General features: G+C 47.3%; 1 protein-coding gene across 11 annotated transcripts; it reads right to left on the bottom strand.

Annotated features, from left to right (window-relative positions):
• Positions 1-17,213: 17,213 nt before the first annotated feature.
• On the bottom strand, positions 17,214-62,552 carry vegfab (vascular endothelial growth factor Ab). 11 transcript variants are annotated; one of them, XM_072247846.1, is made up of 9 exons: positions 62,425-62,552; positions 61,417-61,588; positions 51,110-51,149; positions 43,169-43,365; positions 39,536-39,612; positions 36,173-36,205; positions 35,135-35,206; positions 31,339-31,470; positions 17,214-20,158 (listed from the first exon to the last, which is right to left on the bottom strand). In XM_072247846.1, the coding sequence occupies exons 3-9, from the start codon at positions 51,147-51,149 to the stop codon at positions 20,137-20,139; spliced, it is 573 nt and encodes a 190-aa protein (XP_072103947.1). In that variant the 5' UTR covers positions 61,417-61,588; positions 62,425-62,552; the 3' UTR covers positions 17,214-20,136. The 11 variants fall into 11 exon arrangements, with proteins under 11 accessions (XP_072103947.1, XP_072103955.1, XP_072103940.1 ...); XM_072247854.1 differs by lacking the exons at positions 61,417-61,588; positions 62,425-62,552 and adding an exon at positions 61,649-61,714; XM_072247839.1 differs by lacking the exon at positions 62,425-62,552 and having other exon boundaries at positions 61,417-61,611.
• Between the last annotated feature and the right edge of the window lie 5,148 nt (positions 62,553-67,700).

The following is a 67,700-nucleotide window of genomic DNA, read 5'->3' as shown; positions in this document are numbered from 1 at the left end:
ATGTGTGGGAACACCACTACCCGCAGTTTCCCCTTTATGTCACACACCATCCGGATTTGGAAACCAAGCCGCTGGGTGTAAATCCTGGAGCTTGCTTCCCAACACCTTTACCCAAAGTACAGCAGTGGCTCAAGAAGTTTGGTTGCTATACCAGCATCACCTGAGTTCTGTGAGAGAATTTTAAAAAATGTACAATAGTACATTCTCCCCTAGAAGTAAAGGCAAGTATGCCATACACCTTATTGACAAATCTATCTACATGCATTACTAATTTCAGAAAGCTATAGCTTTGGACCACAAGGTCCCTTTATGCATCAATGCTGTTGAGGGTCCCGCCATTAGCTGTATAATTTCTCCTTACTTTTAACCTCCCACAGCCCAAATTCATCTCCACCTGCCTTTTCTTCACCGAGCGGCGTAGATTGAGTGAACATGGAAAGGATGTTTCGTATAGTGGATGAGTCTAGGACCGGAAAGCACAGCCTCAGAATAGAGGGACATCCATTTAGGGATGAGGAGGAATTTCTTTAGCCAGATGGAGTTGAATCAGTGGAATTCATTGCCATGGAGGCCAAGTCATCAAGTACATAGAAAGAGGCAGTTGATTGGCTCTCGACTAGTTGGGCATCAAGGGTTATGGGGAGAATGCAGATGAATGGGGGCGATAGAGATAATAAATCATAATGGAATGGTGCAGCAGACTTGATGGGCCAAATGGCCTAATCTATGTCTTATGGTTTTAAGATCTTATAACTGTAACTGATCTTTATCCTGCTCTATCCAATGATGACCTTCTTCACTTTCTTCAACACCAATTTTTGTTTCTATCCAACCGACCTTTCAAAGCTAATCCCACTTAGTAGTCATAGTCATAGACATAGTCATACTTTATTGATCCTGGCGGAAATTGGTTTTCGTTACAGTTGCAGCATAAATAATTAAATAGTAATAAAACCATAAATAGTTAAATAGTAATATTTAAATTATGCCAGGAAATAAGTCCAGGACCAGCCTATTGGCTCAGGGTATCTGACCCTCCAAGGGAGGAGTTGTAAAGTTTGATGGCCACAGGCAGGAATGACTTCCTATGACGCTCAGTGTTGCATCTCGGTGGAATGAATCTCTGGCTGAATGTACTCCTGTGCCCAACCAGTACATTATGTAGTGGATGGGAGACATTGTCCAAGATGGCATGCAACTTGGACAGCATCCTCTTTTCAGACACCACCGTCAGAGAGTCCAGTTCCATCCCCACAACATCACTGGCCTTACGAATGAGTTTGTTGATTCTGTTGGTGTCTGCTACCCTCAGCCTGCTGCCCCAGCGCACAACAGCAAACATGATGGCACTGGCCACCACAGACTCGTAGAACATCCTCAGCATCATCCGACAGATGTTAAAGGACCTCAGTCTCCTCAGGAAATAGAGGTGGCTCTGACCCTTCTTGTAGACAGCCTCAGTGTTCTTTGACCAGTCCAGTTTATTGTCAATTTGTATCCCCAGGTATTTGTAATCCTCCACCATGTCCACACTGACCCCCTGGATGGAAACAGGGGTCGCCGGTACCTTAGCTCTCCTCAGGTCTACCACCAGCTCCTTAGTCTTTTTCACATTAAGCTGCAGATAATTCTACTCACACCATGTGACAAAGTTTCCTACTGTAGCCCTGTACCCAGCCTCATCTCCCTTGCTGATGCATCCAACTATGACAGAGTCATCAGAAAACTTCTGAAGATGACAAGACTCTGTGCAGTAGTTGGAGTCCGAGGTGTAAATGGTGAAGAGAAAGGGAGACAAGACAGTCCCCTGTGGAGCCCCAGTGCTGCTGATCACTCTGTCGGACACACAGTGTTGCAGGCACACGTACTGTGGTCTGCCAGTCAGGGAATAAAGAATCCATGACACCAGGGAAGCATCCAACTGCATTGCTGTCAGCTTCTCCCCCAGCAGAGCAGGGCGGATGGTGTTGAACGCACTGGAGAAGTCAAAAAACATGACCTTCACAGTGCTCGCTGGCTTGTCCAGGTGGGCGTAGACACGGTTCAGCAGGTGGACGATGGCATCCTCAACTCCTAGTCAGGGCTGGCAGGCGAACTGGAGGGGATCTAAGTGTGGCCTGACCATAGGCCGGAGCAGCTCCAGAACAAGTCTCTTCAGGGTCTTCATGATGTGGGAGGTCAATGCCACCGGTCTGTAGTCATTGAGGCTGCTGGGGCGCGGCGTCTTCGGCACAGGGACGAGGCAAGACATCTTCCACAGTACAGGAACCCTCCGGAGCCTCAGGCTCAGGTTGAAGACATGGCGAAGTACTCCACGTAGCTGAGGGGCACAGGCTTTGAGCACCCTGGTACTGACACCATCCGGTCCTGCAGCCATGCTTGGGTTGAGATGTTTCAGCTGTCTTCTCACCTGTTCAGCTGTGAAGCCCATCGTGGTGGTTTCATGTCGGGGAGGGATATAGTCACTTGCCTGCATTTGACCCATATTCCTTGAAACTTTACCTTTCCATGTACCTGCCCAAATGACTATTAATTGGTGTTTTTATACCTGCTTCGGCTACTTCCCATGCATGTACCACCCTCGGTCTCCTATTAAATCTCTCCCCTCTCACCTTAAACCTATGGCCATCTGGTTCTTAGTTCTCCTAGCATGGGAAACAACAATATACAGGCACCCCCTCTGTATCCCTCATGATCACTATATAATCACTCTTCCATGTCTTTTGCTCCAAGGAAGAATGCCCTAGGCAACCCACCTCTCCCTGTAACCCAGTTTCTCGAGTCCTAGCAACATCCTTGTAAAGCCTTTCCGCACTTTTCATATTAATGGCATCTCTCCTACAGCAGGGTGACCGAATCTGGATACAGTATTCCAAGTCCAGCTTCTTCAGTATGAGTCTGTCCTTAAGGTGTGCCTCACCTACCTTGAAGAAGCTTTCTTCTTCCCTTTGATGGGAGTTTAGTGAAACCCTCTCTCACTGCTCACCAACATTTTGTATAACTGCAACCTAACGTTCTAACTCCTGTACTCAGACTGAGGAAGGCCAGCATGTCTTTATCAGTCAACACCTTGTCTACTGTGACATTACTTTCAGCAAACCAAATACTTGTACTTCTAGACCCCTCTGTTCTACAACATTTCCCAGGGCCCTACCATTCACTGTGAAAGCCCTACCTGGCTTGACTTCCCAAAATGCAACACTTCACACTTATCTAAATTCAAATCCATCCTTTACCCCTATTTACCCAGCTGATAAAAATCTCACTGTAATTCTTGATAACCTTTTTCATTGTCTTTGGTACCAATTATTTAGTGTCATCTGTAAAACCTATGAACCATATCTTGCACATTTTCATCTGAAGTGTTGATCTAGATGACAAGCAACAATGGGCCCAGTGACACTCCACTAGATGTTGGTTTCCATTCTGAAAAACAAGCTTCTACCATTACCCTTTCTTTAGGGCCATCAAGCCAAGTCTTTATCCAGTTAGCTAGCTCTCCCTGGATCCTGTGCGATCTAAGCTTCGGGAGAAGCCTAAATGCAGAATCTTATCAAAGGTCTTGCTGAAGTCCATTCAGATGACCCTGCCCTCATCAACTTTCTTGGTTACTCATCAAATTCATGAGACGTGATTTCCCAAGCGCAAGGCCATGCTAACTATCCCTAATTGACTCCTTTCTTTCCAACTGAGTGAACACGTTATCTATGAAAATCATGTCCAATACATTACCCACTACAAATGTTCAGCTCACTGCTCTATAGTTCCAAGGTTTTCTTTTGCAGCCCTTCTTAAATGAAAGCATAATATTAGATATATTGCCAGGGCTCCCAGAACCTCACACACTAATGTTGATGCACGTACCTCAGCCAAGGCTCCAAGAATTTCTTCTCTGGCTTCCCACTGTGTTATTGGATATATCTGATCAGATCCTGAAGCTTTATCGACTGTCATACATTTTAAGGTGTCCGGCACTTTCTCCAGTGCAATGTGGTCTATCCTCACGATATCTCCTTTAACTTTTCAGAGTTTCCAAGCCTACATGTCTTTCTCCAAAATAAAAACGTTGAGACTGAGATATGACCTTCATAAAGCTGTCAAGGATGCCGAGAGACAAGTCCAGACCTAGCCAGCAATTGAGGCAGGGCTTGCATGCTGCAACAGATGACAAAATGAAGTGAAGAAACATCACTGACAACAGTGCATCCCTTCTTGATGAGCTTAACACATTCTATACATGTCTGGAACAGAAGTGCAGTGAAATATCACTATCCAGCCCAACAGCTGGGATAGTCTGCATGGCTATGTGCATGGTGAATATGAAACTGAACCCATAGTCACCGTTGCAAATGTCAGAACAGTATTTGAAGAATAAACCCGTGTAAAACATCTGACCCAGATGGCGTCCCCAGCCATGTTCTCAGATCTTACACAGATCAGCTGGCAGGGGTATTTGCAGATATTTTTAACCTCTCCCTAATTCAATCTGAGGCTCCTGCCTACTTTATGAAGGCCACCCTCATTTATAAAGTATTGTGTCTTAATGATTACAGCCTAGTGGCTCCAATATCCACTATCATGGATTGCTTTGAGAGGCAGGTCATTGCAGAATTGAGCCTCCTAGGCAACCTGAAGCCAATACAATTGGCCTGCTGCTGAAACAACTCCACAGATCACTGTGGAGATCACTGTTTATTGACTACAGCTCTGCAACTGGACCCTTGACTCCCAATCAGTAAGAATAAACAAAATCATCACTAATAGTCTGTCCTGGTCCAGTCACATGGCCATCATGAACAAGAAAGCACACCAGCACCTCTGCTTCCTCAGGAGATTAAAGAAATTTAGTTGTACCCTTTGATCCTAACCAATTTTTAATCAATGCACTGCGGAAAGCATCCTATCTGGATGCATCACAGCTGGTATGGTAACTATTCTGCCTGATATCACAAAAAACTGCACACAGCTTTGATAAAGCTCAGCGTATGCCCCGGTTGTGCATACAGCCTGTTACAGTTGCTCTGTCAAGATTATTACTTTTTAAACTTTTTAACTTAGGTTATTTGTTGTATTTTTTTCTCACGGTAACACGTTGAAGCTGCACCCTCTCTAACATGCTGGGGTAGAGAGGTTTATTTGGGTTTTTAGCGCTGGAAATAGTTACATTCCAACACGTCTCATTAGCGGGGCAGAAGGATGGTCGCATTGTTTATTCCAGGGACCAGCTGACTGCGCTTATGCCGGCCGGTTTAGCGAGCAGAGCAGCGGACACCCCTGCTGAAATCTGGAGGAAAACACACAAAGGATGCAGAGGGAGATCAAAAAGGCGAGGGAAGAGGACCGGGTCGAGACAACAGAGACTTATGGAGAAGAGGAGTTATAAGCTGTGTCGCCCCTCTCTCATTATGGGCAATGTGAGATTGCTGGGTAATAAAATGGACGAATTGACAGCGCTTGTCAGGAGTCAGAGAACATTTCGGGAGAGCTGTGTCGTATGTTTTACTGAAACGTGGCTGCACGAGGACATACCCGATCAAAGAGTTTCCATAGAGGGCTTCCAGACCGTTTGAGCTGACTGGAATTGCACTGAGAGCAGTAAGCGTAAAGGAGGGGGCCTGGCGGTTCTGGTAAACAACAGATGGTGCAATCCTGGTCATATTACGATCAAGGAACGTGTTTGTAGCCCAGATATTGAACTTTTTGCTGTTGGACTCCAGCCATATTATTTGCCAAGGGAAATCTCGCATGCAATTGTGGTTGTTGTGTACATCACTCCCTCTGCCAACTCGACGTCGGCGTGTAACGTCATTTACACTGTCATAGCCAGATTACAAACCCAGCACCTGAGTGCCCTCATTACCATCTCGGGTGACTTCAACCAGGTTACCATGACTAGAACACTGCTCAACTTCACGCAGTATGTGAGCTGTACAACCAGAGGGGAGAGGACTCTGGATTTGATGTACGCTAACGTTAAGGATGCATACAGCTCCTCTCCCCTCCCCCCACTGGGAAGGTCAGATCACAACCTGGTGCATCTAAAACCCTGCTACGTGCCTCTGGTGAAGAGTAAACCTGCAACCTCGAGGACAGTGAGAAAATGGTCGGAGGAGGCTTATGAGGCGTTCCCGGGTTGTTTTGAGGTGACAGACTGGCAGGCACTCTGTGAACCACATGGAGAGGATATTGATGGGCTCACAGAGTGCATCACCGATTACATCAACTTCTGTGTGGACTGCAATGTTCTGACAAGAACTGTCCTTTGTTATTCAAATAACAAGCCATGGGTGACAAAGGACATTAAGGACATCCTGAACGCTAAAAAGAAGGTGTTTAGAGATGGAAGTAGGGAGGAGCTGAGGGCAATACAGGGGGACCTGAAAGCCAGGATCAGGGAGGCTAAAGACAGGTACAGGAGGAAGCTTGAGTGGAAACTCCAGCAGAACAACATGAGAGAGGTCTGGAGGGGGATGAGGACCATTACTAGGTTTCGGCGAACTAGCAACAGAGGAGCTGAAGGCAGTGTGGACAGGGCCAACAAGCTTAACCTGTTCTTTAATGGATTTGATATTGTAGCCCCTGCACATTCCCCACATGAGTCATCCGTTGTCGGCCCCCAACCAACACATATTCCACTCTCCCCTCCTACCCCTCCTCACCGTCCCCCACCCTGCTCTCATGACTATACCCCTCCCCCACACGAAACCACCACGGTGGGCTTCACGGCTGAACAGGTGAGAAGACAGCTGAAACGTCTCAACCCAAGCAAGGCTGCAGGACCGGATGGTGTCAGTACCAGGGTGCTCAAAGCCTGTGCCCCTCAACTATGTGGAGTACTTCGCCATGTCTTCAACATGAGCCTGAGGCTCCGGAGGGTTCCTGTGCTGTGGAAAACGTCCTGCCTCGTCCCTGTGCCGAAGACACCGCGCCCCAGTGGCCTCAATGACTACAGATCGGTTGCATTGACCTCCCACATCATGAAGACCCTGGAGAGACTTGTTCTGGAGCTGCACCGGCCTATGGTCAGGCCACACTTAGATCCCCTCCAGTTCGCCTACCAGCCCTGACTGGGAGTTGAGGATGCCATCGTCTACCTGCTGAACCGTGTCTACGCCCACCTGTACAAGACAGCGAGCACTGTGAGGGTCATGTTTTTTGACTTCTCCAGTGCGTTCAACACCATCCGCCCTGCTCTGCTGGGGGAGAAGCTGACAGCGATTCAGGTGGATGCTTTCCTGGTGTCATGGATTCTTGATTACCTGACTGGCAGACCCCAGTACGTGTGCTTGCAACACTGTGTGTGCACTGGGGATCCACAGGGGACTGTCTTGTCTCCCTTTCTCTTCACCATTTAAACCTCAGACTTCAACTACTGCACAAGGTCTTGTCATCTTCAGAAGTTTTCTGATGACTCTGCCATAGCTGGATGCATCAGCAAGGGAGATGAGGCTGAGTAGGGCTATGGTAGGAAACTTTGTCACATGGTGTGAGCAGAATTATCTGCAGCTTAATGTGAAAAAGACTAAGGAGCTGGTGGTAGACATGAGGTACCGGCGACCCCTGTTTCCATCCAGGGGGTCAGTGTGGACATGGTGGAGGATTACAAATACCTGGGGATACGAATTGACAATAAATTGGACTGGTCAAAGAACACTGAGGCTGTCTACAAGAAGGGTCAGAGCCATCTCTATTTCCTGAGGAGACTGAGGTCCTTTAACATCTGCTGGACGATGCTGAGGATGTTCTACGAGACTGTGGTGGTCAGTGCGATCATGTTTGCTGTTGTGTGCTGGGGCAGCAGGCTGAGGGTAGCAGACACCAACAGAATCAACAAACTCATTCATAAGGCCAGTGATGTTGTGGGGATGGAACTGGACTCTCTGACGGTGGTGTCTGAAAAGAGGATGCTGTCTAAGTTGCATGCCATCTTGGTCAATGTCTCCCATCCACTACATAATGTACTGGTTGGGCACAGGAGTACATTCAGCCAGGGACTCATTCCTCCAAGATGCAGCACAGAGCGTCCTAGGAAGTCATTGCTGCCTGTGGCTATCAGACTTTACAACTCCTCCCTTGGAGGGTCAGACACCCTGAGCCAATAGGCTGGTCCTGGACTTATTTCCTGGCATAATTTAAATATTACTATTTAACTATTTATGGTTTTATTACTATTTAATTATTTATGGTGCAACTGTAACAAAAGCCAATTTCCCCCGGGATCAATAAAGTATGACTATGACCATGACTATGTATCACAGAAACCAGCCTCCCCTCCGTGGACTCTACCTACACTTCTTGCTGCCTCAGTAAAGCAGCCAACGTAATCAAAAACCCTTCTGGATATTCTCTCTTCTCTCCCCTCTCACCGGAAAGCTTGAAAGCACTTAGCTCCAGGCTCAGAGATGATACAAAGATGGAATGGTCAAGCATGGCATAATTCTGCTCCTATGTCTTATGGACACCTCTGTCACTTGTCCTGCCCTATTTCCCTAGCATAGTCAAGCGTTTCTCTCTCCCAAATAGAACCCTCTATCAATTGCCCGAGGAAACTTTCCTGAACACATTTAACAAATACCATCCATCTCTAAATCCTTAGCACAATGGCTGTCCCCGTCTGGGAAAGTTAAAATTCCTTACTATGGTATACATATTGGCATCCATTGTGGATTTCCTTACTCTATTATTCTTGCAACTGTCCTTAATCTCCCTCCATATTTGTTCCTCTAATTCCTGATTGGGCTGGAGGGTGGGGTGATTATCCCTTTCTTATTTCTCAGCTCCATCTTTAAAGTTTATCAGGAATTTAATCTCAGATTACTGCTGTAATATTTTTCTCAATCAAAAATTAAACTCCTCTTCCTACCTTTCCTCCAAGTCCTTTCTACCTGAAGCATTTATGCCCGGAAGATTAAGCTGCTAGTTGATTAGATGGCATTTGTCAGAGGAGAAACAGTTTTAAGACAGAGGCTCATCATTTGTAAGTGTTGCAGCATTTTTATTATTTCAGATTTCCAGCATTGACAGTTAAAATGGAACAGTAATACGCTCTGCAGCCCACAGTGACTGTGCTGAACATGACGCCAAACTAAACTAAAACTATCTGCCTGTCTGTGACTCCTATCCCTGTGTATTCCTGTGCCTGTCTGTGACCCCTATCCCTGTGTATTCCTGTGCCTGTCTGTGACCCCTATCCCTGTGTATTCCTGTGCCTGTCTGTGACTCCTATCCCTGTGTATTCCTGTGCCTGTCTGTGACCCCTATCCCTGTGTATTCCTGTGCCTGTCTGTGACTCCTATCCCTGTGTATTCCTGTGCCTGTCTGTGACTCCTATCCCTGTGTATTTCTGTGCCTGTCTGTGACCCCTATCCCTGTGTATTCCTGTGCCTGCCTGTGACCCCTATCCCTGTGTATTCCTGTGCCTGTCTGTGACCCTTATCCCTGTGTATTCCTGTGCCTGTCTGTGACCCCTATCCCTGTGTATTCCTGTGCCTGCCTGTGACCCCTATCCCTGTGTATTCCTGTGCCTGTCTGTGACCCTTATCCCTGTGTATTCCTGTGCCTGTCTATGACCCCTGTCCCTGTGTATTCCTGTGCCTGTCTGTGACTCCTATCCCTGTGTATTCTTGTGCCTGTCTGTGACCCCTATCCCTGTGTATTCCTGTGCCTGTCTGTGACTCCTATCCCTGTGTATTCCTGTGCCTGTCTGTGACCCCTATCCCTGTGTATTCCTGTGCCTGTCTGTGACCCCTATCCCTGTGTATTCCTGTGCCTGTCTGTGACCCTTATCCCTGTGTATTCTTATGCCTGTCTGTGACTCCTATCCCTGTGTATTCCTGTGCCTGTCTGTGACCCCAATCCCTGTGTATTCCTGTGCCTGTCTGTGACCCCTATCCCTGTGTATTCCTGTGCCTGTCTGTGACCCTTATCCCTGTGTATTCTTATGCCTGTCTGTGACTCCTATCCCTGTATTCCTGTGCCTGTCTGTGACCCCTATCCCTGTGTATTCCTGTGCCTGTCTGTGACCCTTATCCCTGTGTATTCTTATGCCTGTCTGTGACTCCTATCCCTGTGTATTCCTGTGCCTGTCTGTGACCCCTATCCCTGTGTATTCTTATGCCTGTCTGTGACCCCTATCCCTGTGTATTCCTGTGCCTGTCTGTGACCCCTATCCCTGTGTATTCCTGTGCCTGTCTGTGACCCCTATCCCTGTGTATTCCTGTGCCTGTCTGTGACCCCTGTCCCTGTGTATTCCTGTGCCTGTCTGTGACCCCTGTCCCTGTGTATTCCTGTGCCTGTCTGTGACCCCTATCCCTGTGTATTCCTGTGCCTGTCTGTGACCCCTATCCCTGTGTATTCTTGTGCCTGTCTGTGACTCCTATCCCTGTGTATTCCTGTGCCTGTCTGTGACTCCTATCCCTGTGTATTCTCGTGTCTGTCTAGATGCCTCTTGAATGTCACCATCTTGTTTGCTTCCATCACCATCCCTGACAGCATATTCCAGGCACCTAGCACTCTCTGTGCAACAGAAAAGATACATTTATTCCACATATCTAATTTAAATTTCCTCCCTTTCATTCTTTAAGTGCATTTCCTGAAGGATTTGATATTTTCACCCCGGGGAAATGGCTCTATCCACCGAATCTACTCCTTTCATAATTTTACAAAACTCCATCAGGTGTCACCCTCCCCCAAGCTTCCGACACGCCATAGAAAATAATCCAAGTTCATCAAACCTCTCCTTATATCTAATGCTCACTATTCCACGCAGCCTGCTGGTGAACCTCTGACTGCACCCTCTCCAAAACCTCCACGTTCTTCCTGCACACAATACTTAAAATGTGACCTTAGGAAATGTTTTTTACATCTGTGACACGACTTCATGACTCTCAAATTCAATTCCCCAACAAGTGAAACCAAACATGCCACCTGCCTTTTTGAACACTTTATTTGCTTGTGTTGCTACTTTCAAAGAGCTGTGGTCTTGGACACCTACATACCTTTTGCACATCAGTGTTCCTAAAGGTCCTGCCATTTCCTGTACTCCATCCTCTTTCACTTGACCTCCTATAGGTTAACAGCTCATACTTGCCCATATTAAACTCCATCTACCATTCTACAATTAATCGTATCAGAAGATCTGTCCTGGAACCAGTACATAAGTGCCATCACAAAGAATGATAAGTGCCAGGAGGGAGATTAGTTGGGAGGGACGAATGGACAAAGGTATCACGAAGGGAGCAATTCCTGCGGAAAGTGGAGAGTGAAGGGGTGGGGGTAAAGGTGGGTGTGGTGGTAAGATCCTGTTGAAGATGGCAGAAGTTGTGAAGAATGATGTGTTGGATGCTGAGTCTCATCGGGTTGTAGGTGACAACAAGAGGAATTCTATCCTTGTTTAGGCAGCGGGAAGACGGGGTGACTGCAATGTCCACGAAATGGAAAAAGTGTGGGTGAGGGTAGCATCAATGGTGGAGGAAGGGAAACCCCATTCTTTGAAGAAGGAAGCCATCTCTGATGTCCTGAAAAGGAAAGCCTGGTCCTGGGAACAGCTGTGGCAACGACGAAGGAAATGAGAAATGGGAATAGCATTTTTATGGAAGGAAAGGTGAGAAGAGATATAGGCAGAAAAAGGAAGGAGGCCCTGAAATAAGAATACAGGAAGTTGGGAAGGAAGCTAAGAACCAGGACCTCAAGGGTAGTAATCTCAGGATTGGTGCCTGTGCCACGCGACAGTGAGTATAGGAATAGAATGAGGTGGCGGGTAAATGTGTGCTGAAGAATTGGAGCAGGGGGTAGGGATTCAGATTTCTGGTTAATAGGGACCTCTTCTGGGGCAGGTGGGACCTGCACAAAAGGGATAGGTTGCACTTGAATCCAAGGGGGACAAATATTCTTGTGGGCAGGTTTACTAGAGCTGTTGAGAGTGGTTTAATCTAACATGGCAGGGGGATGGGAACCAGTATGATAGAGTTGAGGATGAGCCAGCCAGCTTACAGGTAGATGATGGATGTAACATGAATGTAAGGAAGGACGAGCCAGTGATTGAGTACAAATGCAGGCACAGCAAAGAGTTAAATTGTACCACAGAGGCAAAATTCAAAAGGGCGAAGAATGCAGGACTGAAGGTGCTGTATTTAAATGCACATAGCATTTGGAATAAGGTGGATGAACTCATAGTGCAATTAGAGACTGGTTGTTATGATGATATGGGGATCACTGAGTCGTGACTGAAAGAATGCCAAAGTTGGGAGCTTAATATCAAAGGATATACTTTGTATGTAAAGGACAGGCAGGAAGGCATAGGCGATGGTGTGGTTCTGTTAGTAAGAGATGGAATTACATCTTTAGAAAGAGGTGACATAAGGTCAGAGAATGTTGAATCTTTGTGGGTAGAGTTAAGAAACTGCAAGAGTAAAAAACATTATGGGAATCATATTTTGGCCCCCAAATAGTGGCTAAAACATGGGATTGAGATTGCAAAGGGAACTGGAAAAGGCCTGTAATAAGGATAATAACACAATTGTAATGGGGGACTTCAATATGCAAGGGGACTGGAAAAATCAGATTGATATCGAATCGCAAGAGAGAGAATTTGTTGAATGCCTATGAGATGGCTTTTTAGAGCAGCTTGTGTTTAAGCCCACTAGGGGAAAGGCTATCTTAGATTGGGTGTTGTTTAATAACCCAGATCTTATTAAGGAGCTTAATGTAAAAGAACCGTTAGGAGGCAGTGATCATAATATGATTGAACTTATAGTGCAACTTGAGAGGGAGAAGTGTAAGTCCCATGTGTCAATGTCGGAATGGTATAAGGGGAATTACAGAGGCATGAGAAAGGAGCTTGGCCAGGTGGATTGGAGGAGGTTACTGGCAGGGATGGTGGCAGAGCAGAGATGGCTGAAGTTTCTGGGAATGTTCACAAAGCGCAGGATAGATATGTCCCACAGAGGAAGTAATTTTTTTCAAATGGCAGGGCTAGGAATCCGTGGCTGACAAGGGAGGTTAAGGACTGCATAAAAGCCAAGGAAAGGGCATATAAGGTAGCAAAAGCGAATGGGAAGTTGGATGATTGGGAAGCTTTTAAAATCCAAAAAAAGGCAACTAAAAAACTATAAGAAGGAAAAGGTGAAATATGAGGGCAAACTAGCCAATAACATAAAGCAGGATATCAAAAGTTTTTTTTCAGTTATGTAAAGAGTAAAAGGGAAGTGAGAGTTGATATTGGACCACTGGAAAATGATGCTGGTGAGGTCGTAATGGGGGACAAAGAAATGGCAGATCAACTTAATGGGTAATTTGCATCTGTCTTCACTGTGGAAGACACTAGCAGTGTGCCAAAGGTCCATGAGTGTCAGGGAGCAGGAGTGATTGCCATTGTTATGACAAAGGAAGAAGTGTTAGGCAAACTCAAAGGTCTTAAAATAATCTGGACCATACCCGGATCTGGGCCGTACCCTTTAAATATCCGGGCCTGCCTTTCAGTCTTTTTGCACTACCTTACTTTCCCTTTTCTATTTTCTATTTATGATTTATAATTTAAGTTTTTAATATTTACTATCAATTTGTACTCCAGGGAGCGCGAAGTGCAGAATCAAATATGCTGTGATGATTGTATGTTCTACTATCAATTGTTTGGCGACAATAAAGTATAAAGTAAGTAAAGTAAGTAAAATGGATGAGTCACCTGGACCAGTTGAACTACATCCCAGAGTCCTGAGAGAGGTTGCTGAAGAGTTAACGGATGTATTGGTCATCATCTTTCAATAATCACTTGCTCTGGCATGGTCCCGGAGGACTGGAAGATTGCAAATGTCACTGTTCTTTAAGAAGGGAGGAAGGCAGAAAAAAGGAAATTATTGGCCAGTTAGCCTAACCTCAGTGGTTGGGAAAGTGTTGGAGTCTATTATTAAGGATGAGGTTTCGAGGTACTTGGAGACTAATGATAAAATAACTCAAAGTCAGCATGGTGTCTGTGAAGGGAAATCTTGCCTGACAAATCTGTTAGAGTTCTTCAAGGAAGTAACCAGCAGGAGGCAGTAGATGTCATTTACTTGGAATTTCAGAAGGCATTTGATAAGGTGCCACACATGAGGCTGCTTAACAAGATAAAATCCTATGATGTTACAAGAAAGATAGAAGAATAGCTGACAGGCAGGAGGCAGCAAGTGGGAATAAAAGGGGCCTTTTCTGGTTGGCTGCCAATGACTAGTGGTGTTCCCCAGGGGTCAATATTTGGACCGCTGCTTTTCACGTCGTTTGTCAATGATTTGGAAAATTGAATTGATGGCTTGGTAGCAAAGTTTGCGGATGATACAAAGATAGGTGGAGGGGTAGGTAGTGCTGAGGAAGCAAGGCAATTGCAGCAGGACATAGACAAATTGGAATAATAGACAAAAAGTGGCAGATGGAATACCGTGTTGGGAAATGTATGATAATGTATTTCGGTAAAAGGAATAATAGTGCAAACTATTATCGAAATGGGGAGAAAGTTCAAACATCAGAGGTACAGAGGGATGCAGTATTCCTCGTGCATGACTCCCAGAAGGTTAATTTACAGGTTGAGTCTGTGATAAAGAAGGCAAATGCAATGTTGGCATTTATTTCAAGGGGAGTAGAATGTAAAAGCAAGGAGATAATGCTGAGCCTTTATAAGACACTAGTCAGGCTGCACTTATTGTCAACAATTTTGGGGCCAATATCTCAGAAATGATGTGTTTGGAGAGAGCCCAGAGGAGGAAATAAAGAGGTTAACATATGAGGAGTGTTTGACAGCTTTGGGCCTGTACTCACTGGAATTGAGTGGCAATGGTTGTTCCTTGTCCTGAGAAGATTAAGTGGAACCTACTGAATGTTGAAAGGACTAGATAGGATGGATGTAGAGGGGATATTTCCTATGGTGGGGGTATTCAGAACTAGAGGACACAGCCTCAAAATTGAGGGGCAATCTTTTAGAACAGAGATAAGGAGGCATTTCTTTTTTAGCCAGAGAGTAGTTAATTTGAAGAATGCTCTGCCACAGACTGTGGTGGAAGCCAAGTCCATGGGTACATTTAAGGTGGAATTTGATCATTTCCTAATTGGTCAGGGCATCTAAGGATATGGCGAGAAGGCAGGTGTATGGGATTGAGTGGGATCCGGGATCAGTCATGATGGAATGGCGGACCAGACTCATTGGGCTGAATGGCCTAATTCTGCTCTTATGGCTTATGGTCTAAGAGGTATAGTGAGGATAGCCATGGGAATTGGTAGGTTTATAAAAGATACTAATAGACGGTTTATCTCCAGAGATGGAGACAGATCGAGAAAGGAGAGAGAGGTGTCAGAAATGGACGGCGTATTTAAGCACAGGGTGGAAGTTGGACACAAATTTGTTGAAATTTATGAGCTCAACATGGGCGCAAGCAGCAGCATCGATGTAGCCGTCAATGTCGTGCAGAAAGAGTTGGTGGGTGTTACCAGGGAAAGCGTGGAACATGGACTGTTCCATGTATCCAACAAAAAGGCAGGTATTGCTGGGGCCCATGGTCATCCCTTGAGTTTGGAGGAAGTGGGGCGAGCTGAAGGAGAAATTGTTGAGTCCCACCAGATGCAGAAAGGGTGGTGATGGAAGGGAACTGGTTTGGTTTTTTGTCAAGAAAGAAGTGGGAAGTTTTAAGGCCTTTTTGAAGAGGGAAAGGAGTGTGTATGGACTGGATATCCATCGTGAAAATAAGGAGACCAGGGCCAGAGAATTGGAAGTTGTTGAGGAGATCAAGAGCATGTGAAGTGTCATGAATATAACTGGGAAGGGACTGAATCATAAGTGAACATGAGTTCAATGGGGCAGGAGCAGGCGGAGACAATGGGACTGTTCTATCAAGCTTGTGGATCTTGGGTAGGAGGTAGAAATGGGCAGTGCAGATTAAGAGAACTACAGTATGAGGTTGGTGACAGTAGATGGGAGAACTCCAGAGAGATAGTGCAGGTGTCAGTGGCCTAATGGTCTGGTGGGGTCCTTTTCAAAGGGCAGGTAAGAGGAGTCTGAGAGTTGCTACCTGGCCTCAACAAGATGGAGTTCAGTCCACCACGCTACAACAGCACCCACTTTGTCTACGGATTTGATGGTGTTGAGGTTAGTGCAGAGAGAGTGGGGGGCAGTGCATTCAGAGGGGGTAAGGTTCGATGAGGAAAATGAGCACTGTGGTCAAGCCAGTTACTGTCTTGTCAGCAATTGATCCAAAACAGGCAGAGACCAGAGCGGGGCTGTCCAGGAGAAGGAGGACTGTTGGAGATGGGAGAAGTTGTCTTCGGTGTGGGGTAAGGAATCCTTGCCAAAGAAGTGGGCTTGGAGACAGAGACAATGGAAACAGAGCTCGATGTCATGGCAGGCCATCGAAGGGGGACAAAGTAAGGCTCTTGCTGAGGAGAGAATGTTCTGCTTCAGAGAGGGCAAGGTTGGAGGAAATGGTAATAGTACATGTATGTTCTCCTCCATATCTATCGATTCCTTTGGCTTTCAGAACGTATTTTCTTCCTCCTTGATTATGCTTAATGACTTGGCCTCCACTGCCTTTTGAGAAAGAATTTTACAGGTTCACCCTTCTCTCAGTTATTAAATTTCCCAATTTTCATTGTAAATGTCATACTCTGTACCTTAGGCCTTTGATTCCTTATTCCAAGTTGTTCCGCCATCAGAAACATCCTCCTTATGCCCACTCTGTCTGGTTCTGTTGGAACTTCATAGATTTCCATGAGAACCATACTCATTCTTCTATAAGCCTAACCAACCCAATTTTTCATTCATCAGCCCTGTCATCATGGAATGAAGAGGAGAAGGTGCTTTCGTAACTCATGACTGCAATAATTAAAGTACCAGGCTGTGGACAGAATTGAATTGGAGATAGAGGGATTAAGGGTTAAGGGGAAAAGGCAGGTAGGTGGAGAAGAGTCCATGGCCAGATCAGCCATGAATGGTGGAGCAGACTGGATGGGCCTGATGGCCTACTCCTGCTCCGATTTTTTATGTTCTTATGTAGATTAGAAGCAGCATCTCTCCTGAGAAAGGCAGGCCCATTAAACAGGACCCAAACCAGGCAGTAAAAGTGCCAACACATACATGTCTTTCCTCCCCACACCCCCAATTCACTGACCCTAGATGCCCTCCAAAAACACTCCCCCTCCTCTTGGCTCTTCACCCCCCCAATAACACATAAAAAATATGATTAGAAGAAAACAGATTACAATTAACATTTTTAATAAAAAAACATTTATATTTAGTTCAAAAATAAATATATGATGCTACAGAATAATTATCTAGACCAAAATAATGTTGTTAATATTTTAACAGTATTTTTTAATAATTATGGATAAGAACAGTAGCACCAATAAATATATTTCAGTGACAAAAAAAATATACTAAAAATGTGACTATAAACATTATGCAAAGAATCAATTGTGTGGATTTTTCTTTCATGTTCTTTCTTTTAATATTTAACAGACAGAATATTCGAGAACAATCCTAATTGTTCTCAGTTCTACACAAAATACACAGCAGGTCATTTTCTTTATTTGCTTGCCCAATGAGATGGCTTTTGGAAGGATGAGCAGAAGGTGCCTTGGAAGGGGAGTAACTTATCCAGGCAAGGCCAACCAGGGAGATGGAATGCACTTGCCCAGCCCCATGGAACAGAGCCTGCATGAATGGCCAAATACCAAGAAGGAAGTTACAAGGAAGATTGGTGGATGGGGGAGAATGGGGTTTAGTTGATGCACCCTGTCCTGCATTTCCCAATGATTTGAGTGATGTGGAAATGTGGAGCCTGTTGCCAAGGTCCAAACTTTTCCAGTCAACAAAGGAATTACTTTGGATGCTTCAAAGGAACTGGACTACGGTGTGTGTCTGTGATGTGTGTCAAGGAATGCACTTGCCAAGGAAGGGGATGGTGAGGGAGTGGGGGTGTGCATTGGGTGGGGGATGAATCATGGGCAGCGTGCTCTGCTACCTCTGCTTAGGCAGTGGGTGTTGGCCATGACCGCCTCAGTTGTAAGTGGGAGCTAAGAGACGTCATGAGAGTCAGAGAGTGAGCGATAGAAAGTGAGAGAGAAAGAGGGGAATGTTAGAAAGAAAGAGAAAGAGAGAGAGAATGGGAATGAGAGGTAGAGAAAACAGGAGAAAGAATGCAAGAGAAAAAGTGAGCGAATGTGAAGGGGGAGGTGTATAGAGCGAGGAGAAAAGGCGTGGGAGAAAAGAAAAGAGAGAGAGAGGGAGAAAAGAAAAATAATATATATTATATATATATATATATATATACACACACACATACACACATGTCAGAAATAGGGGTGGTCTGAGGTCTGAGGCGGGCAAGGCGAGGTGGTCTCGTAATGATAACATTGCAAGTGGGAGTTCAAAGATAGCCGAAAGGACAAGGAACAATAATTGCTACGGCAACTTCACAACATCCGCAGGTACATTAACGTTGCTTCACAAGGTTAACAGCTGCTTGCTTTGAAGAATTCATCACATTTACATGAGTCACTTTCACCGATTCTCTATTTGTTTCCTCTCCCCCAGGGCTTTCCCAGTACACACAAGGTAGTAGTTGGTGACAAGTTCCCTGTTGCGGGTTCAGCTGAGTTCAGGTTCAGGGTCCACCTGCTCTTCACTGCTGATAGATAGTAACTGTGTGCCCACCCTTTCCCAAACCATTGACTCAACTACATGGGTGCACGAGCTTTCCCAGATAGGATCACTCCCTTGCTCTGGCAGGGTTTTGGCTCAGGGGCAGACTGGTAGAACGGGTTTTCATCCCCCCTCTCTCTGCGACATTGAATTGTGATGTTACCAGTGAGCTAATCCAACATTGCCCTGTTACTCTTGGGATCCCAGCTTAAGTGACAAGCTGGTTAACCAAGCAAGGCTCTGCCAGGATTAGTTCAGTGACTGGGGGTAGAGGAATGGTGTTGCATAGCCAGACCCCTTCCCCCATTCACTGTTTTACATACCAGCCTCACCACCGAGCGACGGCATAACTGACCACAGGAGAGGGGAACCTGGCCATTTCCTGCTTTTATGGGGTTGTGTGTGTGTGTTTGTGTGTGTGTGGAGTCACATCCAAGAGCAGCAGTTTGGCCAGAGGTGACTTTGGGGGTACCCACGTCAAAATGACCTGGCTAGGCCACGCCAGCAGCAAATTATTCCACACTTGCCTTGTCCTTATAGGATGTGTCTCAAGCCTGCGAGGTTGGCCACACATGCTCCCTCCACAGGCCTGATTGCCTCTGTTGGCTGGTAGTACTCCAGTTTCCTCTCTTTCTTTCTATTTCTGTGTACAACACACCACCAAAAAACACTTCTGACTGTCTCCAGTGGCCCTGATTTACTGCTTCAGTGACAGTTCCTTAGCGACAAGATTTGACCTCCTGGCTGGCAAATCTTCCTCCCAGAGATGCTGGACCAGCAGGTCACACAGGCCCTTACCCTTTGAATGTCCGGGCTCCCTTGACACAAGCAGGCAGCCAAGGCTGCTGTCTGCACTGGATGACATACTCCAGCGGTCGTTTCCTTTTCGCAAATAAAATCTTGCAGTGTGTTATGACCTCAATCACCAAACCCTCCCTCTGCCCCATCTCATTCCAAATCCTCGAACACAAATATCTCCATCCATTCTCTGGAAAATCTTGGGTCCTTGATGCGAAGCTTCAATGAGTCCGTAATTTAATACATAATATATATTTAATCTCTCCAATTTTACGGAAGTCTTTCGCAAGGCTTGTGTCTTATATATATAGTTCTATATTTCATATATATATATAATGTCATTAATTTTTAAAAAAGTGACCCAATAAACTGAACCAGGAATTCATTACTTCCCCAATGGTCTTCCAAGTACTTTTTCCAACATTTTAGCAGCATGTATCCTGAATAATACTAACCCTTTCATTAATAATAGTCACGCACAACTTGCTGTAGGTCTCGGATTGACTCTTGTTGTTTCAAATGTCTTCCAGAAGTAATATCAATCAAATTCAAAGTGCTGTGCTTCTAGTCTTCATATTTATGTTTTCTTGTTCAACGAAAAAAAACTGGATGTTTTTTTCAGAAAAAAATGATAATGGTTACAGTCTCTGATGAAAGTTGCTTTTCATGTCAGACTTTGCTCATCTCCTGGGTTTTTCACACCTAGAATGGGCGGAAGGGAGAGAGAGAAAGAGAGGACAAGGGTTAGAGGGACAATGTCATTAGAACTGTTGTCTACCTCTTTAAAGAGTTCTCAAATCATACAATGTGAGAAAAGGCTCTTCAGCCCATTGTGTCCAGGGCAACCACAAATCCAATTCACCAGCACTTGGCCCATGCCTTGGAGATTCAAGTGCTCATTTAGGTACTATTTAAATGACATGAGAATACCTGCCATCCAAGAGGCTGAAAACCTCACAGGTGAGGCTTTTACTGGGCTGGTCACCCCCAGAGTGCAGGCTTCAGATAGTAGATGGGTGACCACCAGGAGAAAGAAGGGGAGTATGCAGTACGCGCAGGGTTCTCCTGTGGCCAATCCCCTCAGCAACAAGTATTCCCTTTGGTAACTGTTGGGGGGAATGGGGGCAGATAACCTATCAGGGAACAGCATCAACAGCCAGGCCAGTGGCACTCTGAGGTGCAGCAGTGAAAGGTATATTCAGGCAGAGCAATAGTGGTAAGAGATTTGATAGTCAGGGAGATGGACAGGAGATTCTGTAGCCAGGGTGGTCAATTGCCTCCCAGGTGCTAGGGTCCAGGATGTCTCTGAGTGGCATCAGAAGATTCTCAAGAGGGAGGGTGAGCAACCAAGAGGTCACGGTGCACATTGGCACGAATGCATAGGTAGAAAGGTCCTGCGCAGTGAGCATAGGGAGTTAGGAAAAGGCTGAAGAACAGGACCTCCAAGGCAGTGATCTCTGGATTACTCCCAGTGCCACATGATAGTTAGGGCAGGAATAGGATGATGGTACAGATGAATGAGTGGCTGAGGGGCAATGTTTCAGAATTCCAGATCATTGGTATCCCCTCTGGGGAAGGTACGATCTGTACAATAAGAATGGGTTACCACCTGAACTTGAGGGGGACCAATATCCTTGCGGAGGTTTGCTAGAGCTGTTTGGCAGGGTTTAAACTCAATTGGCAGAGTGATAGGGCTGAGGGTGGGGCATTTGGTATACAAGTCTCTGCAGTGTGTATTGAGACTGTGAGAGAGCAAAATTGCATTTCAGTATAAGGAATAAAGACATAGATCACTTTCTAACCAGGGAGAAAATTCAAAAAAATCAGAGGTGCAATGGGACTCGGGAGTCCTTGTATAGGATTCACTAAAGGTTATCTTGCAGGTTGAGTCAATGGTGAGGAAACTAAAGGCAATGTTATCATTCATTCCATATAAGAGCAGGACGAGAATGCTGAGGCTTTCTAAGGCATTGGTCAGACTGCATTTGGAGTATTGCAAGCAATTTTGGATCCCTTTTCTAAGAAAAGATGTGCTGGCATTTGAGGGGGTCCAGAGGAGGTTCACGAAAATAATTATGGGAATGAAAGGGTTAATGTATGAGGAACACTTGAAGGCCCTGGGCTTGTATTCGCCAGAGTTTAGAAGAACGGTTGGGGGCGGGGGGAGCGGAAATCTCATTGAAACATATCAAGTATTGAAAGGCCTACAAGGATTGGGTGTGGAGAATGTGTCTCCTTCAGTGGGTGAGTCTAGGACCAGAAGGCATAGCCTCAGTAAAGAAGTATGTTCCTTTAGAACAGAAATGAGAAGGAATTTCTTCAGCCAGAGAGTAGTGAATCTTTGGAATTCACTGCCACAGACATCTAAGGGGGCTAGCTCATTGAGAATATTTAAAGCAGAGGTCGACCGGTTCTTGGTTAATCAGAGCATCAAAGGTTAAAGTGAAAAGGCAGGAGAATAGGGTTGAGAGGGACAATAAGTCAGCCAAGATGAAACGGTGGAGCAGACTCGATGGGCCAAGTGGCCAAATTCTGCTCCTATGTCTTATGGTCTAAATGGGATTAGTATAGAAGGCCACAGTATTCGGCATGGACATGATGGACTTTAGGGCTTGTTTCTGTATTTTATCACCCATCTCATCCTTTAAGGGATATAAATGAACACAGTGATGGTTTACAACAATCCAATAATCACTTGGTCACCATTACCAAGAAGAATTATTATTGCTTTTGTAACGCCCTGGAAAAGGTCTCACTGCTAATGTGATGGTTGTTCTGTAGCAGCAGTATTTGGGCTATGACTAGAGATAACGGGGGCTTTGGAATGTTCTGCCATCCAATGAAGGGAGTGCTTTATTCTTGTGCACCTGAGAGTGAGTTGTTTGAGGTCTTTTGTTCGGTGGAAGTTGGAGAGAGAAGATGCCAGAATGGAGAGGTTGTAGACTGCAGGATGGAGTGGACTTGGAATTGATCTGGGAGTTGACGACGCTCGGAGGAAATCGATGGAGAACTAACGGACAGGAAAACCATGAGCTCCAATGTGCACATTAGACTGTTACATTAAAATGGGCCTTTTTTCTTTACTAACCTATAGTCAAATTAAGAATTATAAAGCTCAATCATTTAATTGCATATGGTGTACTGTCTGATATTTTGTGGTACTGATTTGTAACAGGGGAACACATCACACAGCATCCACACAAACAAGATTTCACAATTTTGGCGAGGCCAGAGACTGTCTTCCCCTAGACTAACATCGCCGGCCAGACCGGAGGGTTACACTTCACACTTAGCCAAGCAGTTAAAGCAGCCAGTGTTGCCATCAGCTAAAGGGCAGGATCTGCAAGAACCAGATAGGTTGAACTCATCAGGATTAGGGTTGTGTTGGATGTCAAAGGGAAGAGTTATAAAAAAAAGTTTTAGTAAAAGGTTACAGCTTTTAAACTTCTTAAGTTCATGACTATCTAATTCTTCAGTTACTATGGTGAGATTTGAAATCTCAGTGATAGAGAGGGATCCCATTGGATACCTGACAACAAGCCTATCAGTCCCATTCTCCCTCTCCATATTTCACTGTACACTTCCAACTTATTATGTACCATAAACTCCCCTGAGATTCTTTATACACTAGGGGTAATTTGCAGTGGCTCACTAACCTACCAAGCTGCATGTCTTTGGGATATGGTCGTAGGAAGAATGTGCAAATTCCATATCGACTGTGCCCGAGGTCAGGACTGAACCTAGGTCGCTGGGGTTTGTGAGGCAGCAGCTCACTGAGCCACATATTAACTCAAGCAGCAGCCACACTGCAGCTTCCTTTAAATGAGGAGTGCGCTGAAATGACTGGGACCACCTTTGCTCCCTTTGAACAGGAACATGGAAGGACATTGAGGCTTGAAGGTAAATGAGGACACCTTGCAGGTTGAGCATTGGCCTTTATCTCTACAGAGGTGGGGTGTGTTCTCTGATTTTATCTCAGACTCCCAGTATCGGTGGCACTTTGCCATTAGGGCCCCAATCGTCACATCAGATGATCAGATCCCTCTCGCGATCAGGGAGATCAAAGCTAAAGGTGCCCCAGCCTCTGTTTCTGTGGGCACAGACGGGGACAAGACCGGACAGAAAAGCAAGTGCCCCTCTTGTATTCTAGCATGCTTGGCTACGGTAGAGAAGCGGCAATGACATACTCCACTCTTCGACCATGTAGGACACTCAGCTCCTACCATAGTAAGGGGAGGGGCTGATAAAAGACTGGACAATCTGTTGGGCTGTGGTTGATTCCCAAATGGCAACCAAAGGTGGGTACAACCAGAAACTGGGAAACCCTGTGGCCATCTAGTGTGAATATATTCTTTGAGGAAAGCATTCAGCAGTGGTGCCCATTGCCTCCAGTGCAGACAAGGAAGACTTCTCTTTTCAAGCCTTCTCCAGTCACAATGATAAAAATTGCTGCTGGACTTCACCCTTTGCTGCCCTGAGCTCAGCACAACTGAAGCATATTCATGATCTCCAAAAGGTTAAACCCCAAATAACCGATTCTTCAACCATCTGCAAACCATCCAAAGGCTTGAACAGAGATGTAGGGAAGCTCAATAGATAGGGCACTGTTTAACAGTGACTGGTTCTCAACCACATAGCTGACCCCATCCTACAAAAGACCTGATAGAGTCAACTGGTCCATGCTGATGGTAATTCCCATCTAAGCTAGTCTCATTTGCTGGAGTTTGGCCCATATCCCTCTAAACTTTTCCTATCCATGTACCTGTCCAAATAACAATTAATTGTTTTTAATGTACTTGCCTAAACCATTTCTTCTGGTAGATCATACCATACAAGGATCACCCTCTGGGAGAAGAAGCTGCCCCTCAGATTCCTATTAAATCTCTTCCCTCTGTGTCTTGATTCCCCAGCCTTGGGAAAAACGACCATGTGCATTCACCTTACCTATGCCCCTCATGGGCATAGATCCTCCAATTCTCCATCCTTTCCTCATCCTCCCTCTCCCTACACCTAGCCTTCATCTCCCTTCCTCTCTTTCCTCAGCCACCTCTCCCTGTCACCTTGTTAGTTCCATGTTTCTAGATAGTTCCTGACTCTGGCAGAGAGGTTGACATCAAGTATTTCACAAGGTAAAGTTAATGATTGACTTCAGGTCAAACAAAAGCAAGCCTGGCTTCCATTAACACTGCTAATGAAGTTTTTCCAGGTCAGGTCATGTGATTGCAGTATTCCTTTTAATGTAAAACCTTGTCACTGGTACCTGCTACAGTTATCAAAGAGCTAATAAAACACAGCAAAGGAATGTGCAGGCATTCCTAGAGTGTTATAGGGCGGACTTAAATAACAGAGGAGCAAAGGTCCCCTTGTGTAATTCAATTCACCAAAGCAGGGCGATTTACTTCATTAACGTCCCTGTGCAGGGGAGGAAAGAGAATGCCGACTGTAAGGATAAGCTTACAGCCACCAGTGTTAGGCTGGTGGTCCTGGAGATGTCTGTGGGGGAGGGGAGTGCTGCATTGTGAGGTTGGAAGCACTTTTTTCTTCCAGTTGGAGGACTCAGCCACTTCACCATGCAACATTGGCTAGGTTTTTGAGCTCTTTGAGCTTTGGACTTCAAGGTAGGCAATTAGAAGGAGAGAAGTTCTTCAAATTTAAGCCTTGCCAATTCTTGTTCCTTGAGTTTTTTTCGAAAAAACATGAGCGTCACAAGCAAAGATTGTGAAGGTGGAGGCGAGATGCCTTCCTGAACCACAGTGGTCTTCCTGGTGAAGGTACTCACATGGTACTGTTGGGAAGGGAATTCCAGTGACGGTAAATGAACCGTGATGGATTTCCAAGTCAAAGTGGTGTGGGAATTGGAGGGGAAGCTGAAACTGGTGGTACTCCCATTGCACCTGCTGCCCTTGACCTTCCTGGTAGATTTTGGAGGTGCTGTTGGAGCTGCCTGGGTGAGTGAGTTCAATGTATTTTGTAGATGGTTCACCCTGCATCCGCTGTAGGGCGGTGGTGGAGGAGATTAATTTTTATTCTTTAATGGTGGTGGATGTGGTGCCAGCCAAGCAGTTGCTGTGTCTTGGATGGTGTTCAGCTTCCGGAGAGTTGTTGGAGAAGGCCTCACCCAAGAAGGCATTCAGTCAGGTTATTGACTTGTGCCTTGTGAATGTGGAAAAGCCTTGGGGATGTTAGGTGGTGAGGCAGTGAACACAAGTTACCTGTCCTCCAATCTACTCTTGTCTCAATATTTGTATGACGGTTCCAGCTAAGATGATGACCTCCAGGATGCTAACATTATGATGGCATTGGATGTTGCTTGTAGAGTAATTACACTCACCCCGATGGAAGACTGGATAGCACACCTATGGCCCAAAGGTGCTCCAAAGCAGTGAGCAATTCCATAGTTTAGTTGTCTTTCAACCCAGGAACAAACACAGACTGTGGAGCTATATCTGAGGCATTCTATTACCAGCTAAAAGACATTTGCCTCCTTTGTTTCCAACAGTAGCTAAGTTCACACCCTTTCTCTCACCTTCAAGCTCTAACCTTAGTATCAAGACAGTCCACTGGCCGTTAGATCTTGGTGCTCTCCTCTTCTCTCACTCACTGAGCCCCTGTTCGATCGACAGATGGCATCGTGCACCACATTCTCCTGGCTTGCTGAGGCCTGAAGTAGGCAGATTCCTGGAGACCTGTGCAGGAATGTGCATCCGGTGCACCATACTGACTCGGGCCCAGCATGTGCAAGGACCAACAATCTCTAGATTAAGTTTCTCTAGATCCCCAATACCTGAACTCTCAAGAAGGTCTGTGGTGAGGGTAAAGTAGGGATAACTCTACCCTCCCCATCTTCAAATGCCTATGAAGGGTGGCAAAATTTCTCTTCAGGGCAAGTTTACAGATTTAGAACTATATTAGGCCCAGATAGAAGAACACAAGGAATAAACCACTCGACCATAATGACCAAGAGTATAGGCCTTTTAGTCCAGTATCCATCGAGATCATGGTAAATCTCTCTCAGCACTACTTTCCTACACTATCCCTAAATCCTTTGATTTTCTGAGTATCTATTGATCCATGTTTGGAATGAACAAGTTTCCTTAATCCCAGAGTTGAGAATTCCAAAGGTGTTTCTCTTCTTCTTTGTCATAACAATTTATTCTGAGAGTGAGGAAGGATTCTCACCAAGAAAGAGGACCCTATATAAAGGTCCGAGCTCAGCACAGGGCTACCCACAGAACGGCGTTTGTCAGTCTCCCCTGATCATGGAAGATGCAAGGGAATGAATGGGAGGATTTCCAATGGGTGGAGAAGAGAGATACCCAACTACGTAATGGTGGAAGTCACTAGTCTGTGACATCCAAGATCCAAGCCCCAAAGAAGGATCCTCCACCCCCCACTAGTTGGTAGAACAAAGTGCCCATCCCTTTTCACCTCATCTGTACATTGTCACTACTCAAGAACTAGGCACAATTTGCTCTCCTCTTCCTCCAATAACCAGACCTCAGCACAACTCCTACCCGGATTAACCCTTTCCCAGGATCTGGACCAAATGGTTCCTTTCACCCCACTTCCAACCACCAACTGGGACAGGGCCTATCTTGTTTCCCAACCCAACACCATCCAACCTACCCTTTCTCATCACCGTTCTTCCAGCCCATGATCCAGAAATGAACAAATCTAGGAGGGATGAGGAACTAGTCTTCGTAACAGTGAGTGTTAAACTACAGGGTCACTGTAAAGGTTCAACAGTGAGCTTCAGTTACAGAATTCAAACATCCTTTTCTCAATTTGACTGACATGTGACTCCAGACCAGCTGATATAGTGGCCGCTTAGATGCCCAGTACAATGGTCCAGCTAGCCACTCAGTTGACACTAACGTAGTTGTGATTGTAATAAGGGAGGTGTATAATTGTTGGCTTGTCATTGGCACCCAACATCCCAACAGAATAAACTTTAACCAGGAAGTCTCTACTCTCTCATTAAGATCATGTACCTGAAGCTCAGCCAATAATGAAGGCTCGTAGTGTCCACCTGCCCAACGAGGCAAAGAGGGAAGCTGGGCAGACAGAGAGGAGGTGAGAACTGGCACTTTGGAGAGTGTTGCACACGTTACCATTGAAGAGAAGTTAAATGGGTGTTATCGGCAATAATTCAACAGGAGACTAGTTATAATTAACTGGTTACACAAAATGAAGGGCAGATGAGCAACTGATTAACAGGTGCACACACTTAAAAAGCAGTAGAAAATTCACCAAGCTCTTTCATAGGATGTAGTATCGTAATGGTGGCTGTGCTCAGACTTAAATAAAGGTATATATACCAATGCTGCTGCTTGCTATCTTGGACTGGGATCAGGAGGAGAGGATAAGGATGCAGAGGTGTGGGGTTTAATTAGGTACTGTGCCTAGTGGCTTCCTGTCCCTGGATCGATAAGAGGTTTTAGACCCCTCACCCGCTCTGTGCCTATTGGACAGTCACACCGTACAGAACCAGGCCCTTCAGCCTGATGATTCCATGCTGACCACTGATCTCCTATTTACACCAATCCCATTTTATTTTCCCAACATCCCAATCAACTGCACCCCCCCCCCAGATTTACCCCTCACCCACACACTAGGGGCCATTCACAGTTGCCAATTAGCCCACTGACCTGCACGCCTGTGGAATGTAGGAGGAAACTGGAGCACCCAGGGAGGATGTGCAGACTTTGCTCAGGCAGCTGAGGAACGGGGTGGTGAGGCAGTGGCTCCATTAGAAAACGGAACACTGCACCATTTCACTCACATGGTACCAAGAGCATTGGCACGTCGACGAGCCCTGGCAGGAAGTCAGGTGCTCAGAAGCCACACCAAGCTGCCCGTCAACCGGCGGGGTATTGGACAGGTGGCTGTCCCTACCAGTCTGACACTCCTGTGGAGTGACAAGGGGCCAGGTTAGGTTGTATCCGTTCAACAGTGAAATTGTACGTGTGCACAGGAAGAAAGGCTAGACTCCATTCCTGGGGCTGAATAGCCCTGTTAGCAACGCTGTGGTTTAGGTGTGACAGCTGAAGGTAATTCAGGGTAACCTGTGTCCAGATCCTCCCTTAAGACCTCTCATTTAACTTCTCCAGTTGAACAGCAGAGACCCTCACTCTCCAACCCCTCATTGATTTGTCAGAATCGCACACTACCCAGCTGGTTTAGGAAAGGGAGTGAAGGGGGAGAGAAGGTATGGGGTTTCTCTGCTCAAGTGGGGACCATCTGAATTTTCCTAAGGTTGCCATTGAAGTGGGGTCCAGTACCAACTGGATGAGGAAGTGAAACAGAATAAGGGAGAGAGATCTTGAAAAGGAAAGGATTGTGGGAAGAGGGATGAAGGCTAGAAGTTGGCTGTCAGAGATACGTTTGTAGTCACAGAGACAAACCGGTCAACAAGAGGCCTGACTTCATGAGAAGACACTGCATGGCCAGCAACAGGAAGGAAACGCAAGTCTCTGTATCACCAATAACTGACCTAACCAATGCCTTAATCACGCCAAGTCTCACACAGTGGGGCACTTTGTCAGGGGCACCTTCAGATCATGCAACACATAAGATGACAGAATGTGGATATCTAGTGACCCTGACAAAAGACATACATCATGGCCAGGCTACATAATAACAGTGGGAATGCTACTACTTTTGGGGTTTCTGTTACTTATGTTCTTTTTTAATTCCTATATTATTTAATTCCTTGAATTATTTAATTCTCCAACTGCTTTGGTGGGATTTGAACTCCTGTCTGTAGATTAACAGAAGTCTCACTGCTCGGCCAGTGACATCACCACTGCTGCACTATCATACAGAAATAAGCAGCTAAATTGATTTCCTAACTTTATTTGATCATTTAACACAGCACTCATCCCTCTAATTTATTCCCTTCTGCCATCTTGTCCACATGAAATGCTAAACACAAAAAGTGTTTTTTGCGGGGAGGGGTTAAGAATGTTTTGAATGCCTGGCAGCGGGGCATTCTGCAAATTCCTGAGCCCCTTTAATGAGGAAGATGCTTCAGAGAACCAACACCAGACACCAACTTCACCCCTGTGTAACACTCAGCTGTGGGAAGAATGAGTGGGGAAGCAAGGGCACATTTGGGGTCTCTTAAACCATATTTAAACACATATTTATGGTTCCATGACTCACTGCACTCTGACTGCGCAGGCTGCCCCCAGGTGTTCCAGTTTGCTCCCCCATCCCAAAGACGTACAGGTTGGCTGCTTAATTGCCCCTGTTGTGTAGGCAAGTGGTAGAATACGTGGGGCACTGGATGGGAAGGTGAAAAGAATGAGACTGATATAAACGGGTGATTGATGTTCAGCACAGACTCAATGGCTCGAAGGGCCTGTTCTGCGTCTCTCTATAACTCTCAGGTTCCGTCTGTTAAAGTAAAGTTTTACTGTTGGGTATGCATTAACTAAGAGCATGCATCTCTTTATGTTGACTGTTAATGTTAGTCTCTTTTGTTATCATGCACGGTAGGAGAAAGTGAAGGTGGGGGAGAGGAGATAATACGGGCTAGGTTAAACACTGCCCAGCTGATAGCATAAAGAGCACTGGCTATCTACCACAGAATGCCATCTGAATGAAATGCATTGGAAAGGCAACAATATTAACAATGCCATGCAGAAATACAATTCACACCAAAATAAGACCATTGTTTCTTATTATATGGGTTTCTGTTTCAACAAAGGAAGATGACTTTTCCCTAAGGGAAACTCATCCTCGGTCAAGAGATTTACATGTTTCACTGATGTGATATTTATTACACACCCATTTTTTACTCAACCTACTGACGTTGGGCAGTGTGACTGCTTGAAGCTGAAGTGCTGGGGAGGTGGAGGTGTCTTGGGATCACAATCTCGCACACACCTCTCCTCTGGCACAACTTGGCTTACCAAAGTCAACAGATAAACCTCCTGAAGCAAACTGAGCCAAAGTGTGTGATCACCCCAGCCATTTATCTCATCGGGGGGGAGGTGTGATCATTTGGGAGGGGTGGTGGAATTGGGGCTCTCCAGTGATTGACACCTGTAATGTGTTTGCCCAAGGAATAAGATGCATAAAGAGGCATTTTGACAGAAACAGAAGTTTACAGTCCTAATGTGCCTGTTTCTGTGCTGTACCACTCTGACCATCTGGTACCACCGAGGAAGATAACATCCACTCTATTTGAGTGGATTAGGGCTGGTACCTGGGCAAGCGAGGGTTCACAGGCTTGCTCAGTATTTCTACTGGTAACTGGGTGTGGAAAGAACTTTCTTGCAGTATATTTTTGGTGTTCTTGTTCATTAAGAGTAAATTTTAATCCATATCAAAGCAAACCATAGAGCTTAATGCACGATCTCAGCTCTCTCCTTGTTCCTTATCTCACTAGTAGCAGTGGCTAGTGAACCCTGTTTACTCTGGCCCCTGACCAGTACTGGTGACCTCTAACCTGTGCTTGATGGGTGGTGACCCCTTGACATCCTGACCTCTGACCAGTGCTGGTGACCCCTGACCTCTGACCATTGTCTATATGGGTGGTGACCCTGACCTCCCAACCATGCTGCTCTAGCAGTGGGTAGTGACTGCCGACCTCAGAGTGATGCTGGCAGCCAGCGACCCCCTAACTTCTCCCTGACCTCTGACCAATGCCGACAGCTGACCTAGGCACCAACCAGTGACCCCCTACCTTTTGGAGCCTTTTACTTTAGTTGAGGAATTGGACATCAGGGAGGGTAAAGGCCCAGAGAGTAAATGGGTATGTAATAAATCATCATGCAACCCACAATGAAACCGACAGTAACAAAGCACACAGCACAGACGTCAAAAGTCAAACAAAAACAGAAGTTAAGCATGAAGCGAGCTTTTATCTGACGAACCTGCAACTTCGTTCATTTAACTCAAGACCCCTTGACTTGCAACGTAAATGTGTGAATTTACAGGAACATTTACAGGTCTCTGGATCCTGTACAAACAAGTGCTTTCTCTTCTCTGAGCAAGGCTCACAGTGACTGCAAAAAGGTAACAGAAAACATCTCTAAATCTAGGGCACGTCAGCAAAGAAACATTTAGACATGCAAATTGACAATCAAGGAGTTTGCCCAACAGCCCAGCGCAAGTTTGCAGTGGCGAGAGGAGGGGTGCTCGACGGAAAGAGAGAGAGTGATTGTGCCTGGAAACAGCCCCTTCTTACGCTGATTTCCTCCATAACTGCACATTAGCGTCTGTTTATCACATTTAAAGTACTCTGCACTTTGAATTATTTTATTTTCCCTGTCTTTCTCTCTCTCAATCGTTCCCTTTCTACGTTACATTTTGCCTCTCGCTCTGATTTACTCTCCTCACTCCCAGCTTCCTTTGTTCCTTTCTCTTTACCCCTCATTTTGCCCCTCTCTTTTTTTCACTCCCCGCACTCCCACCCTCCCTACCACAAGCCCTGCACACTTCTCTGGCAGCCATCGGACTTGCAGAAGGAGGGGTGAGGGGTAAGGGAACGGAGGGGCTTTCCAATCACATTAACACCAACAAACTGCTCTCCGGCTAACAATGAACGGGGTTCGTACGCAAAGCACAAAGTGCTGCGTTAATGCTGCTCTACGAGATTACCCGAACTGGTGGTAATTACCCTGAAGACACTATAGATCAGTAAGCACATTCTCTGAAATGCCCAGTCTTACAAGCCATAAATGTTCACATCTCCCAGCTGGCTTTTGTAGTGAGAGATAGATTGGTAGGGTGCTGGGTCTTAGCTATGAGAGGTGGTGGGGAGTGGTGATGAAATTAATCAGCCAGTCATGTGTGAATCTCAAAGCCCAGCTCACCCCATGCCAAAGAGGGCTGAGAGGGAAGGGAGAGAGCTGGAAGGTTGAGACTAAGGGGCCGGGAGACCTCAGAGAAGAAGCCTCTCCCCACCGCATGAGCCAACTGCATTAGAAACAGCCAAAGGGAACCAGGGTTCAAAGCTCCGACATTATCACCGCGCCCACACAGTGAAGATCAAATTATTACCCAAAGCATGATTTCAACCAATTGCCTGCGACCAAGGGAGTGGTGTCTGTCTGTGATTGTGTCAGTAGATGATCAGCCTTGGAGCTTGGGATTCAATCAGCAATGATCCAAGATTGAATCTAAGTACATATGACGCACGGAATTCTACAGCAGGTGTGTTGGGGTCTGTGGTACTAATAAACTAGAGCCAGGCAATATTCAGAAACTAAAAGCTTATCCTGGTAAATTCAGAGAGGAACTGAGGAATGGTATTGGAACTATTGTACTTAATTCCCACTTTTCTAGTGGCATCAAAACTCAGAGAATGGGATTGTTGGACTTCCTGTTTATACATTGCCTGGGTGAGGGCTATCACATGGTATGAGGGAAGGGAGATCATGGGTCAGTCATGATTAGACGGTAAGGAGGAACAGATCTCTCTGCCTCTTCCAAATCCATTACTACATTCCTGGTTGGATTTTGGCATGTCAAAATAAAAATAAAATGTGTGGATGCAAATGCTGGTCAGAGAAAATTTTGGTGCCAATTTGATTTGGCAATTCAATGCAGCAAAAACAAAGCAAAATCGCACATTGAGGCCACCACGTGACTCCAGACTGAGTAGTTTTGAAAGCTTCTGTTGGTTAGTGAAGTCATGAGGCAAAGAATATCCATATGCTTGGATGTTCTTTGACATTTGGACAGAATCATCCATTTCTAATTTTCTGGGCCACTGTTTTACGCACAGAAAAACACCCACTCAAAAACAGCCAGGAAACGGATTTTAGATGGACTGCTTGGCTGACACAATGTGAACACTTTGCCAAACTTCAGAGGGATCTTTACGCTAGAGCTATCTTCAAATCAAGTGTCAAAATCCAGCCTAGGAAAAGCTTACTCAGGGCCTACATCGTTCCAGAATTAAACCACTGCAATTGGACAAGTGCTCCAACATGGGCAAAACTGTTGCTGATCTTGTAGCAATTCAGCAGCATAATGCTGGATAGCCAAAGAACTCCACTTCCCCTACTCAGCTGCCCTTCAGGGAAGCATCGCCCCCCTCTGAGGCCAAGCTTGTCGAGCCTCCACAGAGCTCACACCTCCAGGGTGGAAGCAAAGCATCCTCCACCCAGACAGATCACGTTAAAGAGGGGAAGAAAGAAAATAAGTAGCTTATTTTATTGTCTTCAGGAACATGAGAATGAGAAGCTAGTGCACATCACCCAGCCCCTTTTCAGGAATTAACTAAATGCCTGTAAAGTTCTTTAGTAAGTCCTAGAGTAACAAGCATAATGTAAACATCTTCTTCAGTGACACATGACTGATATTTTTCAACCTCATTCTCCTGCCTTCTCCCCTTAACCCTTCACCCCTAACTAATCAGGAACCTATCAATCTCTGCCTTAAATATACCCAAAGACTTGGCCTCCACAGTCCATCTGTGGAATGAATTCCACAGATCTACAACCGTCTGGCTAAAGAAATTCCTCCATATTTCAGTTCTAAAGGAACATCCCTTTATTCTGAAGCCGTGCCCTCAGGTCCTAGACTCTCCTCCTGATAGAAACATCCTCTCCACATCTATTTTATCTAGGCCTTTCAAAATCTGATGTGTGTCAATGAGACTCCCTCCTCCCCCACCGAATACAGGCCCAAGGCATCAAACACTGATCATTCGAGTAACTTCCTCTAGGCCTGATCCAGGGCTAGCGCATCCTTCCCTTCAGTCCCCTCTGAATTCATTACTAGTCAGGGCATGAAGGGATATGGAAGAAGGCAGGAGACTGGGGCTGAGAGGGAAAATGGATCAGCCACGATGAAATGGTGGAGCAGACTCAATGGGCCAAATGGCCTAATTCTGCTCCTATATCTCATAGTCTTTCAAGCGGTTCTGCCATTTGTGAAGACCATGGCTGATTGGCCATGTCACAGTACTTTCACCTCCAGTCCTCTGAGTATCTAGGAAGCTAACGGGTGAGCTCAACATTCCTCTGGGGTAGACAATTCCAAAGACTTCACCACCCGCTGGGTGAAGAGAGTTTTGCTCTTGCCAGGATAAAGGGGCTGACCTCCTTCTTCTGAGGTTGTGACCCCCCTGGTTCCAACTCTTCAGCCAGGAAGAGCACCCTCCTCTGGGAACTTCAGCACTGACTTAAGACGGCTGTCTGTGTGGCACAAGTGGAACTGCAAGGCTGAGGCATACTCAGTGGGCATAGGCAGTGGTTGCTATGGTGACACCTCCAGTGTGACCACTAAAATGTCGGGGTGGGGAACTGCGGAGGGCGAACAGGTTGGTGATCGACCCGCAGAATGAGCTGCAACGCGCGCTTGCTGTTAGTTAGCAATACCAAAATGCAAAGATGATTGGCCAGCAGCTGATTAGTACTAGTTGGTTGTAGGAGCCAGCCTTGTGTGTCACCATAAGCAGGAATCATTGCAACCTTGCCTCCTCTCTCCCTCCCCCTCTAGCCACCACCAAGCCTCACAGTCCTAGTTCCTGCAAAAGCCAAGACCAATGAATTACCGAGGGTGCATTAAATTTCCATGCAGACAGGCTTCTGCCTGTCCTCCCCATCACAAGTAGCCTTCTGATTATTCCCCTCGAAATTAGATAGTTCAGCCCAAGAGGGAATTATTCAGCTCCAGGCAGAGGGAAGCTCAGTCAAGAGACAGTGTAATCTGACATACGGCCTGCACTCTGTCACTCTGCACTTCTTTTTCCTCCGAGTCTGACCCTTGCCTTTCCCTCGTTTCCGCTTGCTGTGAAAAGAGAACAGTTTAGCGTGGGGCTTTCTGGTGACATTCCTGCTTGGAGATGCTGTTCTTGAGGATGGTGCGGGGCAGGGGGGGTTAGTGGTTGGGATGTTGAACTGGGAGGCCCCTGCCCCCTCTGACAGGTGAGTATCAAACATCCCTGCTAGCTGCCCGCTGTTCCAGCAAGAGCCAGGGTTCTCCTACAGAGGGGTGGGGGAGTTTGTGCTCAATTAGCACTGAAAGACCAAATCCCTTGACTTCCCTGTCATTCTGAGTATGGAACCTTGCTGTGAAGAAGCTGGCTGTGTTGTACTCTGCATCCCTCAACCTCCAACCAATGCACTAGTTACCAGCTCCCTCCGCCATCCTACAGCAAGGTTGAACAACACAGTGGAGGGCACCATATCTTCACAACTGCATATGAAGCACAGCAAAGTGCCTCTACTGCCAACACTTTCACCACGTGACTTCAACTGCACCTTGTGTGTCACTAATGACACACCAGACCCAATTGTCCAATTGAAACCTTTGCTTGGGAAAGCTAGCCTTGTTGCATCTCCAATCCTTTGCCCAGGATGAATACGTTGAGAGAGTGGGAAATAATTGAGGGGGTACTTTCAGGGCTGATCAATTTCATTGCAACAACCATGCAACAGTGCTTTCCAATCTGGACGGCAGAAGGGTTGTCCACCAGTTGCACTGCGGGGGAGATAGGCAGAAAGTCCGTCTCGCCACTTGTGGTGATACTAGTGGAGAGTGTGGGTGTTCCAGCCCATGGTTGGTTGATGTCACCGCTCTGTGAATTTGCAGGGACTAGATTGGTGGGGATACTGTTGCCCATGAATCATGATTCTACACTCTCCAACTATGAGGCATCAAAAGCACGCAAAGCAGGGACTCAATGATTCATTTTGTTTTGTTTTTCTTTTGCTTTTAACTATCAGATTATTTCAGCATTGAGGCATTTCTTACCTTTTTTGTGTCTCTTCACCTTCTTTCTTTGGTCTGTAAGGCAAATGAACAATAAATTATAAACTCCTGCTTTTACACAGCTACAGTGTGTCCCAGACCATCCTTTCCCCTGGGACTGGGGTACAGTGTGTCACAGACTATCCTTTCCCCTCGGACTGGGGTACAGTGTGTCCCAGACCATCCTTTCCCCTGGGACTGGGGTACAGTGTGTCACAGACTATCCTTTCCCCTCAGACTGGGGTACAGTGTGTCACAGACCATCCTTTCCCCTGGGACTGGGGTACAGTGTGTCACAGACTATCCTTTCCCCTGGGACTGGGGTACAGTGTGTCACAGACCATCCTTTCCCCTGGGACTGGGGTACAGTGTGTCACAGACTATCCTTTCCCCTGGGACTGGGGTACAGTGTGTCACAGACTATCCTTTCCCCTGGGACTGGGGTACAGTGTGTCACAGACCATCCTTTCCCCTGGGACTGGGGTACAGTGTGTCACAGACTATCCTTTCCCCTGGGACTGGGGTACAGTGTGTCACAGACTATCCTTTCCCCTCAGACTGGGGTACAGTGTGTCACAGACCATCCTTTCCCCTGGGACTGGGGTACAGTGTGTCACAGACCATCCTTTCCCCTGGGACTGGGGTACAGTGTGTCACAGACTATCCTTTCCCCTGGGACTGGGGTACAGTGTGTCACAGACCATCCTTTCCCCTCAGACTGGGGTACAGTGTGTCACAGACCATCCTTTCCCCTCGGACTGGGGTACAGTGTGTCACAGACCATCCTTTCCCCTGGGACTGGGGTACAGTGTGTCACAGACTATCCTTTCCCCTGGGACTGGGGTACAGTGTGTCACAGACCATCCTTTCCCCTCGGACTGGGGTACAGTGTGTCACAGACCATCCTTTCCCCTGGGACTGGGGTACAGTGTGTCACAGACTATCCTTTCCCCTCGGACTGGGGTACAGTGTGTCACAGACCATCCTTTCCCCTCGGACTGGGGTACAGTGTGTCACAGACTATCCTTTCCCCTCGGACTGGGGTACAGTGTGTCACAGACTATCCTTTCCCCTCGGACTGGGGTACAGTGTGTCATAGACTATCCTTTCCCCTCGGACTGGGGTACAGTGTGTCCCAGACCATCCTTTCCCCTGGGACTGGGGTACAGTGTGTCACAGACTATCCTTTCCCCTCAGACTGGGGTACAGTGTGTCACAGACTATCCTTTCCCCTCGGACTGGGGTACAGTGTGTCCCATACCATCCTTTCCCCTGGGACTGGGGTACAGTGTGTCACAGACTATCCTTTCCCCTCAGACTGGGGTACAGTGTGTCACAGACTATCCTTTCCCCTGGGACTGGGGTACAGTGTGTCACAGACTATCCTTTCCCCTCAGACTGGGGTACAGTGTGTCCCATACCATCCTTTCCCCTGGGACTGGGGTACAGTGTGTCACAGACTATCCTTTCCCCTCAGACTGGGGTACAGTGTGTCCCAGACCATCCTTTCCCCTGGGACTGGGGTACAGTGTGTCACAGACTATCCTTTCCCCTGGGACTGGGGTACAGTGTGTCACAGACTATCCTTTCCGCTCGGACTGGGGTACAGTGTGTCACAGACCATCCTTTCCCCTGGGACTGGGGTACAGTGTGTCACAGACTATCCTTTCCCCTCAGACTGGGGTACAGTGTGTCACAGACTATCCTTTCCCCTGGGACTGGGGTACAGTGTGTCACAGACTATCCTTTCCCCTGGGACTGGGGTACAGTGTGTCACAGACTATCCTTTCCCCTCAGACTGGGGTACAGTGTGTCCCAGACCATCCTTTCCCCTGGGACTGGGGTACAGTGTGTCACAGACTATCCCTTTCCCTGGGACTGGGGTACAGTGTGTCACAGACCATCCTTTCCCCTGGGACTGGGGTACAGTGTGTCACAGACTATCCTTTCCCCTGGGACTGGGGTACAGTGTGTCCCAGACTATCCTTTCCCCTCGGACTGGGGTACAGTGTGTCACAGACTATCCTTTCCCCTGGGACTGGGGTACAGTGTGTCACAGACTATCCTTTCCCCTCAGACTGGGGTACAGTGTGTCACAGACCATCCTTTCCCCTAGGACTGGGGTACAGTGTGTCACAGACTATCCTTTCCCCTGGGACTGGGGTACAGTGTGTCACAGACCATCCTTTCCCCTGGGACTGGGGTACAGTGTGTCCCAGACCATCCTTTCCCCTGGGACTGGGGTACAGTGTGTCACAGACTATCCTTTCCCCTCAGACTGGGGTACAGTGTGTCCCATACCATCCTTTCCCCTGGGACTGGGGTACAGTGTGTCACAGACTATCCTTTCCCCTCAGACTGGGGTACAGTGTGTCCCAGACCATCCTTTCCCCTGGGACTGGGGTACAGTGTGTCACAGACTATCCTTTCCTTTGGGACTGGGGTACAGTGTGTCACAGACTATCCTTTCCCCTGGGACTGGGGTACAGTGTGTCCCAGACTATCCCTTTCCCTCGGACTGGAGTACAATGTGTACCAGACTATCCTTTCCCCTCGGACTGGGGTACAGTGTGTCCCAGACTATCCTTTTCCCTCGGACTGGGGTACAGTGTGTCCCAGACTATCCTTTCCCCTCGGACTGGGGTACAGTGTGTCCCAGACTATCCTTTCCCCTGGGACTGGGGTACAGTGTGTCACAGACTATCCTTTCCCCTCAGACTGGGGTACAGTGTGTCACAGACTATCCTTTCCCCTCGGACTGGGGTACAGTGTGTCCCAGACCATCCTTTCCCCTGGGACTGGGGTACAGTGTGTCACAGACTATCCTTTCCTTTGGGACTGGGGTACAGTGTGTCACAGACTATCCTTTCCCCTGGGACTGGGGTACAGTGTGTCCCAGACTATCCCTTTCCCTCGGACTGGAGTACAATGTGTACCAGACTATCCTTTCCCCTCGGACTGGGGTACAGTGTGTCCCAGACTATCCTTTTCCCTCGGACTGGGGTACAGTGTGTCCCAGACTATCCTTTCCCCTCGGACTGGGGTACAGTGTGTCCCAGACTATCCTTTCCCCTGGGACTGGGGTACAGTGTGTCCCAGATTATCCTTTTCCCTCGGACTGGGGTTCAGCATGTCACAGGCTATTCTTTTCCTGGGACTGTGCATACAGGGGTGGGGTCGAGGGGGTTGCTGTAAAGATGTTCCCCAGCACAGTTTGTGTCAGCTGTTCCCTCCAGGATATGAATGACTGGCCTCCGGAGAAGAGATTTCCCCACTGGGTGTTGGACTTGTGTCATCGGTGCGACATAACCCCTTCCACAGTTCCCGCCTCTCCTGCTCGTCGCAGCCAATCAATCGATGTCTCACCTGCAGATACATTTACTGTGCTGGACAAAGTGCATCAGGCTTAAATTTTCCCCGTGGTGGGGCTTGATTTTCATTATCTGAGGGGGAAGGAAATAACAAGCATACATTAGTAAACTGTTTAACAAATACAAACGTCACTTGTCCTTTCACAGGAGTGTTCATCACAGACGCTATGGGCGAAAGGGTCTGTTCCAGTGGTGTACTGTTCTATATTTCATGTAAAAATGTTTGGCACCCTCTCTACAGAGCATAGAACAAAAACAGTACAGCAGACAGGCCCTTCAGCCCGTAATGTCCATGCAAACCACAATTCCCATCTACCCACTCATGATCCCTACTCCTCCATTCCCTACTGCTGATTTAAGCATGATGGAGGAACAGGTACGAATGGAGAGGGTGTTGCTTTTTTGATCAGGGAGGGCATAACAGCAGTGCTTGGAGGGAATAATCTTGAGAGATCATCAAACAAGTCCATTTGGGTAGAACTTAGAAATAAGAAGGGATAGGGTTAACCAGCAGGAACCTGGGGAGCAGACTTGTGAAGAAACTGCCTGCTTCTTTCTGAGAATAGCGAGAATAGTGGGGCAGTGTGAGTGGGAAATTTAAACCTTCCTATTATCAACTAGGCCAGCCAGAGCGCAAAGGGCCAGGATGGGGCAGAATTTGGGTAGGTGTCTAATACAGTTTCTTCACGCAATATATAAAGGAATCTACTTGGGACAGAGAAGACTGGACTTCCTCTTAGGGAACGAGATGAGCCAAGTAACAGAGGTTGCAGCTGGGGAACACTTTGGGTCCATTGATCACAATTCTATTAGTTTTAAAATAGTCAAGGCAAAAGACAGAACAGGTCCAAAGCAGGGCTGACTTAGAGGGCATTAGACAAGATCCAGCTAAGGTTGACTGGGCAACTCTGTTTAAAAGCAAAGGAGCAGTTGGCAAGTGGAAGGTTTTTGAAAGAGCCACAGCAAGAGTCCAGGGCTGACATGTTCCTGCTAGGGAGAAGGGTAGACATATCAAGTTCAGAGAATCCTGACTAACAAGAGATGGCAAGGCTCTGATCAGGAACAAGAAAGATACATACATTTGTTTTTAGGCATCTAGGTACAAATATAAATATTTTATATTCATGAATATAAAAAAGTTTGAGAAGGATTAAGAGGGAAATCAGGAGAGCAAACAAAAAACATAGAGTTCAAGATAACTCTACGAGGTTTTTCACTTAGATTACCGTAAAAGGGGAACTAGGCAGAGACTAGGTCTTCTTAAAGATAATCAAAGCTGCCTATATGTGGAAAACAGGAGATAGTTGAGATTTTTAATGTCTATATCTCCTCAGTGTTTACTAGGAGAATATCATGGATCCCAAAGAAATTAGGGTAACAAGTAGTGAGGTCTTGGGATACTTGCATATTACAAGGAAGGGGGTATTTGAAGCTTTAATTCACTTTAAGGCGAACAAATTCCCAGGGCCTGACCAAGTGCACCGTTGGACCTTCTGGGAGGCCAGGAAGAAAGCACAGAGGCCCTTGTAGAGATAATTGTTGGAGGGGTGCCTAAGGTTCTTTCGTTGTTCAAGAGGGGTAGCAAGGGCAGGCTATGGAACAACAGGCCGGTGAGCCTGACTTCAGCTGTAAGGGATCCTGAGGGACAAGATCGGCCATCACTTGCATAGTCAAGGCCTGCTCAGGAGTAGTCAGCATGGTTTCGTTCATGGGAGGTCCTGATAGCAGAAGACTGAATGGCAGTGAATACTGAATATTTCAACACAAACTCCTGTTTTTAAATACTGCCTGATCAGGTGTTGGAATCATTTTCTGTGGTCACTTCCATGAGGAAGGCAGATAATTACTCAAAAAGTAAGAAGAACTGTTACTGGAAGGAGTGAGGTGTGGAAGCAACTGGCAGGTTCCCTTGAAGAACTGGTCCATGATTAAAGGCCTGAACAGCCTCCCTGAATGTTGCAGGATCCCACTCACTGAGTGGGAACAGGATCTCAGGAGCAAACAAGTTCAATTGTAGCAAATCTATTCTCGCCAATTTGGTTTCTTTCCAACATGACAACATTTTAAAAGCTCCTGATTAGCTGTTCAGGGTTTGTTGCAAACAGAGGTTTAAAAATAAATGTAAAAGCTTATATATAGAAAGAGTCTCTGTCAAAATTCGGTGGCCCAAGGTTTAAATTGGGGTGGAGCCACTTTGTTAATTGGCATCGATGGGGTTGTGTGGAAATGGACAGGATGCCAAAGAGTAATGAGCAAACCACTGTCACTAACAGCAGACAGCCCATGGTTGACCTTGGACAGCTATTAGGATTGCTTGTCCACAATCAGCTGCTCGATGGGTCTTAAAGTGACAGGCAACAGGCTCTGATTAGCTGGTAGCATTGACCCTGCTGGACCTTGATAGAGATATTCAATCCTTGCAACATCTCCAGCACCCCAGCACATCTGTAGAAAGAATGGCACACATTCTCCACAGTGCCAACATATGTGGCTCCACCCTCTCACCAACCACTGCCGGGCAGTGGGTTATGTACAAGGTGCAATTGAGCCCATCTCTTCAATGGTCCCAGGCCTCCAGGAGAGAGTCCAACACCTCACCTAGATATTCATCTGCACCACCATCCCCATCCCCATCCAGGGGGTACCCACAAAGCAGAGACTCAGCTACGGGTATAGTGTGGGTACAGAGCAGGTCTGGGGTTGGACTTGCCACAAGCCACCGCCATCACCTGTACGGCAACAGTTGGTGGAGTGGTGGAGCACTCTCCGCTTGCCTGACGAGTGCGTGTCAGCAATTGTCACTGGCGCTCAACACAGTCCGTGAGAGAGCAGCTTGCTTTACTGCCATTCAGTCTGCTATCCCTTCCAGCACAGGCCCAGAGTGCACCTCCCTCAAAGTACGCTGCAGTCACCCACCCAGGCCACTCCGACAGCTCATCCCAAACTCACAGCCTCCACTGCCAAAAGGAAAAGGGCAGCAGATGTAGAGAATCACCACTACCCACAAGGTCCACTTCAAGTCCGCCACCATCCTGCCATTTCTTCAATGTCACAAGCTCAAGTCAAGGACTCCCTCCCCTTTCAAGAAGCGTGGAAGCACCTTCAGCAGCAGTTCACCGAGCGGCCCACCCCCATCTTCTCCAGAGCCGTGAGGGATGGGCGATGAACTCTGGTCTTGCCTGCAATGCTCGGACCTCATGAACGCATCAACGAGGGCCTCCCCCCTTCCTCATTCAGGCTGGGGGGGACCACTGGGTCAGTGCTCCTATGGGCAGTACCAAGGCCGAGACCCTCGAGAGCAAGGGTCAGATGCTCCTTTTCACCTAGAGATGATGAGGCCTCAGGTGAGGGCAAAACAGAGCTGTGCTGATCCCACCCCTCGCGTGAGGTTGACCAAATCCCGGAACACCCTCCCCAAAAAGACAGCAGCAGTTCAACAAGCAATTCAGTCCAATTTTCTCAAGGGCAAAGAGGGATGGGCAATAATCACAACACTCAGGTCTTAAGAGTTAATCAAACCATAAAGTCAGACTGAAATACACAACCAGAGACGGGCAGCCACCAGCGAACCAAGCCCCACTGGATCAGTACTGACCGCTTTACCTCTGAGTACTGAAGTTGCACTTACTTCCATTGTCACGTTGTGCACTTCGACGGGGACACATTCGAGGCTTTCATCGTTGCAGCATCCACCACACCGCATTAGAGGCACGCAAGAGGGCTTAAAGATGTACTCCACTTCATCGGGGTGCTCCTGCAGGATGTCTATTAGTGTCTCTATTGGTCTGCAGTAGCTCTTTCTCCACACCTCCATGAACTTTATGACTGAAATGCAAGCAAAGGCATGCGTGAGCTCCATGCAGTCCTGCGTGGGGATACCGAGCATTTGGCTGGAGGGGAGGGGAAGGGGGTGGTGCGGAGAAAGTTCCTTTCCACGTATAAGTGGTCCCTTGGCTCAAGTCCCGAGCTGCTGGGATTGACTGTCAATGGGTAGAACAGTGGGAGTAAGGGTAGCTCCAGATCCCAATCCCACTGGGCATATTGAGAGAGCAACGGAAACCCTGCCCCGACACATCTATGAATGAGGAGTTGGATAACGGGGGTCTCACGGCATTATACAGAACAGCCCCTTCAGCCCACTAAGTCCATGGTATCAGCAACTCACTTACACTAGTTGTACACCAATTCCACTTCACTCCCCTATAATTTACAGCAGCTAATAAACCTACAAACCGCACACACCTTTGAGATGTGGGAGGAAACCAGAGCACCAAGGGAAATGCTCGCGATTACAGAGGGAAGGTTCAAACTTCACATAGATGAGGCCCGAGGCTCGAGGCCAGGATCGAACCTGGGCGGCTTGAGCTGCGAGCCAGCGTCTACACCAGATGGACCACTGTGTGCAACCAGGGGTTGAGGGAAGACCACCACTGACCCACAGACACTCCACCTCTCACAACACTTCTGCAACACCAAACAACCCCCTCCCAGCTCCCCCAAATTTATGACCGTTTCCTGCCAAAGATCTGCCCTTCCTCACAGTTCCTGCTTAATTCTTCCACCACTGATGTCCGTGCTTTAACATCCAAGCTCCAAACCCCACAGCATCCTCCCTACCCTCTCCACTCCTTGATGCCTCTCCTCGGACAGCCTCCTTAAACCTCTTCATGCAACCATAAGCATTAGTTCCCCACATGACCCAGATTCAGTGTTCAATCGTTTCTCACTCCTTGACTGCAAAGAGTTATTGTTAAAATGATAGCATGTGGGTGTCTTAGCTCTGCCTCACTGACTTAAGCTCAAGCCAATAAAATGGACTAACCCAGCACTGAGCTCACCCTGACGCCCATTTGCCCTTGGTGAATAAGCTGTGACTAGGAGGTTACCCGTCCTACCATGCCATGTTGACCACATAACAGGTAGTGGTGGGACCCAATGGATTTGGTGCTTGGAGATCATGAATGCGCTGGAGCAGGAATCAGAAGGTTAAGAGCCTTCGAAGATCTCAGTGATCTCCAGGGCTTCATCAGATGGGCTTTGGGTCTATTGGGGTCGGGACAGCAACAATGGACTGAAGCCAAACTTGGATCAGCCATGATTGGATTGAGTGGTAGAACTGTACTGAGGGGTCAAATGGCCTAAATCTTGCTCCTGCCCTTTACTAACAAAGGTTGAGGAGTAAGCTGGGCTCCGTCTTTTAAACCCAGCTGTTGTAGAGCCAATGTTCTTCGCTGTGGCATCATGGCCTACTGACCCACTTCTTTGCTGCCCCAACCCTTGGCTGCTTCAACAGACTCCTGCCCACACCCAGGACACTGCCTTCTGCATAACCTTACAGAAGACCAACCAGTTTCCACAAGCCCACCAAAAGAGCTAATGCCATTGAGTCCCCAGTTCGTGCAAACGCTTCATCTAGTTATACCTTGCTGTGCACAGGCTAGCTGCCATTTTTCCTGTGTTACAACAGAGGGCACATTCAGACCAACTGAGCTGGGGGGGGGTGCAGATTGTGGTGTGTGTGTGTGTGTGTGTGTGTGTGTGTGTGTGTGTGTGTGTGGGGTGGAGGGGGGGGAGAGGGACTGGCTTGTCCTTTATCTGCCACACTGGCCCAGCAGCAGTGCAAACTGTCACCACCAAGAGGATGAGTCGAGCCCCTGAGGCGCTCTCGTCCTCCCCACAGTTTTCACCTGGACTGGTTTTTGGGGCTGTGGGATTTCCCATGGCCTGATGTCAGTTGTTGGTGGGGGGGGGGGTATATGGGGTGTCCGGGGAGGAGGCTTGCTGGGTCCATGCGGGGGCAGCTCACAGACCTTTGGGCCCCATCGGACACTCAGCATTCGCCCGTGGCTCCAGATCGCTGCTCGCATGTGAAAGTGGCCACGACCCAGGACATCACTTTGACAGGCAGGCTAAACCAGGTGGGGGTAGCCAGCAGGCCTCATACGCCGATGGGACAGGGACATGCCTGGGTAAAGGCAGCTTCGGCAGACTGGGCAGATGAGATCTACGGTGAGATCCAACAGCCAGGATGGCAGTGGAGGGCGAAGGGCATGACAAGCCACAGAGGAAGTCATGGCCAGCCACAGCAACCATGGAAGAGCCCAGTTTGTGACAACTACTTGTACCACCAGACCCAGGCCTCTGTCTAGAGAGTGGAACTGCTCCACTGCAAAGGATTTCGACTTTAAAAACAGGAAACAGGTCTCCTGTCATTGCTGGACACAACAGAAAACCAACACCGATGCTGGTGGCCTGCACCGATTGAGGGGAACCTCCTGGTGAAGTCATGGACTGATGGGGGCAGTGTGCTAGAAGCTGGTGCTGTCTGAAGCAGTTAGAGAGAGATCAGCTTTTCAAATGACGTGCCTGACCTTCAGTAATGTCCTTCAGCTGTTCTGGTTATACAGGCTGGCCTCAGAGCAGACAATACACATACAGACACACTCACTCTCTCTCACACACACACACACGACGCACAGAAGCTGGTACTCATGACCATAATGTAGAACTGTACAACAGATTTAGGCCTTTTAGCTCATGGTGTCTCTGCTGACCGTCATGCCAAATTAAACTAATGCCTCCTGCCTACACATGATCCATGTCCCTTCATTCCCTGTATGTTCACGTCCCTATCCAATTGTCACATGTCATTTGAATTCTCACGACGTCCTCCTCACTCACATAGACAAACACTAACCCCCTCTTCTCACACACATAAACATATACACAGTCGTTCCATGGACTCACACACAAACACCCCAATTCCTTCCTTCCTTTCTCTCTCTCTCTCTCTCTCATACAGAACCACACACACATTTCTCTCCTCGAACACCCAAATAGCCTCCAACCCAATCTCTAACTGCATATCAAAGGCGAAAAAGTTAATTGCAGGTAAGACTGGGAAGGTAATGGAAAATTCACTCGGGGAGGGGCAAAAGGTTACAGTGAATTCCACAGCAGAGTCGCGTGACTTGTAGTTGGCAAGCAGCAGGTCAGAGCTAGCTTTCTCTACTGTATGACCTTGTCACTGTTCGATCACATGTTAAAGATGGCCTTTATAACCAGCTCTCGTACTATCTTATCTCATATTTCTCTAAACTGTACACAGAGTTGTTTGTACAGTTTTCTGTCTCTCTCCCTCTGTCTCCGTTGTTCCTTCCCATCTATCCCTATCAGAGGGGCAGCAACAAGCAATGTCAGACAGTGCAAAATGCATGACAGTTAGTACCCTCCCTCCTCACCTCACAAGCCTCCAAATCAGAGCCAATCTCTGTCCCATACCTAGGCAGACAGGACCTTTCTCTCCCCAGGAAAAGGGTGGGGGTGAAGGGGGAGGATTCCTGTATATTATACCGCCCCAGGGGCCAGTATCTAACTGTGCCTCAGATGATTGCAAAAGGTGCCTCTCACACTCTGATTTAATCAACCAATTGCACAGCAGGTGCAAAGGAAGAGCCCCCTTGGTCAAGGACTCCCTCTTTTCCTGCAGCTGCTGCCCGACCTGCTGAGTATTGAGAGATATTTTCATTTACACTGTAATCGATTCATTCTGCCAACCTCTCAGTCAGCTTCTGCCCGCCGGTAAACGCCGTTTGGAGTGCAGTTCAAGAGCACTGCTGCAATACGGCCAGTACTTTGCTCAGCACAAACTCCCACAAACCTCTCTGGGGTGATGGGCGAAAAGGGGTTCTGGCAATGAGCTTCAGCCAAGGCCTGGGGAGACTGGTGAGGGACTGCCAGTTGGGGCACGGCTCAGGTGAGTTGGTGAAGAGCCTCAGGTCTGGTGACCGGAAAGGCATGTGATGCTGACAGGAAGGGCAATTCCTGCCACTCCCACAGAGGGGCACCATGAGCTGGGACGGCTGACAGGCACGGACCTGCGACTGGGCGAGAGGTGGGCTCCTTCCCTGTGCCTAAGGTGTTGGGCAGTGTAAGGAGTGTCCAGGCCAGGTGAAACCCCTGCACCAGAGCTGCAGATGACCACGCCAAGATCCAGAGACTTGCGTTCCATCCGACAATAGTAACCGGGGAAATTAAATTTAGTGATTTAATTTTTTAAATTAACATTTAAAAATCAGTAACAGTGACTGTGAGACCACTGGTTCTTGTAAGGTCTGGACTTGCCACCTGAATGAATATATTAATATGGGACTGAAAGAGGGAGCACAGAGTGACTCTCCTCACCAGCTAATTCAGGCCCTCTGAATCTGGGTACAACCTGTCCTGCACTGCCCTCGAGGAGGTGGGGGTGAGCTGCCTCCTCCAGCTCCTGTTGAAGGTTCGCACACAGTGCTGTAGAGGAGGCAGCTCCCCCACAGTGTCGCTGCCTGTACCGATATCGTGTCCCTGTACCAGCACCAGTGCCTTTCCTGTATTGGACCCCTCTGTAGTCTCCACCCCTGTGCAAACATCAATGCTTGTACCAGAATCAGATCCTCTATAGTCTCAGTGCATGTGTCGATCACTGGGTCCCACAGCAGCTATACTGCACTGCCAGAATTAGTGTTTGGACTGCTGGCCTAGGTCTGGAGACGCACAGCCTATCCACAGTGGGAGTGGCAGACCAAAAAACATGTGGACTTTGCTCCAATTAACACCAGCAACGTGCAGAACACCCTGACTTTCTGACATGTTGCTCATTGCTGACAGTCTCTCTACTGGACAGAATAACCACGACCAGTCACCTATCGTGCTGGGGCAATGATCTCCCTCTGTGCTCCTGATGTGTATCTCTGCTCCGGTACGCCGTACATCAACCACTCCTCTGTCCATCAACAGACAGACCTGTGTACCCCGAGCACCGTCGGTGACAGACAGACCTGCGTACCCCGAGCACCGTCGGTGACAGACAGACCTGCGTACCCCAAGCACCGTCGGTGACAGACAGACCTGCGTACCCCAAGCACCGTCGGTGACAGACAGACCTGCGTACCCAGAGTACTGTTGGTGCCCATTGCAAAGAGTCCAAAACGCCTTAATAGTGAAAGCTGCCCTCTCAGTGCACGGTCACGGCAGCCAAATTGTGCACGGCCAGCGCCCCCAAACAACAAAACCACCATTACCCGAAAACCAGTTTTATGGTGTTAGTAGAAGTCTCTGTGTAGTTTTAGTGTCAATCTCAATGCAAAGATCTTTGATATCACCAGACCCCCCCTACAGTCTCTGTATCTCTTCCGGGATCAGTGTTTGTCCCAGAAGGAGGTTCTTCTGCAGTCTCACAGCCTGTGCCAGCATCATGTCCTCAACATGTAAATATTGTCAGTGTTTGTACTGTGGCAGTGTTTGGTTAATAACCATACAGTGCCAAATCCTGTACTTCACTGTGTCAGGTCCTCTCTCTGTACAGGTGTCACTGCTATCAGTGACTCTGTGTGTGTGTGTGTGTGTGTGTGTGTGTGTGTGTGTGTGTGTCTGTGTGTGTGCTGTGTCTCCACCACAGTCTGAGCTTGCATTAGAGCAAACGGCTGCAATCCCTTTCCTAGACTCGTAATATCTAATACTATAGGGCGTACATTTAACCTGAGAGGGACAGGTCTAAAGATAGGCTGGGCAAGAAGCATTTCAGAGACTCTCAGACAGGCACATGACCATTCACAAAATGGGGGTGGGTGGGGGTGGATTTGGACATTGTGTCAACAGAAGCAATTAGTTGTTAGGTGTACACATGTCAGTGCTTGTAATACAATCACCGCCTGTACCTGTACCCACTTCAATGTCTGTAATACAGTCACCGCCTGTACCTGAACCCACATCACTCTCTGTGATGCAGTCACCGCCTGTACCTGTACCCATGTCACTCTCTGTGAAACAGTCACTGCTTGTACCTGTACCCACGTGACTCTCTGTGAAAGTCACCGCCTGTACCTGTACCCATGTCACTCTCTGTGAAACAGTCACTGCTTGTACCTGTACCCACGTGACTCTCTGTGAAAGTCACCGCCTGTACCTGTACCCATGTCACTCTCTGTGAAACAGTCACTGCTTGTACCTGTACCCACGTGACTCTCTATGAAAGTCACCGCCTGTACCTGTACCCACGTGACTCTCTGTGAAAGTCACCGCCTGTACCTGTACCCACATGACTCTCTGTGAAAGTCACTGCCTGTACCTGTACCCACATCACTCTCTGTGATAGTCAGTGCCTGTACCCATACCTATGTCACTCTTTGTAATACAGTCAGTGCCTGTACCTGTACCCACATCAATGTCTGTAATACAGTCAGTACTAGTAACTGAACCCATGCCAGTCTGTAATAGTGAGTGCCTGTAACTGTACCCATGTTAGTCTCTGTAATACAGTCTCTGCCTGTACCTGTGCCCATGTCAGTGTCTGTATCTGTACCCACGTAACCTTCTGTAAGTCACTGCCTGTACCCGTCAGTGTTTGTAATAGTCACTGCCTGTACCTGTACCCATGTCAGTGTCTGCAATGCAGTCAGTGCCTGTACCTTAGCTCATAATGAGACCTTTGTCAGTGTCTGTACTGTTGCCTGAATACGACCAGCTCTGACTCACTTTTGTGCCACTTTGAGGTGGCGAATGCCCAGTTGGCGCGGTCTTTCACTGATGCTATCATGGTCACAATTCAAAAATGGATTTATTGAATATGCCCACGAGAATGTGAATTTCAGAGTGGTATAAGGTGACTTTGATAATAAGTTTACATTGAACTTTGTCTGTGACCCGAGTTGTTACACAACGCACAAACACTGCTGCGGGTCAGTGTGACAGAACCCCCACTACTCATTCACCCCTGACTCAGAGAAAACATCCAACTCACCAAGACTCTTCAAACAAAACCTTCCAACCCACAATATCTACCAACTAGAAAGACAGGGTCATGAAAAGCACAGGGTACACCACCATCGTGAAGTTGCCCACACCGTCCTGACTTGGAAGTATATCGCAGTTCCTCCAGCATCACTGAGTCCAAATCCCGGAATTCCCTCCCTTGTGGCTATACCCACACCTCCGGGAATGCAGCGGTTCGAGAGGACAGCTTCCCACCACCTTCTCAAGGCTAGCTTGGGATGGGCCAATGCTGTCTCAGGCTACAAAGCCCACAACTCATGACTGAATACATTACTAATCTGAATGTCCAACCCCCCCCCCCACTCCGATCCAAACGCCCCTTCACCGACAGCCTCCGCAGTTCTCAAACACCTGCCACTCAATGACCTGACTGCCACTTGCCACCCGCCCTACAAACGGCCTTCCGAGTGCCCAGTTCGAAGCACCGGGGTCGGAGAGAGGTGGGGGGGGGGGGCGTGCACGTTAAGCAAGAAACCTGAACGTGCAGTTGTGCTCTTAACTGGCTTGCCCACCCATGGAAGGCAGACATCCTGCCTGGCCAAGGAGGAGATCCTCAGCGCCCTTCCCCACCTCACAGCAGGCTGAAGGGGCGAGGGGGAAGGAGGCATGGGCTGTCAGCCAAGTTTCTGCCAGTGGCCGGCAGGTGGCAACGTAAGTCCACAATGAGCAGCCAGGCCAGCGAGCGATTCACAGACAGGACCCACAGGAACAATATAAACCCAATTATTACTGTCACTTACGGTCATCAGATCATTACCTTCATTCCTCCGAAGTCCATCGTTGGGGATGTGGGCCATCTGCAGACAGGGCAGGGAAAAGAGAGAAAGGGGATATGAATATACATGCAATATTTTTATTTGAATATACATTACATTCACTTATTCATTTATTAAAATTAGCGGCAAAATAGGACAAAATAGAGGTCGCTTTGCTAACTCACTACCTCTAAAGTTATCATTTCCAGACATCAGGTTCTGGAGCCTAGTCACACTGCACAAAATCAGGCCCTTCTGATTAGGCCGCACCTAAACTCATTTTTCCTACATTTTACCCACAATGCTCTAAACCTTTCCTGTCCCTCTACCTCTCCGAGTCCTTAACCGTTGCTATTGTAGCTTCCTCCGGCAGCTCGTTCCATATACCCTATCACCTCCTGCGTGAAATCAGTTGCCCACGTTCCCTTTTCAATCTCTCTTCTCTCACCTTAAGCTTCTGCTCTCTAGTTGCTGGTCCCTTTCACCTGGGAAAAAGACTGTGCGCATATTGGTAGTTTTATACTACTTGAATTTTAGGGTCATCAGACAGAGGAACAGGACTACGTCCCCGCTGTCCATTCTGAGCACCTATTTACTCGCACTAGGTCTGTAGTCTTCAGTGCCTTAGTGATTGAAGAAATTGTCCAAGTACTTCTTAAATGTGAGCGTCTCTGCCGCCACCACTCATCCCCCGTGCTGCAGATTCCAACCACCCTCTCTCTACTTTGCCTTAAACACATGCTTTCTGGTATTAGATACCTCTGCCATAGGAAAGAGAGCGTCCCGCAATTATTCTATCCAGGTCTCCCATAATTTTGTAACCCTTGCGTGCCTTCTGTCTAACAAGGGCTTTGGTAGAATCTTAAGAGGTGAAACTACTGCGCCTAAGCGAGCTCACGCCGTCGCCACTTGTTCTCCATACATCCTCCTACACATTTTCCCCATTCAATAATTTGTTTAATGCCTAAACGGATATTAATATTCAGAACTCTCCGAAAAAGCTGCCTTAGTTGACGATCGGGGAAAAAACTTCCGGAATGAATCGGTAGGGCGTACCAACCAAGAGTCCCCTCAGGACTTTAGCTTTCACCGCCGCCACCCCCCCCCCCCCCACACACACACACACCGCAAACTTGCGAACAAGAACTAGGGGTGGGAGGAGTTAACAGATCGTGAACCTGGGTCAAGGGGGATTTATTTATTTTGAAATTCGACCTTGTAGCTTCACATTTCGACATGTCGGACTTTATACAGAAATATTGATTTGTTTGCATGGAAGAAAGAGACAGAGTGCGAGAGAAAATATTTAGCCGGGGGTAAAAGCGCTGAAGGTTGCGATTGTCTTGGATTTAACATCAAACGCAGAACAACAGCGGCACCTGGTGTCGGCGCTACAGCCGGTCCTGGCCCTTCTGAAGGTGTTAGTGGACGGAGATTTCACTGGGGATGCAGAAGCCCCAGGGTGGGGGCGAGGGAGGTGAATATTGAGAAGTAGAGGAGTGGTCAAACGGAAGCGGGGGGCGGGGCTGGGAGAGGAGAGAGTGAAATGGATGGGTAGGAAAGAGAGAGGAGGATAGGGAGGGAGAGATGGGCAGGGGAGATGGGCAAAAAGAAAGACGGACAGAAACAAGTGCGTGAGTGGATGTAGATGAGGGAGGGAGAGAGAGAGGGGTGTCAGTGTATGTATAACTGAGTGTGTGTGTGTGTGTGTGTGAGAGAGAGAGAGAGAGGGGTGTCAGTGTATGTATAACAGTGTGTGTGTGTGTGTGAGAGAGAGAGAGAGGGGTGTCAGTGTATGTATAACTGAGTGGGTGTGTGTGTGTGTGTGTGCGCGTTTGAGAGAGAAGGGGTGTCAGTGTATGTATAACTGTGTGTGTGTGTGTGTGAGAGAGAGGGGTGTCAGTATATGTATAATTGAGTGTGTGTGAGAGAGAGGGGTGTCAGTGTATGTATAATTGAGTGTGTGTGTGTGTGTGTGTGAGAGAGAGAGCGAGAGAGCGAGAAGGGGGTGTCAGTGTATGACAGTATTACTACGACAATGCCCATGGTTCTCTGACAACTTGTGTTGTTGTGTAATTATAGAAAAAATATATTTATATGACGAAAACACGAGGAAATCTGCAGATGCTGGAATTTCAAGCAACACACATAAAAGACCAGGCAGCATCTCTAGGAAGAGGTACAGTCGACGTTTCCGGCCGAGACCCTTAGTCCTGACGAAGGGTCTCGGCCCGAACGTCGACTGTACCTCTTCCTAGAGATGCTGCCTGGCCTGCTGCGTTCACCAGCAACTTTTATGTGTGTTGATTTATATGACGAAGTGAGCTGCGATTTGGCGGAGATTCTGCTGTGTGGACGTTCTCCGCTGGTCGCTGGAACAGGGAGAGCGAGCCGTTTTCGCTGGCCTTCGAAAGCAGGTCGGTCTCTCTCTCTCTGCGTGCAAATTTAAATCCTCTTCCGCATCCTCGCGAATTATAATAACTACCCCTTCACTCTTGCACCTGAGTAGCTATTGAATAATCTCAGCCCGCCACCCTGACATTCCCTCCTCCCTCGCAGGTAGCCTGGGCTCGGGGAAGGTAGGCTGAGATCCCGGCACCCGGCTCGTGAACAGACCGCATGACAGGGAAGGTAGGCAGGAACGAGTGGCAGTGAGTGGTCGACAGGACGGTGGGAGTGGGTTAGAGGGGACAGTGTTGTGGAGGGAGTGAGATGGGAATGGGATCCGGATGGGAATACGGAGAGGGAAACACGAGAAAGGAGCTGAAGGAGAATAGACAAGAATGGGAGGCTAGGAATAGGGAGAGAGGGTCAGGGAAGGGGGCAGAGATGAATGGGGAATTGGCACGGGAAGACTGGGATTTTGGGTAGAAATGTGGAGATAAAGAGGCGGAAGAAAGGGTCAGGGACGGGGAATGAGGGACAGGCGAGAGAGAGAGAAGGTAGAGAGGGAAAGAAAGTTAGGGGAGAGTAAGATGGTGCAGGAATGGTTGGGGAGGGGGGTGTTCAGAGAGGGTGCGGAGGAAAAGAACGGCGCCGGGATCAAGGTGGCGAGGTTCGAGGCTGTTGCCGAGCCCCCAGGCGTATGGACAGAATCGGCCAGCGTTAGCGGAGTGATCAGGGACAGTCCCGGGGCCCGCGCCGAGCTCTCACCGTTCAGCGGTGACTCTCCGGAGCTCCACCGCTCACACATCCTGGATTTAGCTTTGAAACGGGGTTTTTAGCGCGCACGTTGTCGTTTTAATAGGGCCGTCAGCAACGATTCGTCATTTGCTTATAAAGAAAGGGGGAGGTGGGGAGGTCGCATATTTATCTGAGAAACCAGCGCCCCCCCCCCCGGAGTCGAGTCCGGGTAGCGACTCGTCGGTCTCCAAATTAAATCCCGGTGAACTCTAGTTAAACGCTCGCCGTTGTGTATGTGTGTGCGCGGGGAAAGCGATGAGATGACAGGGGGGGACGGAAACGGGGCAGGGGGAACAGGAAGCGACAGAAAGTGTGTGCAAGAAAGAGAGGAGTTGGTGGTGAAAAAAGAGGGGAAGAGAAAGAGAGACGGGCAGATGTGTGAAAGCTAAAGGGGGAGGCAAGTGGTGAGGGCAGATGGGGTATAGAGAGGCGAGGAGAAGGGGGAACGAGGAAGAGAGAAGGGTGTAATGTGTGAGAGAGAGGGTAATAGGGTAGGCGAGTGAGGGAGCGAAGAGGGGGAGAGATAGAGTGAAAGGGAAGAGAGATGTAGAGGGCAAAGGAGAGCGTGAGGGGAGAGTGAGAGAAAGTGGGATAGAGAGGAGGATGGAGAGAGTGGAGGAGAGGAGGCAGGGAGCGGGTGAAGGGGAAAATTGGGACACACACACACACTCAAGGGACGGGTTAAGGAAATGGGAGCGCGCGAGAATAAGGGGAAGAGTAAATTAATTTGAATAGTATTATTAGTCTCTTTCCAACATACCCTCAAGGTCTGTCAAACCAACGCACATGTGCCTCGGCGGAACACTTCAACGAACATGCAAATTTATATTTTCGGTAATTACTAAATTACTGTTAATTTATTAAGGTTAACAGAGAGAATGATAACTTGCCTTCGCGCTGTGAAAATACAAGAGAGCAGCCAAAAGACAGTTGAGTAAACTAAGGAGCGAGTTCATGGTTGCTGTTAAATTATATCCCACAAAAATCGAGATTCCTTGATGTTCTTCTTTAAGATTTTGGATATAGACTTGGAGACTCTGGGCCCTAAGCGTCTGTAACAGTCATCGTTGAGTCCGCGACCTCAGCCGGTTGGTTTCACAGAATTGTAAAAGCAAAAAAAAAAGTTCCTGTTGCAATATCACGAAATATTGCAAACGTCAAAAGAGCCCAGCAAGGTAAACCCTCCGGTGCGCAATGTTGCGTTTTCTGATCTCCCTAATTTCGTTTCCTTGGTAGAACACTTAATGTAACATCCCCAAACGATGACCGATCCTTCGAATTTTCTCTGTGCGTGTCCTTCGCTTCTTCACCGGCGAATAATTGTCGTTTTGACCAGGGCAAAGTGAACCGTTCTGACTCTCTCTCTCTCTCTCTCTCTCCCTTTCACACACACACAGAGGCGCCGCTTCTCCCTAACAGCTGCCGGTGTTTCTCTCTCTCTCTCTCTTCGATTGCAGCGATAAGGTCGCTCGAATCCTTAAAGCCTACAACTTATTCTCAAAATTAAAACAAAGGAAAATAAATAAATGTTACGAAAATAAAATAAATCCAACTTTAGTCCTTATAAACGCGCGCAAAATCCTGAAAACAAAACTAAACAACTAAAAATCTCCTTTAAAAGGAATCTATAGATGTGTTTCTCAAAGTAAGAGCTGGGAGGAGAGGAGAAGGGTCTTTCAGAGTTAGAGCTGGAGAAGCTCGTTTTGGTAAATTCGTCCTCAGCTTGCTAACTGCGCTTGCTCTCTCACTGCAGTTTCAACCAATAGCGGGAGGCGGAGTCAAAAACGAGATTGAGGTCTGCTTTTTTTTCGCAACGGCAGAAATACGTTCAAATTATTTTTGGGCAATTGACATTAATTAAATCAAATCGAATTGGGCAGACGGACAAGAAAGTTTTGCAAAGCAGCGAAGGCAAACAAAATATATAATAATTCCCAGGCGACGGTTAGAATGGGAGTGTGTTCAGCAAACGGAGAATTCATAAACCCCCTTTGCACACTCTCGGAGAGTGGAAACTGCCATCCTCGGCCGTTCACTGGGTCGGGAGAATGGCTGCACTGCGAATTGTTTCGGGGAGGGGTGAAGCGGAACCGGCTGGGCGATTCTTAGCTTGGCCACACATTCATTGCAGAGGGGAAACCGGCACTGCTTCTCGACCCTTGCAACCCCGAAACTGAAGCAGCGTGTGGAAAATGTCTAAAGTGAAAGTTAATGCTCTTAAAGCGGCAACGCTCGCTAGTGACCTATGAAGGCGTTTTCTCCTCTCTAACAGTTCTGATTTTATTGAATTGCCTGTTCCGTGCTCTGCCGATAATATTGACCCTTTAGTTACCAGTTTGGTTGTTAACAGGTAGCGTTCAGAGTGAAATTCTTACGGGAGTAGGATGGGTGTGTGAGGTATTGGACACAGAACAGTACAGGTCGTTCGGCCCACAATGTTGTGCAGATCATGATGCCAATTTATACTAAATATTCTCTACTTGTGTGTCATCTATATCTCTCCTTTCCCTTCACATCCATGCGCGTCTCTAAAAGCCTGTAAAACTGCAGCAAACTATTTGATTCCACTACAAGTAACCCATCCCAGGTATCTACCACTCTCTGCGTTTAAAAGAAAACTTACTCCACACGACGCCTTTAAACTCCCCCCCCCCACACACACACACCTTATAATCATATTCTTTGGTGTTTGACATTTCTCCTTGGAGAAAGCATTCTGTCCACCGATGCCTCTCATAACTAACACAGCTCCACCAGGCCCCTCTCAACATTTATCAGTGGTGGAGAAATGGGGGTGAACAGAACGGCTTCTGTCTGGATGAGTGTGAATGACTGATGGTCGGCACGGAGACGCCTGGCCGAACAGCCTCTTTTAATAGATACTCGAGTGACTGCGGAGACACTGGAATGTGGAGCAACGAAAAATCTTCTGAGCAGGTCCAGCATCGGGGTGTACGGGGGGTGGGGGGTGGGGGGCACTGGCGACGTTTCGGAGGAATATCCTGCATTAGGATTAGGTCGACAAAGCATCGACAATTCTTCTCTCCACAACCCCCACCCCCACCCCGCCGATGCTACTCGACCCGCTGAGCTCCTCCGCGGATTCGTTATGTGCTGCATGTCTTATAGCTTTAGGAAGGTAAGATGGTTTCAGCGGGTTCTGTTTTGTATGTATGGGCTTCGTCACATGATAAAACAGCGTGTATCCTCTCCGGATGCCTAGCTGTCACGGTGTGGTGCTGAGTGAGGGCATCCGCTATAATTTAAATGTCTTACGAGTACCTTATGAAGCCCCACCGCACACACTGGTCTGTTGGAGGACACCTTCCGGTTGAACTGTCCGGTCTGCTGTTCTGGAATTCAAAGACCGTCCCACCATACGCCGTCTTCCTGTCCCACATAATCTCCTCTCACCCACCTCACCCCATCAACGCAATTTTCTTCCGCCCTTACCCAGGCGTCCCCTAATCTCATCATGGGTTTTAATCTTCCCATCACTCCCCGTGAAATTCCACCCCCCCCCCCACCCCGGGATTATTACTGGACGCCCCTCGCCTACCCTTCCAGGATCACGGGTAACTTCACAAGTTCGATTATCAAGCCGGTATTTGCAACTTTCCCATATGGAACTAAACAGTTTCACATTGCCTTCCCCCTTTATCTCCCGTCCTGAGCTTACTTTACCCGCATCACGCATCGAGCGTGGGTCCAGCTCTTTCCGCTACCTATATTGCTGGCTCCCTACGTCTACCTGCTCCGTCGCACTTAACGCTGCCCACGCCTGTCTGTCAGCCCACCTTTAATGTGCCTTTCTTTTCATCATCCCCCTCTCCTCCTTCTTCTACACCCCTCCTCTCCCTCTCTGTCCGCTGTAAAAATTGAAGTAGCTAATATAAAGTTGACCCCTGAAAAAAATGATGGAGGGGGTTCCAAGTATTATTGGTAGCGCTTCAATGACAGTAATCACTGCTTTTCACTCTCCCCCGCTCTCCTCTTACTCCTCTCCGTTTATTTTCTTTCCCCGCCCTTCCTGCCTCACCAGCTACTTACTCCTCATCCTTGCCTTTGCGTGGACTCCCTTCCCTTTCTGTTCGCTGAGCTCATCTTTCTTCTCAGCTTCATCCCAACAACGCTGTTGATGGGAAGTGGGGAGGAAGGGGTTAAAGAGAGGCAGACAGACAGAGAAACGGGCCATCCCGGGAGAAGGAGGTGGTGGGTGGGGATATCATATACGCTCAGTGTGGAGTAGTTCCGCACATTCTGATCTGAGGGAAACGTTACTCGAACTGAAGGTTCAGTGAGGAATAAAATTTGGGCCTTGATATTTTCTCAAATTAACTTCTTTTAAAGCGTGACTCTCTCTCTCTCTCTCTCTCTCTCTCTCACTCTTTCCCTTTTAGTCTGCAATAAGATGTGTCGTCTGACACTAGTGGGGCTAGTGTAGCGCCACAGAGCCATTGGCTGTTCCTGGAGAGGCGCCGTGGCGTAGAAACCACCAGGCCACGTGATCTCCGCCTCTCCACTTTAACATCCCAACTCTTTGATCGCACGGAGACCGCTTGGAAATGTTGTCTGTCGGCGACGGAGAGCAAACGTCGCGACAGAGGATGGACCCCACTCACTATTTCTCATGACACAATTGTCACCAACTGCAAAATTCTTGAGTAAGAGTACGGACGTTGTCTAGAGGACTGCGTTCTCTGGTGGACTGCACCTTCGCGTGATTTAATTACCTTCTAAAGCGGGCACAATACACCCACCACCTCTCTTTCATTAGATTATGATCACATACTGCATATTGCATACATAACTGAGAGCACAGCTTATAAATGCGCTAAGTTTTCTTCAGCGTATTCATTATTGTTCACATAAACGGAATAATTCATGAGTCTCTCTGTATCATCCCGCCCCCCCCCCCGAATCACTGGATTAGATTCCAGCCTGTAATCACTCCCAGATACCCGTTATTCTATATGGAGATTCACTGAAGCCATCGATCAGATCCCAGACTGTACTCACTCCCAAGTATCTATTATTTAATTTATAACACACCGAAACCATCGATTAGACCCAGTTTTGTAATCACCCCCAGGATTATTGATCTACCTAAAGGTTTCATGGCAACTATATATTCATTGCAAGGCATAGAATAGGTCACATTAATGAATTCCTTCTTCATTGTTCCGGAGAGGTATTTGCGGGTTAAGTAAAACGGACTAGTCAAAGGACGCGAGGTGTTGTCGGCTGCGTTACTGCGCACTTGTCGCCATCCGCACACAATGGAGAAAGGCGCTGACCTGCACTACTCATCCTCAATTTCCATGGATCGCTGGCTGGATGCTGTGTCCCCAAGGCCCCGAGCCCATCTCCATTTCCATCCACCCTACTTAAAGGGCAATCTTGAGCAAAATGGCCCAGTACGTCTCTCTGTTTAGTTACCCTTGAAGATTGCTTGACATAACTTTGATTGCACTCCCGTGAAACCCTTTGGTAAGTTTTTACTGCATCAGTGTCCTGTACTAATAGAAGATTTGGTTGTCTAACCATTCCTAGCTCGTTATCATCATCAGACTCCAGCGTGTTAATTTTCCCCTTTCGCTGATTTGCCAAAGTCACGATTTCTTTCTTTACTCCAGGGTTGGTGGGTGGGTGTGTGTGTGTGGGGGGGGGGGGTGTTGGTGTGAGGTTACCCTGTTTTCAATCGTCGTCTTCTCTCTCTGTGAACTCTTGTTATTTCCCGTGGATGGAAGGCTGATCACGTGCTTGTCCCAGTGTCACTAAAATATATCTGGTCCACATCTAGACAGAGCAACAATTGTGCCTCACAGTGCCTCCTCCCCCCACCCCCATCCTTGGTCCTATTGATTTTACCAACTATTGGCATATTAGTACCTAGTCCCATTGATCTTACCGGTGTGTCAACTGCGATCGGTGCTTTATTCTCTCACTTTTATTGATTTTATTGGCTCACAGCCTCCTTTTTCCACATCAGTCCCTTGGTTCTATTGATTTTGTTGGTGCACCAACTCCTATTAGTTCGTTATCCTTTGATTTGGATGTTCTTATTGGTACGCCAACCCCTATTGGGATACCAGCCTCGTTGTCACATCAACCCTTTGGTCCTATTCATTATATTGGTATGTCTACTGTCACTGGTTATCAGCCCCTTGGTCGTATTGTTCAATCAGCTCCCTGACTCCTCAAGCTTCAACCGACTGGATTAAGGCCACTTCGAGTTTCACGGCCACGCCAGCTGGTAACACAACGCCAACTCGCTCAGTCTCTCTGTCTGGAAACTTGCTCACCTGGCTCCACTTTCCCACAACAACCAGGGGCATGGGTGCCGGTGAAGTCACACCTGGAATGCTGTGCACAGTTCTGTTCCCGGTATTTAGGAAAGTTAGGCCAGAAGAGATTCGCTAGACCAATTCCTGGAATTACTATTGTTGGAATACGGGTGGCTTTAGGAGTTGGACCTGCCTTATCCTGGGCGTAGAAGAATGGGGTAACTGAAACATTTAAGCCCCTGACGTGGCTTGGCGGGGTAGATATCGAGATGTTTCCCTTGGTGGGAGAGTCGATAGCAAAGGGACATCATTGGAACTTTAGGAACCGATCATTTCAAACTGAGGTATGTACAGGAAATTCTCACCGAGAGTGGTAAGTCTCTGGAAATCTCTATCCCAGAAGGCCGTGGAGGCTGTTTTCGGGGAAAAAGAGAACGCCGAAACATTGTTAATGGTCAGAGGACTGAAGGATACGGGGAACAGGCACAGAAGGGGATGTGAGGCCTGGGGTGGATCAGCCATGTTCATAGTGAATGGGGCCGTGGCCTTTCTTTTCTTTTCTTGTCCCCCTCCTCTTTTGCATTTGTACCTTGAACCAGATTACTAACCCCTCTTTCTCCTTTCTTATCGGAGAGATGTCACAGAGCCTTCTGTGTTCAGCTGGCTGTGTGTTTAGCGGGTTGAAAGTCCCAGGGGAAGCGGGGTGGGTTGGGGTGCATAACACACACTTCCGAGTCTAATGCTTGTAAGGAGTGATCCCCCACCCCACCCCCGCAAGCGGAGGGAGCCAGCCTGATGGGACATCTGCACCATGCAAACGCGCGGTCGAGCGGCATTACCCTTTTAATTGCAGCTGCGAGCCGCGCGGGGTCCACTGTACATGCAGTTACACACGTCCGTCTTCTTCCATTGTAAATGGCAAATGGGGAGAGAAATCTCTTGTATTAGAGATGCGGTTACCTCACAGTAGCGAGAAACAAAAACACGGGTTTGACGGTGCAACGCTAAAATCTATGGAGTAAAAGAAAAGAGATGCAAAGCTCATTAATAATAATAAAAAAAGAAACTCACGCGTGATCCTTTGCAACGGATAGGAGACCGTGAGGCGGAGCAGCGCCAACTGAGAAGCGTTCTCTCAAGCTCTGGAAGTGAGATTGGCGAGGTGGTTAGGAGGAGGGTGACTGTCGGTGGGCTGGGCAATAAGATGAACTGCCAGCCGCTCTAGATGGCAATCGATAGCCATTTGTTAATGTGGTTATCGAATTTTACAGTATCCGCTCTCTCAAGGAGACGGTGTCTCTCTATTTAGAATCAACGGGTTCATTAAACTGAGCGGAACGACAGTTCATTTCACACTTATTAAAACCGGGCAAGGTTACGGCTGCTATTTGAGATTGTAGTACAGGGTGTTAACTCGCACCGAATATAACGGCCGAGCCTTTCAACGAATTTATTCGAAACTCTGCTCCGATTGTATTGAAGGGATGCAGAGCAACGGGTTAAAAGTGTAATACATTTAAATATTAGAAGGCGCGATTGTGATTTTAACAGCACACTTAACGTCTGCAATTTTTTAGTGCAGATATAATGTGGAAAGGCAGTTTAGAAATGAGTGTGTGAGAGAGGGAGGAAAAAAGAGAAAGAGAGAAATAGGGAGAGAGAAAGAGAAGGGGGAGAGGGAGAGAAAGAGACGGGAGGGAGAGAGTGTGAGAGATAGAGTGAGATAGAGAGCGAGCGGGAGAAAGCCAGCCCTCTTGTCGCGGATATACCATCATCATAGAGTGAGTGACTAGTTTATGGACTCAGATAAGAACTACCACACACGTTACCACAATAAATTCGTTTACCATCTTTAAGAGCAGACGCGAGACCGCAGAGACACGAGACACGAATTTGCCTCGAAGCGATATCAACCAGGTAACCTTTGAGATTCTAGATCGGCATAAACTGTCGGGACAGGTTTATTCCGGAACTTCTGCGCCCGTGGGTTTATCACCCACTGCATCGCCTAGCCCGTTCCTGTGCGGCTGCCTAGTGTGTATCTGTGTGGGTGTAGTTAGCGACTCCGCCGTGTCCAGGTGTGCTAGTTGCGTATCACTCCTTCGTTTAATTTTAGACATGTCTATACGCAATGAAATATTTAAATTAGCCAACTACATCACAGAGACATTCATACAGCGAAATATATACAAAGACACGCACGCGATCGTCGTTATCCACCTTGTGTCCATGTCAATGTTTCAGTACTGGTTATCTGTTGATATCTGTATGATACGATGTGTAAATGCGTTTCTTTGTATACAAATGTCTGTATACCTCAGAACTGTATCTGCCCTTATCTATGAGCCGCTTTTAAATGTGTTATCTGCGTGCAATATTGTATGTGGTTGCTTATCCGCCCGTGCCCGTGGTCAGGTGTATACGTCTGTACAGAGGTAAAGATGTAATTTATAGGTTTAAATATTTTCTTGCCCTTGTCTAGGAAGAACAAGGGCGGCAGGTGCAGAGGAGTAGCACCACCTGCAGATTTACCTCAGTGTCCCACACCTCCCTGACGTGGAAATATATCTGTTCCTTCATCGTCACTGGGTCTAAATCCTGGAACACTATTCCCCGCCACACTCCCCAACCACAACAGCACCGTGAAAGCACTGTCACCGATAGGACTGCTGTGGGTTAAGGTGGCAGATCGCCATTACCTTCTCAAGGAAAGGATGAACAAGCAACGCTGTTCTATTGCATCCCAAAGAACAAATTAATTGTAAACAGTCTGTCAATGTCAGGCTGATCTTATACAGGCATCCAAGATCACTAGCAGCATAGACAGAGTGAATGGGACAGGTCAGGAACAGGCCCTCTGGGTCGAACATCATGCCAGATAGTCACTGTACTTTCCCCAGGGTAGGAGAGTCCAAAACTGGAGGGCACAGGTTTAAAGCACAAACCAGAGAAAATCTGCAGATGCTGGATGCTGCCTGGCTTGCTGAGTTCCTCCAGCATTTTGTGTGTGTGGGTGTGGTAGAGTAGAGCTCCCAGGACTTGATGATGCACCGGTTCAAAGTGAGAAGGGAAGGGATATGAGGCAAGTTACTTACGCAGAAGGTGGTGCATATGTAGTTTCCATGCTGAACAATTTTATGACTGTGCATGGTCTCTTATGATTCTGTCTATTTGCTTATGTGCATATTTTGATGCTATGTACCTCTGTATATCCTTGTGTATATTTCAATCTACCCATTTATATATGCATAAGTAACACATAGTTAATTCTATAGGTAAATGTTCATATAAGTGTGTGTTTATTTCTCAAACTGCATCTATATATGAGTGTGTAAGAATGTTTCTTTATACAAGGCTGTCTACGTGTTACATGGAAGGGTTGTCAGCACTATTGTTACACAAAACCCCTGAAGGGATTATTTGTTTTTTGTTAATCACACTGAAGGACGTCCTTTTTAAGCAATGCTAATGAAGGCCATACACAATGCTTTCCCTGTTCCTGGTACAAGGACCCTCATCATAATCCAACTAATGCGGCATATCGGAGAGGAGAGTCTGCTAATGAGTTAATACAGGGGATGAAGTGAGCAAGAATGGATACAGCTCTCTCCCCTTGGTGACCAGTGACTGTGGCAGCAACACATCTGATTCAGGCAGCCACACAATGCTGCAGAGCAGGGAGGAGAGGTGTGAATGTCTTAGTAGTAGCTACAGAGTCACGCAGCACAGAAAGAGGCCTGTTCTACCACTTCCATGCTGATCCATTGCTCCCACCTGCCAGCACTTGGACCCTGGACCAGAGAGAATGAATGACTCCAACAGCAGGAGGGCTTTAGATATGAGTGCACAGACTCATAAGGGATGTCGCGTCAAAACCGAAATGAGGAGGAATTTCTTCATTTCAGGTTGTGAATTTGTGGAGTTCATTGTAACAGAGGGCTGTGGAGGCCTGATTATTGGGTGTTTTTAAGACAGAGAATGACTGTTTCTTGAGTAGTAAAGGGCGTTAAGGGTTACAGAAAAAAGGCTGGAAAATGGGGTTGTAAAAAATCAGCCATGATTGAATGGAAAGGCAGACTTGATGGGTCAAATGGCCTAATTCTGCTCCTATATCCTAACTGGGTGACTCAAGTGCATCTGGAATGTTGTAAGTGTCTTTGGTTCAATCACCTCTTCATGTTATGCATTCAAATTCTATTCACTCTCTGTGTGAAAAAATCCCCCTCAGATCCCCTCTAAAACTCCTAACTTCCTGTGACATCTTAGACAGCTCACCATAGGAAAAAAATCTTCCTACCTATCCTATCTGCCCCTCTCATAATCTTGTATACCTCTGTCAGGTCTCCCCTCAACCTACAATGCTCCAGGGTAAACAAACCAGCCTATCCAATCTCTCCTTAAGTCTGAACTACTCAAGCCTAGGGAACAGCATAGTGAATTTCCTCTGCAACTGTGTTACTGGAGGAAAACCTAATTGACTTCCTAGCATCCACAGCATTTCCATGGGAGGGAGTTCTGCATCTCCTCTAATATATTTTTACAGCTGCATGGACCAACCATTGCTCTGCACAAGAAACTGTTACACGGTCTGAAAACTACGCCGCACTTTAAATGTTTTTTTTTCTGTAATATGCACATCAAACAAACACAAACCACAACTCACAACACAAGTAAACGCCATCAGATAGTCAAAACAACTGGCAGGCAAAAGTAAAATGTTTTAACTGGACAGCATCAGTATTTAGTGGACTGGCGGTTTATTAGCAATGAGCTACCGACTTCCATTCTGTGTTGATTGTTACAATTTGTGACAGCATTGTAACTTGAAATCCTGACAATGTAAATTGTCAAAGGATGTTTCCTATGGTGGGGGAATTTAAGACCAGATGGCACAGCATCAGAATAGAGGGGCATCATTTAGTACAGAGATGAGGAAGAATTTCTTTATCCAGAGAGTGGAATTCATTGCCACAGGCAGCAGTAGAGGCCAAGTATACTTAAGGCAGAGGTTGATAGATTCTTGATTAGTTTGGGCATGAAGGGATGCAGGGAGAAAGCAGGAGACTGGGGCTGAGAGGGAAATGGATCAGCCATGATGAAATGGCAGAACAGACTCGAATGGCCAATTGGCCTAATTCTGCTCCTAGAGCTTATGATCTTATGGTCTTATGGTAAATATGTTGAATCTCTAAAATAGTTCAAAGTAAAGGTTGTGGTACGTTTATTATTTAGAAAATTTATGGCTTATATTCATTAACACATAATTAATTAGAGGGTATTTTTCAATTATCTTAACATAGATTTCAAAGTTATGTTAACATTATATAAAAGAAAATTCCAGCCGCATGGCAACAAATGGTATGTGTGTGGAAGCATTTCAGTTACTGTGTGGCCACACACCGTGCAGATTAGAGGGAACAGTGATCTCCACTAACCTTTTCACTTCATGATTTCACTTCTAAACAGCCTAACATTAAGTGAGTAAAAAAAGAATAATCTTGCATTTCTATAGTGCCAGGAGGAAGATTCAGAGATGCATGTATCTCTCACAGTTAAGGCCTTGGGCTGAATAGCCAAGATCATATTGAGTGGCAGAGCAGGCTTGAGTGGCTGAGTGATCTACTTTTGCTTCTATTCACTCCTCTTTGCTTATATCCCTATGAGGGAATCTTGAGTTGCTTTGCAGGCTGTGGAGTATCTTTTGAAGTGTAGTCACTTTCATCATGTAGGATACGTGGCAACTAACTTGTACACAGCAATGTAAGAGTGGCCAGAAATTTGCTGGCTGAGGAATAACCATCTGTCAGGACACTGGGGAAAATATCTTTGAAACAGCATCATGGGATGTGCGAAAACAGATGGAGTCTTGGTTTATAAACATAGGAGACTTTGCAGATGCTGGAAATCTTGAACAACGCACACAAAATGCTGGAGGAACTCAGGAAGTCAGGCAACATCTGTGGAGGGGAATGAACATCAATGTTTCAAACCAAGACCCTTCCTCAGGACTGGAAAGGAACAGGGCAGAACTGAAAATTAAGGTAGAGGGAGGGGAAGCCGGCAGGTAATAGATGAAGACAGGTGAGAGGAAAAGGTGAGTGAGTCAGTGGGGGGGAGGGTGTGAAATGAGAAATTGGGAGGTACTCTTCTACTGCAGCAATGAGTGCAAATTCAGGTTGGAGAAGCAACACTTCATACTCTACCTGGGTAGCTTCTAACCTGATAGCATGAACACTCATTTCTCTAACTTCCGGTAATTGCTTCCCACTCCCTTCTACTCTCTTTTTCCCTCACTTATCTATCATCTCCCTCTGGTTCCCTTCCTCCTTCCCTTTCTTCCATGAACTGTACTCTCCTATTGGATTCCTTCTTCTTCTGCCTTTTATCTCTTCCACCTGTCCTCTCCTAGCTTCTTACTTCCATCATTCCTTCCCTGCCAGTTTGTACTCCTTCCCTTCCCCGTATCTTTTTATATTAGCTTCTACTCCCTTTCTTTCCACTCCTGAAGAAGGGCCTTGGTCTGAAACGTTGACTGTTTATTCCCCTCCATAGATACTGCTTGACCTCCTCGAGCAACCTGTTTATGCTACAAGAATTCCATTATTACTCCCCACTTTCCTACCAACTTCCCCAGATTCTGTCTGTCAGCTACACACTAGTGGCCAATTAACCTATTAAGAAGCTTCGTGGCATCCAAAGATTCCTTTGGAATCTCTAGTTTTCTCCCACATCCCAAAGACAGGAAACCAGAGCATCCAAAGGAAACCAATAATCCAAGGAAGATTATGTAAAGTCCCCGTGAACTGCATGAGATTCCCCTGGACGCTCTGTTTTCCTCTCACATCTCAAAGATGAGCGAGTAGGGTTAATTGTCCATTGTAAGTTATTCCTAATTGTGGATGAGCGGTAGAATTTTGGGGGAGTGGTTGATGGGAATGTGGTTAGAATAAAATGAGAATGGTGCAAATGGGTGTTTGATGGTCAGCATTGACTCAATGGGCTGAAGGGCCTGTTTCTCTGCAATGTTACTCATATAGCAAGTGTGATGAATGACACCTTCTAAGAATCGATCAAAGGAAATGAAAACAATAAACCCCTTTGTGAATTTATTTAGCACCTATAT

The sequence above is a fragment of the Mobula birostris genome, chromosome 2 (assembly GCF_030028105.1).
Source record: "Mobula birostris isolate sMobBir1 chromosome 2, sMobBir1.hap1, whole genome shotgun sequence".
In the NCBI taxonomy this organism is placed as follows: Eukaryota; Metazoa; Chordata; class Chondrichthyes; order Myliobatiformes; family Myliobatidae; genus Mobula; species Mobula birostris.
This window is presented reverse-complemented; position numbering and strand designations above follow the sequence as displayed.

Coding starts and splice junctions, on each gene's coding strand:
- vegfab (XM_072247825.1), bottom strand. CDS start 55,246: ATGAACTCGCTCCTTAGTTTACTCAACTGTCTTTTGGCTGCTCTCTTG. Junction 35,207..36,172: donor GGTGAAGAGACACAAAAAAG/GTAAGAAATGCC, acceptor CTCTTTTCACAG/CAAGCGGAAACGAGGGAAAG. Junction 20,159..31,338: donor TTAAATGAACGAAGTTGCAG/GTTCGTCAGATA, acceptor CGCCCATTCTAG/GTGTGAAAAACCCAGGAGAT.